This window comes from Elaeis guineensis, chromosome 8 (assembly GCF_000442705.2).
Source record: "Elaeis guineensis isolate ETL-2024a chromosome 8, EG11, whole genome shotgun sequence".
In the NCBI taxonomy this organism is placed as follows: Eukaryota; Viridiplantae; Streptophyta; class Magnoliopsida; order Arecales; family Arecaceae; genus Elaeis; species Elaeis guineensis.
The window spans coordinates 1,144,138-1,204,455 of NC_026000.2; the positions used below are offsets into that span (position 1 = coordinate 1,144,138).

Here is a 60,318-nt window from a genome sequence, read left to right on the forward strand (position 1 = left end):
AAGCTGCATGTAAGGAAGGTGTAGTCAACGGTGTGGGTTACGGGGTCAAAGAGAAGTTTGAAGCTCTTGAGATATCGATAACATACCTGAAGATGCGGGGTAGGAGAAGGGAGAGCCACCATTGGAGGCGGTGCCGGTGGCGGTTGTGATCATCACCGTTGGATCAGAGAGAAGAAGATCCCGACGACAGCAGCTACTGGGATCAGAATCTTCGTCAGGAGATTAGAGAGGACCGCCGTAGATTCATATACACAGAGTTTTTGATGGAGGAGGGGATGGAAGGTGGCAGCGAGGTGGTGGTAGTGGTGAAGGAGGAGGAGGAGGCGGCGGAACGAGCATGCGGCCGATGGCAAGGCTGAACAAGATGGCCCCATCGTCGTTCCTGACGAAGATGTTCGAGATGGTTTTGGTGTTCGCGTGGATGGCCGTTGGGGCCTGAGGGGGATGGGGGTGGTGGTCGTGCAGAGGCAGAGGTTGAGGAGGAGAGGCGAGGGGGGTTGGGGGTGCCAGAGCCGAGGGAGGAGAGGGGAAGAGAGTTGGTGGCATCGTAGCCGGAGGAGGGGAGGGGCAATCGCCGGTGCTCGTGCGGAGCCACGGGACTCGGGTTCGCTGGGGCTGGGGGAGGGAACAAGAGGGCACGACGATGGAGTGGGGCCACGAAGGGGACAGGAGGGGTGTTGGTGGCGTCGGAGCCGAAGGAGGAGAGGGGAAGAGATTTGGTGGTCGCACAGAGTCGGATATGGCACAGACGACGGTGAGGCGAGATCGGATTGATGGCGTTGGATCCGAAGGAGGGGAGGGGCAGTTGTCGGTACTCTCATGGAGCCACGGGGGCTCGAATTCACCAAGGACGAGGGAGGGAACAGGAGGGGACGGTAACAGGACGGGGCCACAGAGGGGAGGGGAGGGGGTTGGTGGCGCCAGAGCTGGGGGATGCGGCGAGGCGGGGGGTGGGAGGAAAGACAGCGGGAGGAAGGGAAGGCAAGGGAGAAAAAAAGAAAAAAGAAAAGAAAAAAATATTTGGAGGGAGAGAGAAAAAAAGAAAAAAATTATTATTTTATTACTAATAATAATTTAAAATATTATTTTTTTAGGATATTAATTTTTTAAAAAAATATTTGGAGAGGGAGAGGAAGAAAGAAAAAATAAAAAAAATATTATTATTTTATTATTAATAATAATTTGAAGCAGAAGAAAAATATTAATTTTAAAATAATAATAAAAATATTTTTTTAAAATATTATTTTAAAAATACTATTAATAATAATAACCTATTATTTTAAAAAAATATTTCAAAAAATTAATAATAAAAATTATTTTAAAATAATATTAAATATATTATTTTTAAAATATTAATTTATTATTAATAATAATTCGAATAATAACAAAAATACAGCAATATCAGAAAAATTATTTTCATGCATCCAGCATAAATATGGTGGGGTGGGGCCGTGGTGGGGGCAGTGCGGATAGTCGTGACTTGGGTCTCATGCTGTGGGGGCAGGGGCGGTAGAAGGAAGGAAAAAGAAGAAAAAAATAAAAAAAAATATTTAAAGAGAAGGAGAAAAAATATATTATTATTTTTATTATTAAATAATAATTTGAAACAAAAATATTAATTTAAAAATAATAATAATAGTATTATTTTTTTAAAATATTATTTAAAAATAATATTTTTATTATTAATTTAAAAATAATATTTATATAATAACATATTATTTTAAAAAAAATTAATTTTAAAATTAATAATAAAACTATTCAGTAAGAGAAGACTTGATCCAGACTAGTCGACGTATCTCTGGCTAGAAGCTGAACTTTGACAGACTCAAACTCTGAATTTAGGCCGTACAGGAAGTACTAAATCTGTTTTTCCTATAAATGCTTCTGGAACCCATCAACATCAACAGAGAATTGTGGAACAAAAGTTCTATAATGATCTGTTTCAGACCAGAGATACTTCAATGCGGTGGCATACTCCGTAATAGATAAATCTTTCCGACGAAGCTGATGCAATTGAGAACGTATCTCAAATGCTTGGACAGAATTCTACTTCTGTGAGAACATCTAGGCCACTGCCTCCCAAACCTCATGTGCAGTCTCCAGTAGCTGCACACTTCTGGTCACACTCTGTATCATGATATTGAGAAGAAACATCAGAACAATAAAGTTTTTCATTCTCCATTGAGCCACATCCTCCTCGTCAGTAGTAGGCTTCCTCTTTGCACCGATGAGATATCCTTCCAGGTCTCATCCTTGAGCAAGCCGATAAGTGTTCCTTTCCCATTGTAAATATGTCACTGGGCCATCAAGTTTTACAGTCATCTGAAGAACATTCAGCGACTTACCATCTCTTGATAAACCACCAGATTGAGTGGTTACCGTAATAAGCCGACCTAAAGACCTTCAAGGTTTTGCACAATAATTAGGTTGGACATCTCCAAAAAAAAAAATCATGCACTATCTCATCGACACACTATCAATCAATCACCATATATTCCTCAACTACAGACTTTCAAGCATCCAGCCACAAAATTGGACTCTTTTTTTTTTTTAAAGGAAATCAACTATAAAAGAAGAAAGGTGCTGACCTTTTTTTCTGTTCGGATCCCGTGGTTCACGGGTGAATTTCGTTGGCAAGAAAGGAAGAGAAGGCGGGGCGGGGGGGCGTTGCCGGTGATTAGAGCGGATGAGGGAAGGGGGGGCGGTCAAGGCAGAAGGCGTCATTGCTGGTGAGCGGGGCGGATGAGGGAGAGGGATGAGGGAGGCGAGGGATGAGAAAGGAGGGCGATAGGGGCGACGGTGGGTGGTGGGGGCCACTATGGGCGACAGTGGATGGTGGGACGACGGTGGATGGTGGGCGGAGGTGGGGAGGGTGGTAGTAGAGACGAGAGAGGAAGAAGGGAAGGGCAGGGAGATTAGGAAGATTAGGGATTGGGTTTAGGGATTGAGGGATTTAGTGTCTTGATGTTGATGGATTGGAGAGGAGGGATTGAGTATGGGAAAGGAGGGCGATAGGGGCGAGGTGGGTGGTGGGGGCCACTATGGGCGACAGTGGATGGTGGGACGACGGTGGATGGTGGGCGGAGGTGGGGAGGGTGGTAGTAGAGACGAGAGAGGAAGAAGGGAAGGGCAGGGAGATTAGGAAGATTAGGGATTGGGTTTAGGGATTGAGGGATTTAGTGTCTTGATGTTGATGGATTGGAGAGGAGGGATTGAGTATGAGATCGGGTAATGGGGAGGCAGTGAAAAAAAAAATTCATGCATCAGAATCTGAGAGCTCTGATACCATGATGAATGTGAAGAGAAGAATTTATTTTTTCAATACTCAAGAGGATATACAAGGGGTCTATAAATACAGATATATAGACCCAAATATAGAAAAAGAATAGCAAGAATATACCAAGAAATAATATCCTAAGATTCTTATTTAGGTACATTTCTAATTAGGTCCAATCTTCTAATATTTTATTAGGAATCAACTATGGTTAGCTTAGATCGATATAGAGTTGAGCTGAGGATTGAAGCAGATCGGTATTTAGTTGGTCTGATCTGAAAATATACTTATAATTAAGATGGCTCTGATATTACCATATGATTTGATGATGAGATCGATTTATATATATCAATACAATGAGTCTTATTTATTAATGAAATTCTGACGTAGTTGAGTTCAAATTAACATTGATAAATTCCTAGCACATCCATGCATTGCTCGGTTCAAAAAGTATATGTTTTCTTTTGATCTTTCAGATCTTTGGCCGAGGGAATTACAAAGCCTACGTTGCCATCTCATGGTAGTAAGATCATGGGGCAGAACATATCATCAAAAAACCAACCCAATGACATGACTTGTAGTCAGCAGATTGCTTCGAGGTCAGCGTCGTCATCTCCTTCCATGCTACGGTGCTTGAGGTACCGGCATGGACACGTCGCTGCATGCATGGACACGTCGCTCTTTGTAATCCACCATTTACTTGGTCTCTTTGATGAACGGTCCCAAACAAATGCTCCTCGTTCCAATTGTATCCAGGTATCTTCGGCTGCAAACAAAATTCGCTAGAAATCGAGTCTTATCTGATCACCGAATTTTGTGGCCATGGCCTCTCTTTGCTCTACTAAGAAATAAAATCTCAGTTGTGTCAACTAGCAATTTTAGAAACTGTACGTCACTTCTAGATAAACCATGAGGGATGGAGAGGGGTGAGAGAGAGAGACATTGCATTAGTATGTGAGCTTCAATAAATCAGACATTACTTACATTGACAAATGTTATAGTTCACTGAATTAAAACTAGATCTTCTGGGTTGATCTTTCTTATCTGGCGCCTTGCCAAGGGCCGAGCATTCTGGATCAAACCCACAGTTGCCCGCTAGAAAAAGTAGATCTTTCTCGGCTGCACCTACTCAATGGGAAGTTGACAAAAAATGTGCCATGGTCTTTGGATTTTTCAACACCATACAGTAGATTGGAATACAAAAAATCATAAAATAAATATAAATATATCAAAATGTATCTTAGAGCTTGGAACAGCTATTGATGATTGCTGTAGTAGTATCACATGGAAGAAGAAAATATAAAAGCAAGGTAGATCTTTTTCTTTTTCTCCTCTTTGATGCATGTCTTCTCAATAAAATAGATGCTTTCTAATAATATAGAGATCTTGATGTCCTAAAATTTTTCGACAGGCAGATATATAGAAGTATATTAGGGATCTAGCCTAATTAATAATACTAATACCCACTATGAACCAAATATGACAATATAGATTGGAATACAAATAGATGCCTTCCATCATAGAGCCTATGAACCAAATCAGACAAATACTAATACCCACTATGTTACATAACTAAGACAATAAAGCCGAAAAGAATCATTATGATCATAAGTTAATTATATGCTTCTTAAATATTCATTCAGTATTGCTAACTGGGTAGTGTTTGACTACCATTTAACATCTAAATTATATTGTCGTGGTTCCTCTTGGCTCTTTATCTTGCCAAAATTAGTCTAACATGTGTATATTTCCATGTTGCAAGAATTGTTCTCAATGAGTTTCAAGTTGTATTGCACTCAACAGATTATATTGCTCCAGATGACATGCATGATTTTCCAACTTCATCACAAAAGAGAGCTTATATCAATTAGAAGTTGTTTAACAATAATGCTTATTTAGGAAAACAAGTGAGCTACAATGCAAAGCACAGGGAGATTCTATACCAAATTACGTGGCCCAATATTGGACGTGGATTTAGCATTTGACATTTACTATAGAGAAGCTAAACCTTTGTATCTCATCAATCAGTGAGTTCAAAATGTCATTGTTGAGGTGTATGTTTTCATTTTATTTTTCAAGTTTTCTAGACAACCGGTCAAAGCTAGCTTCACTAGAAGGTGATCCAAGGATGTCTTGTTGTACCATGTGAAGCCCAATAGTAGCATCCTTCAAAAACATTAAAGTGCACAGAGCTCGGTCCGTGGACAGTTTCTCCAATATCCGCCTACCAGCGGCTTTTTCTCCCCCCCTTTTTTTTGATGGAGAAATAATAATGGTAGCACCAAGTAATTAATCAAATTTGCTGCTAAAAGACAGTAATTTCTAGCTAGTACTGAGCAATTAGTCACATTCTCGTGACAAAAATAATGGATTCACGATGTTTAGTAGTGAGTGTTTTTAAAAAATTTGAGAAATGTGTTATGGCAATTAGTCATTCTTATGTCCACCTCACACAATCCTTGTTAAAAAAAAATATATATGAAATGCATCTCAAAATATTGGTATTTCATGCTCATGCATATAAACAACCATACCAGTTTCCCTTTAATATGGTGAAAGAGTGTACCTGATATGTTTCCTATATTATAATAACCTTTGCAAGGCTGCGCACTTAACTTAACTGGGTGGCTCTGATCATAGATGACTGTTTATATGATGCTCAGTAACTACAAGCATGTTTGATACATCAGTAGCCAATTTTATATGGAGCACGAAGAAGCTGGCACACCAAAGTCGCCGACTTTAGTGAGAATCGGTGATAGATTATGGACATCTATTACACTACTTGGAGATTACAATAGAGTAACAGATAATTTTGCTTCTCCCTTGTTTCTCCGCCTCTCCCTGGCCTTCTTCCGCTTCTCCTCCAAGAGTTCACGGCTGTGGGCGCTCTGTCGAGATCCTGAGCCATCTCCGGTGGCCGCCGTCGAGCTCCGACCATCGCGTTCCTTTGGCGGCTCAATTGATGGTGGATTTGGAAACATCTGGCATACGTTTGCCATCTCCCTCCGGAGGTCAAGAAGCCCATGCTGTTTCTTTCCTTTCTCTCTCTTCTCCATGACTTCAAATTATTTATGATGAAAGAAAAGGAGCTCCATGATCTGACATTCGTGAACTTGGACGTCGCCGAATGGAATTTGTGAAGTATATATATTCTGGTAAACTACTCACAGAACTTGCTGTCACCATTCGTGGTGTTCACATGTAAATCCAATTGTTTTTTTTTTTTTTTGGTAAACATGTAAATCCAATTGTTTAAGATGGAAGCACAGATTTTTTCTTTTGCGAAGTATATTTTGATAAATTTATTCAGAAAGCCTTGATATAGATAAAATGTGATGATGGTCATGAATGTTACTTATACATGACGCATTGGGCCCATGATCATTGTCATTGAGAGAATATATTAATTTTTTATATTAGAGTGTGCCTTATAATTTTTGAGAAACTATGCTTTTTCCTCGGAAAAAAAAAAAAAAAAAAAAAAAAAAAAGACTACGCCCTACAATTGAGTTGCTTACCAATAACCGCCCATTTGCCCTATAAGCATGCGGATTGCATCACATTCACCACACAAACAACCCTTGACACAAATTAGTGTCCAGGGTTTATAGGAAGCTAGCCTACCTTCTCGGATGTTGAGTGAATTATAATGCAAGGCCAAGTATTTATGCGGCTTCATGCACTAGATCAGATAATGAAGAGGAACAGAAGACCTCTTCGATCAAATGAAACTCAAATCCAACCCAACTTTGTCACTTATGCTGACCTGCAAGAAACATAAGATCTCGTCTATACGAAAGCTGTCTTTGTTAAGAATAAGTTATTTCAACAAACAACTCTTGACAAAAGCTTGGTGTGGGTCAATTCAACCAATGCAGAATATTAGTCACTTCACTAAACCTCTTCACAAAATAAATTGAGTCCAATAATATTTCATTTGCAGCAAAATTTTAAAATATAGTAAATCACAAACATAAATATGTTACTCTTTAGTCACAACATAAATATAAAATAATCATAAATTATATAAATTTAAAAAAATATAAAGATTATTCTATAATATGAATATATATAGAATTTATTGATTATGAATAGAAAAAAAATGAAAATATCTAGAAGAATAAAATAAAATTTTATTATTTCTCATGCTATATATAAGGGGAAAAATTTTGTTATTGAAGTACCATAAGTTATTATACATAACGAGTGGTTGCATGGAGTGAAGTCAGATCGATAGCAATTATAAGATCTATATTATTTTATTTTAGATTAAATGATTTAGTTTGTTTACCCTTGAATGAAGAGAAGAGGTAAGAGGTATATAATGCTAAATTATATTTTCAACTCTAATGAAAATATATGGCCATCATGGAGAGAGAGAGAGAGTGTTGAGTAGAGTATGGCATGTGTAGGAAGAAAAATCGTAAATGTAATTTTTAATCAACTAGCCTGTAATATTGGATTTGGATGATCAAATATCAAGAATATGATGTAGGGGCTTATAAAAATGTTCTTGTAAGTTTACATAACTAAAATGGCTTTACTATGTTTCAAGTCATCTACCGCTTAACATGTTCATTTGGAAGATGAAAAATATAAGATTTTGTATATCCTAGCATTTCTTCGTGTACTTCATTTTTATTGTCGAATAATTGAGAAAAAGTCAAAATAGGCAAATTCATATAATAAAATGACAACACCTAAGTTCTTATTATTAAATAATCTTTTAAAATATAAAGATGTTAATTACGTAGAGTTGCTCCATCAAAAAGTGTTCGGAGTCCGGATGCACTATTATACTTCAGAGAATTTTTTTCATACAGCTTTAAAATCTATATCTCAAGTTAACATCATCATTAGTTCATAGTTTCAATTTCAACAATAAGTATTTTCTTCTCGGACTTAGACCATATCAAATAGATCGTGATAATTAAAAAATAATAATTGATCATAAATTAATTTATATAGTTCCAATTAAACTAGTGGGCCACAGTTGATCATTGTTTTCCCACAATATCTAGTCATAAAGATAATACCATCTCTAATTTTATCTTTAAATATTTTTAATAATTTAAAATTTTAACATGAGATCTATTGCCAAGAAATGTTTGCTAAGATTTGGAAGTCAGGTAAAGAATAATAATTAGAAGAAATTTGGAGACTCAAATTTTCATAAAATTTATATTTATTTTTATATCTGATTGGTGTTTTTAAAATATTACGAAGAAAATTTATATGCTTACCAAGTGTGCATAGGATAATGTATTTGTGTTGTGTTTGATGAAAAATAATTATTTTTTATTTTAATATGTTCTATTTTTTTTATCGAGCGAGTTGCTTGTACACCACTTCCTTACATATCATGTCATTTAATATTTCTTACTTTCTAAAATTATGATAATAGACTCTCTAAGTTAATAAAAATTTATTGATTTATCATCCTTTCCGGTGAACAAATAATTCTATGCTTCTGCAATGCAATTTAATTAAACAAAAAGTGCTTCAACCTTCCACATGCAGCCTCCAAACCATAAAAATATAAAATAATAATAATAATAATGTGACAAATTGCATCTTTATAATCAAAGCAATAGAGTCACATCATTTTAAGTGAAATAAAATGATAAAACATGAAAATAAAAAGAAAAATCTGGAAATTAAAATTGTTCAGTTAAAACAAATCTTGTTATGCATGGAGCTACTTGTTGTAGAAAAATGAAATCACGTATCTCGACCTAATCCATATGATTGGAACATAATATCTAATGAAATAATTAAAAAAAAAAAAGCATCGCATCCAAAGTCCAAAATATCCCACGCAATGCCAGTGCCTTTCCGCTGATCTTATTAAGATGCGATATTAACAAAAATCGTAGAGCGCACAATCCCACCGGTCTCATCTTGCCATGCCAATTAGTGCGGATTACAATGCCATGTAGACTGGAATTACTCCTCTTAGCCTTCCAACCACAACAAGTACGGAGATGGATGTTGGAGTCACTACATTAAAATCCAAGTGGTTAGTTCCGCCTTTTTCTTCTTTATTTTTTCCAGAATGTTCCGCGTCAGTAAAAAGGGGAAAATGCAAAAGAGAATCCCTGTAGTTTCATCAAACCCAGGGCCCTGGTTCGGTCATTCTACAGTCCGAAACGGTGGAAAATAGGCTGGCTAACTCGGGCCTCCTTTCTTTCTATAATATTTTTTTTTTGTTTTCGTGCTTCTGCCCCACCACCCCTCCCACTCCTCTCTCTCTCTCTGCGCGCTTTTTGAAGCTGTTGTGGGAGACAGGGCAGTGGAAGAAAGGAAGTGCTCTCCTTTCTATCCTCTCCGGGTGCGGCGATGGCGACTATGGCGGCTTGACGCCTTTTCCTCCCCACTCTCGCTCTGCCGGTTTCGCCCCCTCATCCGGCGCTCCTTCCGTTGGATTCTTGAGGTATGGAAATCTCTGTTTTCCCTCGATTTTCTCGTCTTCGAGCTTCACTTGATGCTTTTTTTTTTGGGGGGGGGGGGATTTGGATCTCCACGCGGGGCTCGGATCTGCTTCTACTGAGCTCGTTTCTGATGCAAATGGGAATGCGATTCTTTCTTTCGTCGCCGGTTTGGGATCTTGGGGTGGAGAAAGTAAGATATTTTGGGGACCTGGAGTCTTTTTCTAGGGTTTTATTCTCTATCGTTCAGCAATGTTTTGAACCTGAAATTTGAAATGGGAATGTGGGTTTGTTTGGTGATGCCATCGCGAATCTGGGTTGTTTGTCTGCGAAGATCTTCTATGGAATTTTTCTTGGATTTGTGTGACTTAGTATAGATTTCTAGTGTTCCATTCTGTTTTCAAAGTGAATTTGCTTCCTTTCACTCGTGGGTCCTGAATATTACCTGGATTCATGCCGTTTCCAGTGTTTCAGATGCTTGTCGGTTGGAAAGCTGTGATGGGGAATGGAAGGGATGTCTCTGGTCTTCTTTGCCGTTATAGATCTGTGTTCGGTTTCCTCAACTTGATGTCATGCTAGTGTTTTGCGCTTCTAAATTGTTACTTGGCTTGATTTATATATTGAACACAGAGTTTGATTTCGTGTATTGCCTCACCTTTGGGACCCGGATTTTCTTTGGAGCTGTTGATATGGAGAAAAGCTGATTTTTCCTCATTCAGCATATCATTTAGGGTGTCTGAATGCCTCATTTTAGAATTTAGATCTCTTTAGAAAGAATTGAAAGTGTGGATCGGCACTGTCCTGCAAATGGTACTTTCAGGATCCTGTGATGCCTCCCTTTGGATTATATTTGAGGATATGATTCTGGGTACTCTACTATTGATCTAGGATATATTGTGTTAAATTTGGAGAAAGATAGAGATAGAGGAAAAAGAAATTGGGCATTTTCAGCCTTGCAGTGTTGGACCTGCTGATCCATCCTTTTGACTTCTTGATGTAGACAGCGCTGAGCTGTTTCACATGATTGATGAATGTGGGGTTTCGGTTTTGACATTTTTTTTTCTCTCATGTCCATTTCTTAGAGTTAAAGCTCGATATTAGTCTGACCGACCAATCTACATTATGTTATGCACGACCCCCTTTTTTCTTTTGATTAGACGTTAATTATAAGAAAAATTGAATTTATATCAATCAGCATGGCTTTTAGCATTTCTAAGCTTGCCTGCTTTTCTCATGTTCACAGAATGCAGTATGTTGATTTGATGTGACCTTGACGTTTTTTTTTTTTTTTTTGGGTCACGGAAATTAGGGCTTACTGTTCTGGTTTTAGTTTTTTTTGAATTCCTTGGAAGTAAGTCCCCATTAGGAAGGCAACCCTTCTACCATTGCATTGAATTAAATTACCTAAGCCACCCTTCAGTCCACCACGCGCAGATGCCGGTTGAAGAAGGGGGCATAGGCCAGGTTCCTCTGCACTCCAGGAATTTTACGAAAATTTCCAGTCAGTCCTTAAAGAAGATCTTTTTTCGGCATATCCAATTGATTGAGCATCTATAGCAAGAAATGTTTTCGATGCGTGCAAGCTAATAGTTTCACCTTTTCTTTTTCCCACCATCTATTATAACTGCTTAGAACTTAGCATATTGTACTCATATTCTCAGAAAATAAAAAATAAACATATGAAAAAGTTAAAAGGTAAAATATTGATTTTTTTAAACTCATTTTTATTGATTTGAATTGATACATAATGTTACCATAAGAATGTTTGGTCACAGAAGTCAGGGTTTATATAGTGATTTTGGTTTCCCACATCTTAAGAAACAATTTCCCTATTGTTTAGGCAACCTTAAGGTCTTGATATATATAAAAAAGTCTTTCTCAAAGTTTATTCTTCTGTGTCTTCTCTAAGATGAATCATCACTTCTATAAGGATTGGTGAAATTTTATGAAATTTGCACTGTTTCTAAAAAAAAGCCCAATCCACACAAGCTATCCTTGAAGATGTAATCTGTTAAATCTGGGTTAAAAGTTTTTATTTGTGGCATCTTTTTGCCATGATCAGTTTATGAGCGGCCTTTCATCATATGGCTATCTGGGATTGAGGGAATAAGGGCAGGACAGGCAAAAGAGTAGCCTAGTTTTGGTCGGCAATTCCGGATTTTCTAGATCTGCAGCCTTTCTTTTGGAACAGTTGAAAAGATCAACTTGATGGCAAAAGTGTCAAACTGGGAATTGGAAGTTTACTTACTGCAAATATTCTTGAATGTTTTTTGATTTGATCTGTTTTAATTGGATGGATGGATGGGCACTAAAGGACTATGCTGCTGGATGGGTGGGGGGTTGGATTTACCAGCACATACACAAAGCATCTGATTCTGCAATATGGAAACATGAGCTGCTAATTATTCGGAAAAGCGACCAGTTTCCCTTTTTTTTCCCAATAGAACTCGGGTGATGAGTATCAGCGTGACACGCATGAACCTACATGGTAAGTTGTTTCTTTTTACCTTTTTGGTTGATTTGATGATGTTGGATTTTGAAATTCATTGATACTATTATGTAGAGCAAGGTCCATTTTGTGAATTTTGGGCAGGCAGTAAGCATGTTTTGTTGGTATTCCAGATCTTTCTAGTTCCGAGTTTCTATTGCATGGAGATTTTCTTTTTCTTGATAAACATCTGTGTTCTTGATATCTGGATTTATATGTTAAACTTGAGTCATTGCTTTGAACCTTTTCCTTCTTTGACTTCTATTTGTGGTTCATTTTTTCAATTAGGGGCAAATCTGCATCTTAACAATTTAGCTGGATATCACCTGGCTTAGCTTTTTAAAAGGTTCATACATTAGAGATTGGAACTTGTGGGAGATTATGCTTTCTTACTATGGTTTTTGTTGAAAGCTTATCTTGTTCAGCTGCTAGTCTCCTGGACTTCATCTTCGGCTTTGAGTCAATACCTGGATAATTGTATGTTTTTTTGAAGTCGTAAACTTGTTTATTCTGACTGTATCTTGTCTTTGGATTTCCTATGGCAAATTCTCATATAAATTTGATTCATTTGACGTTAAACTGCCTGAGATATTTCAGGACTGAGGACTGCAGTTTTGATTTCCGTACGATTATTCATATGTTCTTCCTTTTTTTGAATGACCAAGATTTTATTTACGGTAGAGCAATTCTATCCATTATGGATTGATTAGATACCATCGCATCTACCAAGTCGGGTTGTTTAGGTAATTTTTAAATTTACTTTTGCATCAAAAGTAAAATGCTATCTGGTTTCTCTACCACATTATTTCTATGCAGACTAATTTTAAATTGTCTGCAAATCTACTTGATATCTTCTTTTTGCATGTGCATTCTTGTTACTGTTCTTCTTTGATCCTTGAGATCTATACAATATAAGCTTTAGTTTAACCAGAATTTTATGCTTCATCTTATCAACTATAAGAAAATTTTCTTTCCATTTGCTTTTTCGCTTTTCCTATTGTGTGTTGGTTTATCTTTCATTATCTTTAAAGTATTTTTGTTCATAGATTTGTTTATTTTATGATTATGAACTTCCAGTATTTCCTCCCCCCCCCAGACTACCCTTGAGAGCTTCATCAAGGAGTTGTCATACTAGAGTATCTTGCAGTCACCGCTACAGAGTTTTGTGTTCTTCCAGTCAGCATCAAGTGAATCATATCAGCTAAGCTTGATGGGTTCCAGATTCCCATCACATCAGCTCAGCAATGGCCTGTATGTTTCAGGCCGGCCCGAGCAGCCAAAGGAGAAGCCCCCAACAATGAGTTCTGTAGCAATGCCATACACTGGTGGAGATATTAAAAGATCTGGAGAACTTGGAAAAATGTTTGACATTCCTGTTGATAACTCAAAGTCAAGGAAATCTGGTCCTATTACAAATGCTCCTTCAAGGGTTGGATCATTTGGAGGTGGTGCTCATTCAGGGTCTGTCATGTCTAGCTCTGGTGGTCGGTCTAACTATTCGTCTGGTCCAGTTTCATCTGCAGGAATTCCAGTTACTGGGAGCTCAAGTAGACAGAAATCCAGTTCTGGACCTCTTAACAGACACGGTGATTCAGTCAAGAAGTCATCTGGTCCTCAATCTGGAGGAATCACCCCAATGGCTCGCCAAAATTCTGGTCCCGTTCTTGCAGTGCTTCCAGCCACAGGACTCATCACTTCTGGACCAATTTCCTCAGGGCCACTAAATTCATCTGGTGCCCCCCGAAAAGTATCTGGCCCTTTGGATTCCACTGGGCCAGCCAAGCTACATAGCACTTCCATTGCACACAACCAAGCTATCACTAATCTCAGCCAGGAGGTTGAAAATTCTTTCAAGAGCAATTTCCCCAAACCAATATTGTGGGCCGTGGTTCTTCTGTTTGTGATGGGGTTCATTGCTGGTGGATTTATCCTTGGAGCTGTTCACAATGCTATTCTTCTCATTGTTGTTGTCATTTTCTTTGGTGCTGTTGCTGCACTTTTCATTTGGAATACTTGTTTGGGAAGAAGAGCCATGATAGGGTTCATTGCCCGCTATCCTGATGCTGAGCTAAGAACTGCAAAAGATGGTCAATATGTCAAGGTCTCTGGGGTATGTAGCTTCCTTAGCCGCACTGAAGCATATCTTTCTTTTGAAATTGATGTTTTACTTATTGAATGGAATCCCACTGCAAGTGTTTTCTTTTTTGTGTGACCTGGCTTCTTCAAATTTTCCATGTCTTTGAGTCAGTAAATTTCAAGGTTCACTCTTGTGAAGTTTTTATTTTTTACCTGCTTTTTTTGTTTTATTTTATACCTAAAACTATGTGAATTACCAGTACTTAATTTGCTGCCCACCTTTTTGCTTATGCTCCTTTTATACATGTACAGCAAATATGATCAAAAGGTAATGAACACCTGTTTAGCATGCATGGATAGATATTTACTGCGAACTTATGTGGTTCTCTGATATATGCATGTATATACATGCTCTTAGGACATCCTTATTATCACCCATCAAACTTGCCTGCTGAACTACCTGAAGTGGCTTAAGTTCTTTATCATATCGGTGATTGACACATGTCACCAAATGATCATCTATGCAATATAGAAACAAAGAATGTTTCAAGCTACCAAGTTCTTAGAATCTCATCCAGCTCAATTTTATTCTACTGTGAAACTTTGCAGCTGTTAAGCCTATGAAAAACTACTAACTGGATAGTTGGTCTTCGCCTATAGCTCTACACTGAGACCTGTAACTGATCTTCATGGCAGGTGAGTCCATATCCTGACTGAGTTTTGGTTGAACCTGTGGGATGTCGGTCAAAGGGGAATAGTATAATCAGATTAGAGCATCTGATGGTATTATCGCTATGTTACAGAAGATGCAAATAAGATTCAAATTGCATGAAAACTTGGGTTTTTGTGCTCCTTGTAGGATATACAGTATCAGATCCATGACTTCAGGAAAATTGCACGGTGGTATGCCATGCCCTTCATACTCTTTCTGGAGTACCCAGAGTAAAGTTCAGATTTCATGTTTCTGAAACGCAATACTTCAATCTTAACATCAAAATTCCCGCTTAATGCAGAAGGACATGCACTAATTCTGAATTTCCCAACAATCTGTTGATTCTTTTGGTTTCATTTTTGATCTTTTGTTCTTTAAGTATTGAACTTAAGGGCCACCTTTGGCAAAACCTGTTTTGTTTGGGTAACTAGACACCTCATAATATGGAAACAAATACCTTTTGGTGACAAAAAATACATTTTTGCTGATTTATTTAATTATTGTTGCCTCTTGTTCTGGATTTGTTTCAGCAAATGCTGTTTGCTGGGCTGGTGTTTTCTTACCTTAATTTCTCGAATTCTGTTATCTGCCCTTTCTGTTAAAATGATTTGAATGCCTGGCATGTTATTGCAGAACTGCTTTAGGCTGCTCATTAGGCTCTGTGGCATTAGGCTGCTCGTTTTTATGACCAATGCTATTCGTCATATGAAATTACGTTAACGATAATTTGAATTCTTGTAGCTTGTTAAGGTTAGTCCTTTTTATGTCTTCTCCTATTTCTTTCATGATTTAAAATAATATTATGATTAAAAACATTTACAGGTGGTTACCTGTGGAAACATTCCCCTGGAGTCATCCTTCCAAAAGGTGCCCAGATGCGTGTACGCATCTACAAGTTTATACGAGTACAGGGGTTGGGACTCTAAGGCTGCCAATCCTCATCATCGCCATTTTACTTGGGGGCTTAGATCAATGGAGGTGAGCGAGTTAGGATTGTTGTTCTTGACAGCCTATCATGCAGGGTTAAACTTCTTGTGAAGCGCATCAATGCAATTTAGTGGCCATATTTAAACTTGTGGAATTATTAAACTGTAGTGTGATGCACGTCCTGCAGTGCCCTTTCATGACATTAAACAGACTCTTTTTAGTTGAGTGCAGAGATTGCATAAATCTGTTATTGTTAAGAACTTCCCGGTGCCTCGGGCTACTCTGAGTTGGACCTTTCAAAATTTTCTTTCATTTTTTTGCAGAGACACGTTGTCGACTTTTACATCTCTGATTTTCAGTCCGGATTACGAGCACTGGTCAAGACAGGCTATGGTGCGAAAGTGACTCCATATGTTGATGAGTCTGTTGTTGTTGACATTAATCCAAGCAACAAAGATTTGTCTCCTCAATTCCTTAAGTGGTTGGGGGAGAGGAACCTTTCAAGTGATGATCGCGTGATGCGCTTGAAAGAAGGGTAATCGGAGGCTTCTAAGATATTATAAATTTAGTAGCTCTATCTGTTTCTTTTCTTTTTTCAATGAAGACTCAAGCTTCCTGAGTCCCTGTGCTATAAGATTTCTAAACAAGATCTCTGATATCTGGGAATCTTATTCTGGATATGTTAATATATTTCCTAGAAAACCTACAATCATTAGTGGAGTTGGGGAGGGACACATGAACATGGTGAGTTATGGTAAAAGAGAACAATGCCAATCATCATATTGATGGCTGTTTAATGTACGTGGGTGAGAAATAATTATCTAGCCAGACATCTTGAAACTAACAAATGCTTCATGACTTTCCTCTAGGTATATCAAGGAGGGAAGCACTGTAAGCGTAATGGGGGTTGTCCAGAGAAATGACAATGTCTTAATGATTGTTCCTCCATCAGAGCCAATATCTACAGGATGCCAGTGGGCCAAGTGTATACTTCCTGCAAGCCTTGAAGGAGTAGTTTTGAGATGTGAAGACACTTCAAAGGTCGATGTCATACCAGTATAGCAAGTGCAATGTTGGTTGGGTGGTGGTCAGGCGTATGCCACACTTCCAGGGTTTGTTGGCATGGCAGTGACGAGTGCCTGAAAGACGACAGATTTATGATATTAAGTTGGAGATGTTTTTCTTGGCCTCTATTGTATAGCTTTCTCTGGTTTCTCCTTGTTTTATTCAGTAGGCTTAAAAGATTTTGTAGCAAGGATCTCTTGATGTGTTTTGGAAAGTAGTAGACAATGTGACGTGGGCATATGCTAGAAAATATTTGAGCTATTGTCTGAAATCAGATTTGGCCCCTCTCTCTCTCTCTCTCTGAGATGATGGGCATGGCTGATTATAAGATGCTTTGACAGATAATGGATGTAAGCTCAGGGTCTGTAAGCGTTTTGTAGCGGGACAGGCAATTAATTATGCTTTCATACAACTGGTACGCTTGCATGCTGTCTGTGCTGAAACAATTGATGCGTTATTGAACTACTATAAAAACCCCCCCTCTTAGAGCTTGGTAATAGTGAGAGCTATTATCTTGCCAGATAGGTTGGAGAAGTGCAAGTCGTGGCATTTATTTGGAGAAGAGGAGCCAGGTTATTGTTGGTACAATATTCTGGTCTCTCTAATTTTCTTCTGATATTAGCCAAATACCGTGTTTCACTGCATAAGTTTTTTTGGTTGTCCCAATGTTCTATTATTGTGTTAGGGAGATTCAACGGTGACACTGCTGTAATTAGTATCATTCTATATGATTTAAAAAAAAAAAAAAATAATACTCTTTGACATTTCCACAGTCTATATTCTGCAGGCTGCTTAAACCCAAATTCTGTTGCTTCCAAAGTTTTGGCTGATGTAGTGCTATCCTCCTCATCTTCAAGGATGTACTGACATTATCAGAATTGAGAAGCATTGCTTTGTTGACAGAAAGAACATTATACTATAACACCGTCTAGATTTGCTGTCGCATATGTTGTCCCACGCAGACGGCAGACAGCCAATTTTTTGGGGCATTACACCCCATAAGGTATAGTTCGTCCTTGGACTCGACGGTTTGCCAACGATAACTCGATTGTCTATGTTGCGCACGGTGGCTAGCATATCTCCTCAACTAGAGGCGTTCCAGATTTCAATTTGGAGCCTGAACTCGCACCCGGTCCTCGGATCCGGTCTAGGTTTGCTCCAGCCCGCGTCTACCGGACTCGTTATTGTAGTGGCCTCCGCCGACACCTATCGGCTGACGTATCTTATCCATCAACCGATTCCTTCGACTCGCGGTGCAGTGGACTTGGGCTCGGCGGTCTCCGCGTTCCACTTCGGAAAAGAACCAGGCAAACAACCGGAAAGAAGAGATGCCGACGTTGAACCTGAGCACCAACGTGCCAGTGGACGCCGTGGTGGCATCCGACATCCTCAAGGACTGCACCAAAGCCGTCGCTAAGATCATCGGCAAGCCCGAATCCGTGAGAAAGCCGGACAATCTCTCTCCTCCTCCTCCTTTCCTTCTTTGCTTGTTTGCTTTTTCATCGTTAATTAGTTATACTATCACATGTTTGATGAAATTACTCAGTGAGAGTGAGATTGCTTCTTTGATGGTTTTCCTCTCTTTGTTTTGAGTAATGCTGCCTGCCTAATTTCTCAAATTTTTGGGTTCTTCTTTATTGATTTCTTTTAGCTCGCTAAATTGGTGAATCTGCGACAGTGGGACATTAAAAGTGAGTTTTCTTGAAAAGATTTTTATTTTTTTTAATTGGATTTACAGTGTGTGATGATTTAATCACGATGGTAGATTGTGGTTTTATAGTCTTAGTTGGAATTTTTTTTTCCTTGCAAAGTTACGATTCTGTTCATTTTTCCCTGAATGGGAGTAGGTTTTGTCATATTCATTTTATCTCTCATTTTGATCTCATTTCGAATATTAGACACCCTCAGTTACAAATCTCCCAGGTGGCATGTTCCTAATATGAAGCATGTCACACTTTTCATTTCTGATGTGCCTATGTTCTCCACTTCATCATTATGAGCACAATTTCTTATACCTGAGGTCGGGTTGATGATCGATGCAGCCCTGGTTACTGGAATGTTTGGAAATTATGCGAGCACTGACCTTTTTTTGAAAAGAAATGAAGAAATTAGGCAGATGTGTTTAACTTAGCTTACTTTTCAAATTCTTATTTTTGTCGGTGGTTCAGTATGTGATGATTTCAATAAATGGAGGAGTGCCTATGGCTTTTGCTGGAAGTGAAGAACCAACGGCATATGGAGAAGTCATATCCATTGGGGGTCTTGGTCCAAGTGTGAATGGGAAGCTAAGTGCAGCTCTTGCTGAAATTCTTGAAACCAAGCTGTCAGTGGATAGTTCCAGGTTTTATATCAAGTTCTATGACGTACAGGTGAGCGAGTGATCCGAGTTCCATTTTGACTTTGATCTCTTGTTGCTTCTTTAGTATAAGGCTTGTAAGTTTCTAGAATGCTAGTTCTACTTTATAAGTTTATCTAATTTGATATTGGATTGCGGGGGCTTAGTTATGTATGGTGTTTCTAGAAACCAGTTGTGTGACCTTAATCCTTTTTTCCTTTTTTCTTAAGGAACTAGTTGCACTTAATCATATTCTTTGGTCAATATCTTGTGTCTTCTTAAGGTGGGGCTCATAGCTTCTTGCTGGTATCTGGACTAAGCATGCATGTAGAATGCATCATACGCATGTAAGGAACTAATCTAAATTGCATAATTGTTTGTGGTGTGTCTAAATGGGGTTAGTGATAAATGATTTAAAGAGAGCCATAAAGGAAATATGAAAATGTTGACAGAAAGATAGGAGAATGACATGAAATTTGAGAGTGATAATAGTGGAAGTGCAGGAGAAAATAAAAATCAGATTAGGTTCTTCATGTGGCAGAGTAAGTAGCCAACTTGAGCTTGTGGAACTGTGACAACTCTCCACATCTGGCAAGGTATAAGTAAGCAGAAGACCCGTCTATTGGACTCAGCTTCTTCAGAGTGGCCACGAGACATTGATTACATGGTTTCAAGGACTGGAAGCAATGAGTTAGGTTAATGTTGTATTGTTTACAGCTCACTTGCAGATAAGGGATGGGAAAAATTTTGAGCTATAGAATTCAAATGATGTAAAAAGGGTGAGAATAGAGTCTCTTTTTTCTCAATTATGTTAAGTAAAGAATCATGTCTGGAATGAGCTGCATAAAAAATATTGGAGCACAAAGGAGCTCTGATGATTGGAACATTCTCAAAATTTAAATACTTACATTATAAAGGAGTGCACAATATAACCATCTAAAATTACTCCAGAACCATCTGCGACATTCATGTTCTAAGGCATCCTGAAGCTTCAATCTAATGCATAAATTTATGATTTTAATATGGGAAACGACATTTTGGAGCTTCATAGTTATAGGCTTGTGGAAAGTTAAGCTGTAATTGGCTCTGACTGCCTTTCTCCATCTTTGCTAATTGTTGGAAAATATTGTAGTGTCGTATTATTATATACTAATTATCACTGTATTATTTCAACAATGAGTCACCCAAATCTTGTTTATGGTTTATTACAAATGGTTGATTTGATGCTTAGATTGTTTTATGTTTTGTGCTATATACTCTTGTGCTATTCTGCATTTTAACAGGTCTTGGGAGTTTTCCACTTTTCACCTCTAGTTCTCCAACTTTTCATGCTTTTTGACTTTTCTGAACAAAAAGTCCATGTGATCTGCATATCCACCATCCTAGTATTGACAAGCATGAACACAAATCCTCCAAGCAACTGTTGTCATGTTGGTTTGTTTTCTACCTATTGGGACAAGCACTTTACTCACAAAGTTTCATGACAAATTTGACCTCAAATAACTAATCTTGCACTATCAATCAACTGGGTCACATTTACCATTCAACAGCAACTAAAAGAACCTTTCATCATTTAAGACCTACATGCTTAATGTTGCCATCAAAAAGCAATCCTGTTGGTTAGAATTCCTAATCCATCTTTTAAACTGAAATATTATGTTCTTCATGCAATTTTAGGTAATTCTTTCTTTCCTCCTGCCTGGATAAAGGCAAGTGTATCATGCACAAGTCAATATTTACACTGTATGGTTTTTACTTGCAAAATCATTTTCATATAAGTAGGTATACTCATGACTTTTCATCCCAGCGTGCAGAAATTACTAGATTTCTTCCTATTCCCATTTGTTGAGTTTTGATTACTTGCATTATTTCCCCCCCTCACAGCGTTCCTATTTTGGCTTCAATGGCTCTACATTTTGAACAAGCAGGCCATCTGCCGCAGCTCCCATTTCCCTTCTGGGCAAGATCAGTGTTCTTGCTGTCATTTAGTGTTGGTTCTTATGTAAACTTTTTGTACTTCTATACTTCGGGAAAATTTAAAAAAGAACCGTTATTATCTGGACTGTTAGCAACATATTCGGCTGCAACTGAACTTTATTGATGTTTGTATGGAACTTTTGCCTTTTCAATTCTCACTCAATGTAATAGTTTAGCCCTTGCAATTGTCACTTAAATAAATTGATTCATGCTGTCCATTTATGTAGCTCTGCAACCAGCATATGAGAAGGGTGAGTGTCTTTTTCCAAGTTGGTTGATCGAACTTCAGACTCAGATCCTGCAGATGGAGGAGTCTATGAAGGCCTTCCACCTCCAGTAGCCAACAAAATTTATTTCGGCTAAATATCTTGGTTGGGAGATGGTAAAAGTGGATCTAATTTCCTGATTAGAGGCCACTACAGTAAGGTGCCAGCTAAATTGCTGGCTAAATCTTTTGGTTTGTGTGCCAAAAATCTCCCATTATATAGCCCATAGTTGCATCATTTCATTATAAGGATGTGAAGAATGTGGCCTGGCATCCCCTGTACATTATTATCATTCTTTTTGTTTTTCTACATAAATGAAGGCTTTCATCATCATCATCATATGTTACATAGGAAACAATAAGACGATAGTATGACATTTGGCCAGTTTGGTGACCACTAGTTCGTGTCTTCGAATGCTGTGATGTGGTCAAAAGAAAATCTTGTGGTCAGTTTTAAAAGGAGGTTAAACTGATAGTGATCTAATGAAATGATGGCTTCCCTGTGAATGTCGGAAGTTTTCTTCTTTCTTTTCTTGTTTTGTTTAAAAATTGCAGTTAATAATTAAAGTGGCTATGGTTCCCTCCCCACTTCCCATAATACATAATTTTTTGTTAAACATCCCATAATACATAATTAACATCGATTTAGGAAGCAGAATCCTGTGAACACTTGGCGGTGGTCTGTGTCTGTTTCCTCGACTCGCTTGTGGCCGAGCTTTTGCCCTGTACACCTGGCCCCAGGTTTGGTCTGGCTCTTCTGCGAACCTCAGATGGTAGTCCAAAGCAGGAAAAGAAGAACGGAAAGGTGGGCGGCATCTGAAGTTACAAAGGGCTTAGTGCTTCACTGCTTTGCTTGCTCCAGATGGCTGGTGGAGGACAAAGAAGCTGACTACTGTATCTGCCTTCTATCACCCAATTGTCTCTGCTTTAACTGCTAAAACTGGGCAGTGCTTTCGAGAATGCACCAGGAGGGTGCAAGGAGCTTTCTTCGTTCTTATTCTGATTGTGTGCCGATTAAAGTTGTCTGTACCAGGATTTCTTTGAAAGCGAAATTTGAACAACCTGCTATTGCTTGGTTGCAAAGGTCAGGTAATTGCAATGACTGCAGGCTGTCGAATCACCAAGCCGCTTTCTATCTAGTTCCTTCTTGATATTATAATCCACCAAGTACATTTTTAATCTCGTAATCTGGCTACATTGGCCTACACAATCAGACAATGGTGGCTTTCAGAGTTCAAGGTGCGTAAGTAAATGCTTTCTGAACCAAGATCGTTGTACAATTGATCAAAAATGCAAATAAAAAGGTAACTCAGCTGGGGTGCCGTATTCTCATTACTGCACCCTTGAAGCTGCAACGGCTAATTAGCACTTCCATAATCTCCACAACCATATACTACGTGGTCTCAAGAGATAGGAGATATCTCATGCACTGCTCAGCGTGAGTTGGTGTCTCGCCTCAAAAGTCATTTTGCTCACCGGTGCCACGTTTTTATAAATCCGGTCAAGGAATGATGTCATCATTTGGACCGTTCGGTGGGTGTCTGGCATCCAACCCCAGGGTATCCAGTACCCTGAGTACAGATGGGCATCACACGTGGTGGATCCATGTGGATCTAATCGTTGAGCCTCAGACTTCATCGAGGAGACCGACGTAGACGTTAATTAAGGATTTTTAAAGGCGACAGACCACCACACGTCGTAGCTTCAAGCGGAGCAAGTGGCTACCATTCATGCCTTCAAAAATTCCTTTTTTTAAAAAAAATTCCTGAGTTGACAAGTTAGCCTACGTCTCCGACCAAAACGCCTGAAAGGAACGGAGCGTATGTACGAGAGGACGAGGAGATGACACGTGCGAAGCTGAGCGGTCGAACGTGTCGGTTCGTGGAGCAGAATTGCCTGACTAAAAGTCGCGTGGCTCCACGATTGTTGAGTCACGCACCAGATATTTTCTCCGGAGCGTATCCTCTGGCCGTCACCTCCCACGAACGAATGATTCATCTTCTTTCGCAACGTAGGCCGTTGGATTCCGCCCTGGACAGCTCAAAACAAGCCCACTCTTTCATTCGTCCGCGTGCGCACAGGTCTCCAAGCGGCTATTGCCAACAGTGGCTACGCGCGAAGGAAGGTGAATCCTTCTTTCGCGAGAAAGATACAACCCCTGTCCGCTCAAAAAAGAGGGAACAGGATAGGTTAAAGCAAGACCAGTGAGCAGCAGTTCGAGGCGGTTTTGTGTGCGGTCGGGGTGCATCCGGGAGCCGCCAACCTCTGATTAAAATAGAATTTCTAAACTACCTTTGTTAAAAGAAATTTTGTTTGAAATAAGTATGCATGCAGTTCAAGTTATATGATTTACTTGTAAATAGAACGAGGATTTGCGGCAGATTATCCAATAATTTAATTCAAATCTAGCTTAGATAATTCTCTGTTTTTTCACATAAAAAGCACAGAAGATTATCCAACATGGGATTTATAATAACGGGGACACTATCTTGAAAGTATAACAATAAGCTTAGGCCATAAGCTAAAATTAATCTAATAAATATATTTTTTTAATATGATAATGTTCAGACACATTTTTATGCTGCATCATACCATATTTTTATGCTGCATCATATATATATATATATATATATATATATATATATATATATATATATATATATATATATAGTCGCTATTTTTTTGAACCACATATCATGAATGAGTGGATTGGATATTTTTTAAAAAATATATAAAAAATTATATAAACAGTAAAAAAATTCATCCCATAGATTTAATAATTTCTTAAAATGTTTAATCTTAATAACCTAATTCATCATAATTATAATCTAAATATAAAAAGTTAAATAAAATTGATGGCTAGCGTCCGTCCTGACTAGAAAAATCTTCCTGCACCACCAGTTGGATTCTTGAAAATGAATGCAGAGCGTTGCACCACCATATTGTAATAAGAAATAATCGATTTAATATATATTTTTGGACAAAATATAAATGGGTGCACAAATAGTCGGCACTATCCGGTGGAAAAAAGCAAGGTATTTTTTTTTTTTATTTTTTTGGTAGTAGTGAAAGCAAGGTATAGTTGCCATTCCCACCTCATCCATCCATCTAATAGATTAATATTATAATATAAAAATAACAAATATTTAAATCTAAAATAAACATCCGAGCTAACAACATATATTTAAGTCCACGGAAGTGGTCCTCTTCCTTCCAAACCCTCCTCCCTCCTCTTCGGGATCTCTTCCCAAAACTAGCTCTATTCGTTTCCCTGCGATCCCGTTTCCCCCGCCCCGTATATCTCTCTCTCTCTCACACTGGTTAAATTTAGATTTAGAATTAGGGCTTAAGGTTAGGGCTTGTTCGGGCGGTGGGGATGAAGGGGCGACGGGCCTGCGAGCTGTGCAAGGGCGGCGCCGCCGTCTACTGCGAGGCGGACGCGGCGTTCCTCTGCTGGCCCTGCGACGCTGGCGTCCACGGCGCTAACTTCCTCGTCGCCCGCCACCTCCGCCGGATCGCCTGCGCCGAATGCCACGCTCTCGACGACGCCCGCGTCCTCTTCGGTGCCGGATCCCCCCCGATCCGCTCCCTCTGCCGCTCCTGCAGTCGCGCAACCGGTCCCTCCTTCTCCGACGCCGCCTCATCGTCGGACTCCTCTTGCGTCTCCACCGCCGACTCGGCGGTCTCGGAATCAGCCCGGAGAGGAGCGGCGGCTGTGGAAGGCGTTCTTATAAATTGGAGCCGAAGGATGGGGCTGGGGGACCAAGGCGCGAGGCGGTGCGCGGCGGTTGCGACGCGCGTGCTGTGCGCGTGCTCGGGTAAAATGGCGGTTACGACCCTCCGGGTTAGCCTGGCGGCCGCTCTCTGGTTCGCCGTGAAGCGGTGCGGCAACGGAGGTCGCACGTGCGAAGGGGCGAGGCTGAGGGCATTGGAAGCGTGTGCTGGTGTGCCCGCGAAGCTTATCGTGGTCGCTGAGTCGAGGCTCGCTCGTGCCGCGAGGCGAGCCCGAGTCGGGGAGGAGCAGGAGGGATGGGCCGAGTGCTGGTGAATAAGAGAAAACTCTTTTGAGTCAGGGATTTTCTTCTGGCATGCGTGAGTTTTTTTTCTTCAAAAAAAAGTATTCTAGGAGATATCTTTGTAGTGTTGTATATATGGCTTTTCCTTTGTCTGTTTTTTCGGTTGTTAAGATGTATTAAAAAAAAAAATCTGAAGACTAACATGTATTAGAGATGATATTTGCTTGTTAATGATAGCTTTTTGTTTTTTGTATTTTGTTTTTTTTTTTTTCATTCTAATAACACTTTAGTCGGGAATTTAATTGGTGGGGATGAATTATGAAAGAATCGGTAAATAAATCCATTGAAGGAATCGTCTCTCTAGACTATCGTGCAAGCTTGAGAATCTTGTTCATATTCCTGGGTCAGTTTTCAGAAGCTTTTATGCCATTTCCCGTCTCACCAAAGCAGCAATCATCCGGGATAATATTCTGTAGGCTGCGTTCATTTTATTTACTTTTAAAATAATGGTACTACTTTTACGCTAAATATTTTATTAAAAATATATGGACTCGATCAATTCAGAAAGTTCTCAACCGTAAATATAACTCACGAAAACTAGATCAAGCGTTTCTCTGACTAACTTCACTGATTAGCTCTATCCTCAATCCTCGTCATATTCTTTATATTCATACAATACGCACTGCTAGAAACACAGTACCTTAGAAGCACGGTTGATACGGAAGACCAACCTCCGGGTGGGGGAGAATACTGGCTGTTGTTGCTTGTCCAAAACTTTGGCATTTTCTTAAAACATCAGGCCTTCGGCATGTGCATGCAAGTGAAACAAAGAAAGGCTAAAAACATGTTTCAAATCGTATCTATATAGTTCTTCATGTACGTTTCGATTTCGCGTGTCGCATTGTTTAAAAAAGAACATAACAATAATTTTGATATATAGAAACAAGAGAAGAATTATCCATGTCGAACTCTGGGAAATGTCGTTTGCTTCCTGACAATCTAGGCTACAATCCCATTTGCCAGATTGCATCTGTGCAGTTGAAAATTAGACAAGGAGAAATAGGTGATATCATGCATTTCCAGCTTGGATGCATTAGATGACGAGGGGGGGACACACAGAGAGCAACCCGTAGCGGGCCTTCGTCACACTTCCGCATTTGCTTCAGGCGGTGGAGGGATTCTTGGTGCTTGTACTTCCCAGGCCCAGCCGTTCAAGTAGAGCGAGCCCCTACTGAGATGCTAGATTGAAAAGCCCAACCCAGTCCAACTCATTTGTTTGTACGACCCGAATCCCACCCACAGACTTGCGCAGGCAAAGCTTCCCTCTTCTTCTTCTTCTACCTCTTCAAAACGTTTTTGTCTGCCACGCATGCTTTCCGAATTACTAATTCGAGAAAAAGAATGTAGCCGTTCTCTAAGAAATACGGGAGCCGCAATTGTATTTGTAGCCGTTAGCTCGGCGGTCCAACTGCCTTCATTTAAGAATGGAGAATTCGTAATCTGACTGACTCAGAGAAGGGTGGATCACCCTGCATGATGAAAGAATTACTGTAATGAGGCTTAGGCTTATCTTATACAGAGAAATGCACCGGAATATCTGGTAAGAAGACGGTGTAAGCAAATAGTTTTGGTCGACAATAACTTTTTCCACCCCTTTAAACGTGGGCTGCATACTTTCCACTAAATAATTCAGTAAGGAAATTCATGATTTGATAACTGTTAATGCACATCGAGATTAGTATCAACAAGGTGGTGTTCTCAAAGGGATTGTAAAAACCAATCGTAATGCACAATTACATCTTTAAAAAGTACACTCCATGACCATAAATCTAACAACAAATGTGCAGTCTCTTTGAAGAACCAAAAAAAAATAATCTCCAAGGATATTTGATCATCTCAAAAATTCATGATGCTTTATACTTCATGTAAATGTATGATATGGTACAACAGAAATGAGAATCTCGATAGATGGCAACAATGTAATATTGATTTTTTTTTTACACACCCTTTTATCAGCTAATGAACCTACTCCTACTTCCTCCCGATTGGAAGGCCTCTATAGTGTTACTTATCCTACCTATGCAAATGATGCTCAGAAATCCACCAAAGTAAAATAAAACCACCCAAAAATCTCACCCTCTGGCTGATTGTCTGGCAACTGCATCATAAGTGCTGATGAGTCGATGGCCTTTGGTTCAACAGCACCTTCTGACCAACTGATTAAATGAATGCTGGCAGAGTCATTTGCCAAATGGCTTAATTTTGAAGGCAATCACAATCCATGGCCAGATTACATCATGTAAACTTGCACCGGTTTGAATGCAACCTCTCATCTGAAATGAGCTCCGACACCAAACTTCTGAGCCGCTTCCCTGATGGTCCAGGCATGACGACATTGATATCACCCCAGGTTAAGGAGGGATCCTCCTCCAAATCCTTCTTTTTCGGACTGCTGAGCTGGCCTGAGCACCACTTTCCGACGCCCACTCCATTTGACGAACGCCTTAGTATCTTTTTATCTATCTGTTTGAGCACTCTGTCATCTTCCATGAACCGCCTCGCAAAGGCTGCTCCACTTTTTATCATCTCCTTGTAATGTGATTGATTGAGAAATAGAGGGTCCAGTCCTGGTGGATCATCCCAAATGAAGTACCTCAGATCACTGTTGACAGTGGTGTTTTGGAACTCAGGGCTGTTGCAGATCACCGTCTGGAAGTAGGATTCCATTGAGTAGGCCACATTGGCAAAATACATAAGAAGTTTCCTAGGGAGGTTATCCCAGCTATGCACACAGTGCTCCACGAAGGATCTGCTAAGAATCAACCATGGTGAACCTGTTCCCATGTAAAAATTGAAAAATTTCAGAAGTCTTGACAACAAGAGGCAAATGCTTTTTTGTTCTAATTTGATTTCCATGGATGTTGCTGATAAACCTCAGGCAAATTTGCAGCACCATGTGTCGGTAACTTTGATTTGCATTTAAAATACATGGAGGATTTCAATATACAGGGAACCTATGGTAGTTTTCAGCTTAATTTGTCAGATATCCTGGTTTTTCAAATGAATGTCTTATTGAACAAAATCAAAGCAAAGGCTTGTGAACAGCCAAATGGAAAACAGAACGCAAAAAGAATTCCTCACTACGGAAGACAGACCTGTGAATAATTTAAAAGCATCAGGTGTTGTTCGTGTCTCTGAAGCAAAGAAGGATTCAGTATTTTTGTCCATATGAAGACTTGGGTCTACAATAATTTTATCAAATCTTGCATACCTGTAGAACAATAACTCAACTCAGCTTGACAAAACATTTTAAAAGATATAAAAAAAGATCATAAATACTAAAATATGATTTCCTAATGAGCTTACTCTTTCCATCCAAGGTCACTTGTGTGATCAATGAAGTTCAGATCTCTTGGTAAAGAAGTGAAAGCATGAAGAAGATCTGTATGCAAGAAATTTTTTTTCAACATTTGTTAGTAGGATAAATGGAGGGGCAGGAAGCATCGATGAGAATAGGCATTTTGAAAAAAAAAAAAAAAACTCTCAAATGCATGAGTTACTAATGCTCCACAGTTGGCAAAAACTTCCAAATCAAAAGAAAGACTACTTGGCATTTCACATGATTAAGGCTGATAAGATCACTGTTATGAATTGAAAAATATGTGGCAACAGATATTGAGCCTTTTATGTTCAGCTCCAACTCAATTCAACTCAACTAAGCCTTAATCCCAAAATAATTGAGGTCCTTTCCCTCCATTCTGCTAGATTAGGGCTGTACTTCCTCTCCTTAAGAAAAACAAATTCTCATTTACTGCCGGTAACCAAAAAGAACTTGATGGAAGTTCTCCATGTATGTCAATGTGGAATGAATCCAATTGACTAAATGGAAACGAAGTGTTGATGGGAGAACACATCAGACTTGCAAGAAAGACTTGAAACAGTATCAAGGTGAATGTTGGCAATGAACACATAAGATCTTTGGATTCTTGCTGAGCAAGAATTCCACCGAGCAGCAAGCAAGGACTTTACTCAAGTAGTAACGAACTTAGAAGTATTATAGATTTTCAATTTTTTTCCCCCATTTTTGACTCCAGACTCAGCCGTCAATTTAATCAAGAGCTAAATCTGTTTTTTGATGATGAGGAGAAGGTCTAGCCCCGTAGTGTTTATCCTCATTAATTTTCAGAAACCAAGAAATAATTAAAAACAAAAGCAAAAACCTTCAGCTTTGCATTATCACAATCATCATGTGTTCAGAATTCAGAAATCAGAAAGCATAAGCAGCATGAAGAAGTAGACAGAATTATTGTTGCTTATAAGGATACCATATCATATGAACATTGGCACAGGAATAAGGGCTAAAGAGGCACAAAGTTATAGACTCAAAATGGTCTAGAATGAGAGTTGGACTGATTTATTGATCGATATGAATAATATCCATTGCTACTAAGAAAACATAGCCAAATAAGCCCAATGTATTCTCATGATTATGCTTTAGTTTCAAAAAGCAACATATCAATACGACTTGGTCATCATGTTCTTTACGCAGATCATGTAGAATCAGATCAGAAGATAGATTGTTGTAATCCTGAATTGCTAATACTTAGGGTTCTTTGGGTTGGGATATGTCAAACTATGAGATAATCCGACGATTCAAGAAAATTATTTATTTGAAAAAATGATTGCAGGAAAAAAAAAATTTACTATGTTTAGTTAGTGGAAAACTTTCTCCCAAAAAAGGCACCGAAAAGAACTACCCTCTTTGGTTGGAGGTTATCTTCTATTAGAATATTGCCCCGAATAAATACTTCAAGTAATACCAGTTTTTTTTTGTTCAATCTATTTGTTGCCATTTCTAGTCCACTTACATGAAGGCTATAAACATGAGCCATTTCAAATATTGTAATGTATTTAGATAAGTTAATAACTATTTTTAAATTAATCAGACACATATTAGAAAATATAATTCTTATTATAAATAAATTTTGATATTTTTTATTTCTTATTAAGTAAATATATTTAAATATAACCACACCATTAATTGATTAATTTGGAGATTTGGCATAATTGTATATTGAGCTACCATTGTATTATAGTTTCTATTATAAACTAGGAGTGCTTGGTCTGTCTAACAAGAGAACGTCACCAAAAATGGTCAACTAATGTGATACTTTGAGTTGAGACTATTGTGGGACAATATTAAAACGGTGCATTTGTGGATTTCAAGGAAAACAGTGGGGGCATTTTCATCAAGCAATGACAATTTTAGATTACCTCCACTCAATAATCTGGCATAGGAAAAAAAAAATACCACACCCTAGTGGTCCTCTCATCCTCTTTTGGTACCAAATATGGTAATTTGACATGGAATTTATTTTCCCATGCCATGTTATCCCCAACCAAAAGAACTCAGGGTACCTGTATTATCGGATTTTCTAAGAAGCACAAATTGATATATGGATCGCTGAAACTGGCAAAAGTGTCTGAAACCAATCTAAGGCAAGACAGGGTGGGTTAACTTGTTGGAAGCAAGAAAAAGAGCTTACCATCTTGAGTTACAACTGGATAATCCGAAGAACTCAAGTTGATGAACCAATCCCAGTCTGAGTTGATCTTAAGCAGAACTGCAGCTCCATTGAGTGTAGCAGCAAGTACCGATGAACCCGTCCGATCAACCGCATAAGATTTTCCCACGACATAAACATTTGCAAAAGCTTTGAAAATTTTATCAGACTGAACGGAGAGCGCCAGTCTTCTCCTCTCAGAAGCTGTGGAATCGGCATCGAGGTGCAAAAGGTAGCGGTTCCTCGGGTGATAAACTGCCTTCAAGAGCCTCAAAATCTTCTCACCTTCACCGCCGGTTCCTGATATCCAATAAGCAAAAACTGGAGGATCACCAGGACCCCTCGACAGGGCCACAGCTCTGAACCCTGGATCTGCGGCCGGAATTCCTCCATGGAGAAAAGAATGAGAAAGAACTCCCAGAATCAGTGCACCGATGATAAATGCTGCGATCCCGATCCATGTAGAAAATCTAAGTTGCCTCATTACTTCACCTTGATCGAAGGTTCGCTTCGAATTGTGCAATAGTAGATACTTGCTCAAACATTCAATACTCACAAGACTAGTCACCAAACTTGCTGTTGGATGGAGTATGATTAATTGGAAGCTTTTGATCCAAATCAAACACCACTTCAACACTCTAAATTCCAATTGAAGATCGCCAAAACTATTCCCCGAAAACCACAATTACAGCAAACACAAAAATCAGATCTTAAGAAACCTCACCTCAATTCAATCCCAAAATTAATCAGCCTTTTTATAATGAGATTGCGAGAAGCTGCCGTTCTACCTCAAACCATTCCATACTAACACCACAAATTCAATAAACGGGCATAGAAAGGCTTGAAAAATTCATAAAGCTCTCACCTTTAGCACCCAACAGCTCGCGAACTAAACGCAACCAAGAAGAAAGCAACTGCAGACATCCCTTTAATTAACAAAGCACACAAGCGAGCCGAGAAGATAGGATGAGCAACTTTCGACACCCCTCTCGAAACGCACTGAGTAGGCGGCGCCAAAGATCGGATTTTTCAGACACCACGTCAGCGGAGGAGAAATCGGAGGAAAGAAAGAATCTTGTTCAAAGACGCAAGTGGGCAATACTGGAACCGGAGTCGGTAAGCATGGTTTTCAAACCGCCCACCAACGAATCCAACGAAAAGGGGCGAACGGTCGCGGGAAAACTTCCCTTCCACCGCTTATAAAATAAAGCGAGAACGAAGGAAAGAAGGAAGGGATCTCACATCAAAGAAAGAAAGGAAGGGATCAAAGGTGAGACAGGTACAAGGGAATCTAAGGAGGGGTCGTGGTGGGGGGAGAATAAGCAGAATTGGAGGAGAGAAAATTATAAAAAATTAGTAAAATAACAAGAGAAAGAATTCCGAGCAGACGAAAAGGGTGGAGAAATTTGGGATCATCGGGGAAAGGGGGAATAGGAGGAACTGTACGGACGGACGGCGGAGAAAAAGGAGGATGTTTTTTGTCGCCGTCCTTGACCGTGCCATTGCTCGCAGGCCGCGCTCATCGCGGAGTTGTGGGTCCCAACTATACAGCGCGAAGGGAGGCCGTGAGGGGGACCGCTAGTTGGCATGGAGAGGCGGTGTGATGTATTATTGCGTGTTATGTAGTTGAGAGGAGGTTGCTTGGCAATCAGATAAGAGGGAGAAGGGGCGGGGAGGAGAGAGAGAGAGGGTTGTTGGCGTTTGCCTGGAGGTGGTTCGCTGGTCGAGGACACTCGCCCATCAATCAACGCATGCAACGTCCCTTTCTTTGATGGGATTGCCCAGGATAAACGCGGCTCTAAGCGATGGAGAGATCTCTCCCCTTCTGGTAGATTTGGCTAGGATGAGCACTGCTAATAAACGTTCCATATTAAGCATTTGGGACACGACACGAAAGGATTAAGTGTAGCAGCAAATTCATTCCCAATCCAGTTTTAGTGTTATTCGACCCTAGTTTGATCCGCCCCAGTTTGAAATTTTGGTCAGACCCAGGTTAAACTGGATTTGACATCATAGAGAATTTGATATGAACATGATCGAGGTCGAGACTCGGGTAAATTTGGATCTCATTTGAATTGGTTCAAGCTGGATTTAAATTAAAAGATAGGTCAAAATACGGCTTATTTGGATTGTTCAAACAGTCAAACGTCCAATTTGGATCCAGTTTGACTTTTAAACTGATGCTTCCAAGGCCAAGACCTTGCTCAGCCAAGAATATTTAGTTTCAAACAAAACCAAGCTATACGTTGGATCAAGTTTTTGTTGAATATGATGGAGATGGGGCCATCATGGTGTGGCGCTGGACGCCAAGTTTGGTGAACTGAGAAAGAGTTATACAAGGAGAGCTTATTTGGAAGACCTGCTAACTTTTTAAATTTTTAATATTTTTTTTTTGAGAGAGAAAAGAAGGGAGACCAATCTATGTTATAATTAACCAGATTCCAAGTCCATATATCTAACTTTCATTTATCATGTGAAAGGGCTGGCCGTTCTACTTTTGCAATGCTTTCCTTGCAAGTAAAAAAGTTTAAAGAGATAAAGACAGAATGCTGAAGCAGATGGATTGATCATGTCTATTGATGTCGCTATCATTAGATTTTTAAAGCACTTAAAATAATCTTTACAATGGATTTAATACAGATGGATTTCAATATGGGCCGTGGGTTGGATATATTACAGGTTCTTGATCGTGCTAGTCTAATACAAATTATTGATTAGATTAGGTCACCGCTAAACTAATGAATCAATCCAACCATGTAGCAGAATGCACAAGCGTATGTACACAACACGCTTATCTATTTTGTTTGGTTTTGCGCGTGCTGTTTGGCGATTGGATTGGTTCACCAGTTGAGCAGTGGATTTAGTCCAACTAATGATCACTTCTGTTGCGGCCAATCGCCTCGTCGCCCGATCGCCGGGAAGCATGCACCTGCAAAAAGAAGTCCGCACTGACCGGAGGCGGCTCCGGCGGGGACCCTCCGACGGTCAAGTCAGAGAGGTGACTGGGCAACAGTGAAGTGCAGACAGAGAGCTCTGAGAAGGAGAGGGAGAGAGAGAGGAGCGAGCCTGCGTATGTGGAAGAGACGGGCGGATCGACCCCTTGCATTGTTGCCTTCCCCGGTATATATAGTAGAGCACGGTATGGCGCCATCATTAATGGCGCGGACAAGTGAGGAACTGTCAACTCACTGTAGGCTGTCAGAGCCGCCGTGAAAATGTCATGTCGCCGTGTAGCCGTCTAATCACCAGGGTTGACCCGGCTCTCGGCGGGACAATGCCCCTAGGTAACTGTGCCGCATGTCCGTGTCAGAGCTGACAACGTCTGGCGGCCGTACGGCGGTTGGTGGAGTCGGCCGACCCAGGGTCGGTGGCCAGCAGAGTGGCGTCGGACTTCTCCGTCGGTCGGCGAGCTTCATGTGGGTCGGCTACCGGACCTCTGGGTTTAGTCGGTCGGGAACGGACCGTGGAATGGCCGCAGTTAGCCGCTGATGGCGTCCGTCGGGCCGTCGCCCGACTTACGATCGGCCAGTCAGAGTCGTCCGTCGGGCCGTTGGTTAGTCGGTCGGGCTGCCAGTCGGTCGGGCCCTCCGATAGTCGGTCGGTCGGGCCGCCAGCCGGTCGGGCCCTTCGATAGTCGGTCGGTCGGTCGGGCCGCCAGCCGGTCGGGCCCTCCGATAGTCGGTCGGTCGGTCGGGCCGCCAGCCGGTCGGGCCCTCCGGTGGGTATCCCCCAACAACTTCTAATCTAGAAGGCATCTAGCCTAGCATTGAAAAATGATTGGAGTCTGGTTGCGGTGTGCTGCAAGAGAGAATTTTGAAGCGCCTTCTTGGTAGAGCCGATATAAGAAGAAAAATTTTAGCTTTCTAATTGAGTAACAAACATTGCATGATGCTTCTGCCATCAGGACTTTGACCTTCATGGGAGTTACCATGGGGTCTCTCTCACGATACTATTTAAAGCAGAAGAGTAGAACGGCCATTTTGCAAGATCAGCATAGGAAACAACTTCCATTTTCAAATCTTGCCTACTTCCTTTACTGCTTTATTGCAGTTGGTTGCCTCAAATTTTTCGGCACTCAAGAAATGAAACTCTTTCTGGGAAACAATACACATTCCACTTGTTGCGGCCAATCCCCTCGTCGCCTGATCGCCGGAAAACGAGCGCCTGCAAAAAAGGAAGTCCACACTGATCGGAGGTGGCTCCGGCGGGGACCCTCCGACGGTCAAGTCAGAGAGGAGACTGGACAACAGTGAAATGAAGACAGAGAGCTCGATCGAGGAAGAGAGGGAGAGAGGAGCGAGCCTGTGGTTTTGGAGTCGAGAAGTGGGGGAGCGGATCCCTTGCACTGTTGCCTTCCCCGATTTATATAGTGGAGCATGGTATGGCACCGTCATTAATGGCGCAGACAAGTGAGGAATTGTCAACTCACTGTAGACTGTCAGAGTCGCCGTGAAAGTGTCATGTCGCCGTGGGGCTGTCAAATCGCTAGGGTTGACAATGTCCTCGACGAGAAATGTCCCTAGATGGCCGTACCGCATGCGGCTGTCAGGACTGACAAGCTCTGGCGGCTGTACGGCGATCGGAGGAGTCGACCGACCCTAGATCGGTGGCCAGCTGAGTGGCGTCGGGGCCCTCCATTGGTCGGCGAGTGAGTCGGCCATCAGACTTCCTGGTCGGTCGGCCAGTCGGTCGGTCGGTCGGTCGGTCGGCCAGTCGGAGTCATCCGTTGGAGTCGGTCGGTCGGCCAGTCGATCGGTCGGTCGGCCAGTCGGTCGGTCGGCCAGTCGGAGTCGGTCGGTCGGTCAGTCGGTCGGTCGGTCGGCCAGTCGGTCGGTCGGTCGGTCGGTCGGCCAGTCGGTCGGTCGGCCAGTCGGTCGGTCGGTCGGCCAGTCGGAGTCGGTCGGTCGGCCAGTCGGTCGGTCGGTCGGTCGGCCAGTCGGAGTCGTCCGTCGGAGTCGGTCGGTCGGCCAGTCGGAGTCGTCCGTCGGAGTCGGTCGTCGGAGTCGGTCGGTCGGCCAGTCGGTCGGTCGGCCAGTCGGTCGGCCGTCGGGGTCGTCCGTCGGAGTCGTCTGTCGGAGTCGGTCGGTCGGTCAGTCGGTCGGCCAGTCGGAGTCGTCCGTCGGAGTCGGTCGGTCGGCCAGTCGGTCGGTCGGTCGGCCAGTCGGAGTCGTCCGTCGGAGTCGATCGGTCGGCCAGTCGGTCGGTCGGTCGGTCGGTCGGTCGGCCAGTCGGCCAGTCGGAGTCGTCCGTCGGAGTCGGTCGGGGTCGGTATATCCCAACAGTTGCCCCCCTCCTCCTGAGCCCGATGTCGTGTTGGCTCGCGTGAACACGTGGGCGACGGCTTCGGACGAAAGGAGTGATTTTCCGTCTTTTCTTGCTTCGACTCTGGCGATCACATCAACGAACGACCCAATATCGATCGTCCCGACTGTGGGTCGAGCATGCACGTCGGGTCGGAGGTCGGCCAACCTCCGAACGTCGCTCGTCGACACGATCATTCCGCAGAATCTGATAGTCGAGTAGCATCCGACGTATTCGGATAGGATAACGATGGCAAGTCGAATATCCATTGTCCAGCCCTTGGTCGGACGTATGCGTCGGAATGTATGATAAACGGTGGCAAGCCGAATATCCTTCGATCGATCGTGACCAGATCGGTATGTCGCGAATACGACTGCGGTCGTCTTGGCATTTTGCCTTTCTTAGTCGAAGCTAAGTCGGCAAGTTAGCCAGCCGCATTAGTCGAAGCCCTTTGCCTTCAGAGGTGGGGGCCGTCGTAGATATTCCGCTCCTTCAATCTCCGTTGTAGAATCCGATATGTCCTCGATGATCGAGACGTAGATTGAGCCATTGGTTCGGCGATTCGTCGATCAGACCGACGACGGAGTCGTAGATTCGACGATCGGCAATCGAGCCATGTTGGTCGGGGCCTTTCGCCTTCAAAGGCTGAGGCCGTCGGTTCAGCGATCGATGATCGAGCCATTGATTCGGCGATCGACGATCGACCGTGTTGGTCGGGGCCTTTTGCCTTCAGAGGCCGAGGCCGTCGGTTTGACGATCGGTGATCGAGCCGTGTTGGTCGAGGCCTTTTGCCTTCAGAGGCCGAGGCCGTCGGTTCGGCGATTGATGATCGAGTCATGTTGGTCGGGGCCTTTTGCCTTCAAAGGCTGAGGCCGTCGATTCGGCGATCGGTGATCGAGCCGTTGATTCGGCGATCGACGATCGGCCGTGTTGGTCGGGGCCTTTTGCCTTCAGAGGTCGAGGCCGTCGGTTTGACGATCGGTGATCGAGCCGTGTTGGTCGAGGCCTTTTGCCTTCAGAGGCCGAGGCCGTCGGTTCGGCGATTGATGATCGAGTCATGTTGGTCGGGGCCTTTTGCCTTCAAAGGCTGAGGCCGTCGATTCGGTGATCGGTGATCGAGCCGTTGATTCGACGATCGACGATCGACCGTGTTGGTCGGGGCCTTTTGCCTTCAAAGGTTGAGGCCGTCGGTTCGACGATCGATGATCGAGTCATGTTGGTCGGGGCCTTTTGCCTTCAGAGGCTGAGGCCGTCGTAGATTCTCCGCTCCTTCGATCTCTATCAGGATCTGCGCACGAGGAGCGGGGAGAGGGGTGTAGGAGTCATACCTGCGATGCGTCGGTCTCGGACTCCATTGTCAGAGCAAGACCCATCTATCGGTGGAGGGCCTGCTGGGTTCAGCATGGGCCCGACCTTTCTTCCATTTTTCTTTTCGGCCCGTGCCTTAAGTCAGGCGCCGGTCAGAAGCTCCTTCGTCCGCGCGCATGTACTTGTACGCGCGCCCCAGCAGTTTGACGTATGTTCGGGGGAGGGTTTTGTCCAGGGAGTAGGTGAATCGGGACACCCTTAGCCCCCGCTTCATGGCTGAGATTGCCATGTCTTCGTTGAGGTCCCGGACCTCAAGCGTGGCCGCGTTGAATCGCGTCACGAAGTGTCGTAGAGTCTCATTTTCTCTCTGCTTGAGGGAGAAAAGACTGTCCGAGATTCGTGGCGGCTTCCGACTGGTGCTGAAATGAACCACGAAGGAATGCTCGAGCTGCCCGAAGGAGTGGATACTTTCCGATCGAAGATCGGAGTACCAGGCCCTGGTAGCTTTGCGGAGTGTGGCGGGGAAGCCGATGCAAAAAAGAGCGTCGGTTGCCCCCTGGATCGTCATGAGAGCTTTATAGCTCTCGAGGTGATCGACTGGATCGGTGGAGCCGTCGTATGGCTCCACGTGTGGCATCTTGAACCGACTGGGAATCGGCTCGTCGAGGATCAGTCGGGAGAGAGGTTGGGCGGTCTGGAAGTCGACGTCATTCGAAGACTTCTGGCCGTCCATCTACAACTGCGCGAGCCGGCGGTCGATTTCCTCGAACCGGCGCTCGTAGTCGTACACTCGTCGATGCTGGGAGACCCTAGGAGTGGAGTCTCCAGAAGAGTCTGAGATAGAGGCGGACGGCATTCGCGGTCGCTTCTCCTTCCTCGCCCGCTCCAGCAGGGAAGGAGAGAGCTGTTGGGACTGTCGAGCATCGCGCCGTGGCCGCCCCTCCTCTCCGCGGGAGCGCTGTTGCGGGCGCTCGCGCGGAGACGACGGAGATCGGCGCGGGCGTCGGCGGTTGCTCCTTGAGGGCATCGGACGGGCCGCCGGTTGTTGCTGGACGCTCTTGACCGCATCCGTCAGCACGATCATCTGCCGTACGATGGCCGCGATCTGCGCCTCCGTGGTCACCACGGGGTGTGGAGAGCTGGACTCCACCGCTGAGGGTGGCGGGGAGGCCTCTTCCCGGCGGGAAGAGCGCCTCGCCGACCCGGTGACCTTCGATCGTTGGGCTCTTGTCTTTGTCATCAGTATCTTCCGCTTGGGAAGGCTTGGTTCCGTGTCTCCCCTACCTGGCGCGCCAATCTGTTGCGGCCAATCCCCTCGTCGCCTGATCGCCGGGAAACGAGTGCCTGCAAAAAAGGAAGTCCACACTGATCGGAGGCGGCTCCGGCGGGGACCCTCCGACGGTCAAGTCAGAGAGGAGACTGGGCAACAGTGAAATGAAGACAGAGAGCTCGATCGAGGAAGAGAGGGAGAGAGGAGCGAGCCTGTGGTTTTGGAGTCGAGAAGTGGGGGAGCGGATCCCTTGCACTGTTGCCTTCCCCGATTTATATAGTGGAGCACGGTATGGCGCCGTCATTAATGGCGCAGACAAGTGAGGAATTGTCAACTCACTGTAGACTGTCAGAGTCGCCGTGAAAATGTCATGTCGCCGTGGGGCTGTCAAATCGCTAGGGTTGACAATGCCCTCGGCGGGAAATGTCCCTAGATGGCCGTGCCGCATGCGACTGTCAGGACTGACAAGCTCTGACGGCTGTACGGCGATCGGAGGAGTCGACCGACCCTAGGTCGGTGGCCAGCTGAGTGGCGTCGGGGCCCTCCGTTGGTCGGCGAGTGAGTCGGCCATCAGACTTCCTGGTCGGTCGGCCAGTCGGTCGGTCGGTCGGCCAGTCGGTCGGTCGGCCAGTCGGAGTCGTCCGTCGGAGTCGGTCGGTCGGCCAGTCGGTCGGTCGGTCGGCCAGTCGGAGTCGTCCGTCGGAGTCGGTCGGTCGGCCAGTCGGTCGGTCGGTCGGTCGGTCGGCCAGTCGGTCGGTCGGCCAGTCGGTCGGTCGGTCGGCCAGTCGGAGTCGTCCGTCGGAGTCGGTCGGTCGGCCAGTCGGTCGGTCGGTCGGTCGGTCGGTCGGCCAGTCGGAGTCATCCGTCGGAGTCAGTCGGTCGGCCAGTCGGTCGGTCGGTCGTCCAGTCGTAGTCGTCCGTCGGAGTCGGTCGTCGGAGTCGGTCGGTCGGCCAGTCGGTCGGTCGGCCAGTCGTTCGGCCGTCGGGGTCGTCCGTCGGAGTCGTCCGTCGGAGTCGTCCGTCGGCCAGTCGGTCGGTCGGTCGGTCGGTCGGTCGGCCCGTCGGAGTCGGTCGGTCGGCCAGTCAGTCGGTCGGCCAGTCGGTCGGTCGGTCGGCCAGTCGGAGTCGTCCGTCGGAGTCGGTCGGTCGGCCAGTCGATCGATCAGTCGGAGTCGTTCGTCGGAGTCGATCGGGATCGATATATCCCAACACCACTCAAGTCTCTTGCAAGGCCCTTCGTCTGGCTTTAGAGTTACTGCTCTACCTATGCATCTATATTTGTATTGAGCATTAATAAATCTGGTAGATGCCTTCATATTAATAATTGGAGCTCTTGGCTGTAATCTTCTAAAACATGAATGCAAACTCTCGTCTACCAAAAAAAGTACAAACGCTTGGTGGTAGTGAAGTCATGGATGAAATAATTGTCTCACAGCCGAACAAATTAAAATATTCTCGTGTCCTTCAAATAAGATCGCAGGTAGGGCCGTAGGGGTAAATGAAACCAACAGTTCGTTCCTCCTTCCCCACCTTTTTTCCCCTCTTTTAATTTCTAATTGTTTTATCATTTTCAGCAAGCGAGTGAGCATGTACGGGCAAAACTGCGGTCCTTGCACTTAAAATAGGTTCTCTAGAAGGTGGTAGTTCACCATTCACAATAGACCGCCTGGTGCATTAAGTTGGATGGCCCAACCGTAACCACTAACCAACCGTAATCAAAGTCACGAGGTCGACACTCGGTAGTTTGATAGCCTAGCTCAACTCCCCTCTTTATATCAATTTTCAAATAGCCGGAAAATCAAATGCATATTTGCAATTTCCACGAACCATTTAACATTAAATATTTTGATTTTGCTTGGGAAAAAAAATTGAATACCAGAGACTCCATTTTTTTTTTTGGTAGAATAGCAGAGACTCATTTGCAAGCGAGCTTAGAAAAAGAACTTGGAACGATGCGTCCTTCGTAACCAAAAGTCTGAAAGAGTGGGCCATCTCCTTTCACAATGCAGTTTCTTTTCGAGTAATTTAAACGGATAAGATCATCAAAATTTTTACTTTAGGCCCCTACTTGTTTTAAGCCTCACTGTCCATTTGATTTCAATATTTTAGTATCTTAATCACAAATAATCTCTAACCATAGATTGCCTTCCTTTCGTCTTTTTCCACTAATAACTATTCGGATTAGCTCTCCTCATAGCATAGGCATGCCACTATTATAGCATAGCTTAGGATTCCGTGCTTTATGATGTACAGTACCCCAAGAAACTATTTCTTCACTTTCCAATATAAAGCATTTATGATGTTGCATTTACTTTCTTTTCAAGCAGACCAAACCTCCCACATAGAAACTTTTCTGGGTACAAATGATTTGCCATCTACATCGAGGTTTTTGTGCTTGTGGATTTGAAATACAACACAGAAAATTAGGAATTTCTATGCGTGCCTTTGTAGCGATAAAAAATCAGAGAGGGAGTAAATGGCTGAGGAGTCGTGTGTTGCTATACTGTCCGCATGGATAAAACGGATAGTTAGATAGAGAAAGAGGGGAGAGAGGAATCATTCCAATATCGCTCTCAACTCGCCATCTCGTCATCTCTCTCTGTCTACACGTGGGATCACCGACTTCCACATTGATCAACCCTTTTTTTTAAATCATTTAGAATAATTATTTATTATATATAATAGATCAAATAATTTTTTTCTTCTAAAATAATTTAAAATATATAAAAATATTTTTAAATTTTTATTTAATGATAAAAAATTAAAATCATTAGATAATGATAGTTTGAAAGAATATTGTGTTAATTTTGGATGTTTCTTAAAATATAATAACTATTTTGATATTGATGGTTTAAATTTATTTTCAGAGCTAAAAGTTTTAAAAAAATTATACAAGTGGAAGATAACAGTCCAATGGATATACTCAATCATATAAGAAGACTCGATTCTTTTCTAAATATATATATTATTTTTAGAATAATATTAATAATTTTAGTAAGTGTTGCTTCGACAGAATGAAATTTTTCAAAACTAAAATTAATAAAATCTTACTTAGGATCAACAATGTCTCAAAAAAAATTAAATAAATTGACTATATTATCAATTGAAAAAAAATATTAAAAAAATTTGATTAAAAATTTTGCATCTCAAAATACTAAAAAAATAAGATTTTAGTTAAAAATTTATATAAATTTTAATAAAAAAAAATCTCTCTCTAATATTTACCTTTAAGTCTCCATATGTATTGAGCAAGCCCTGAATTGGAAAGTTGGCTTTTCTTCCCTTCATATTCTCCATTAGATTAGAGATGCAAAAGGTTCCATAAAGCTGCTTAATAAGTGATTCTTAAGCTACTGGCAACCATGGCATGGGTGTGTTGTAAAGAAAGGAACAATAGAATTTCCCTTACTCTGTTGCAACAATTGCAGCTGAGGGTCCTCAGCTCTTCATTGACTGGTCTGTGCTTTGTGATCATATATAAAACCTTTTTCTCGCTTTGGTGGTATTTGGATCCAAGTGAAAACATTGTTGGGCTGTTGTCGAACGGGCTAATTTTCAGCTGCCATTCTCTGATTGCGAACTGTCCGCAGAAGTTTCAGAGAGGTCTCAAAAGCTTTTTGGTCCGATGTCAACAGTCAATTCTGAGATGCTTCATGTTTGGCCCCAATCGAACTATTGGGCTGCTTTCTTTACCTTGGTTATAAACATGATCATCTATTTTTTATGAAAAAAATTATAATATTTTATACAAAAAATTATAATTTTAACATAGAATATCATAATATCAGCATAGGATGTCATAATTTCTTTTGAAAGAGAAGGAATATTTTCGTCATTCAAAATTTTAAATAAAAAAATAAAATTATGAGTGTTAAATGGATATTAAATATATATTAAAAAATAATGATCACGTGGTTCAATGGCACTCCACGTCAGATTTTCTACTCTACAGGCAGTGCATAAAGAATTTTGCGGTTTTTTTGGTTGCTGCAGACAAGACTCTCCACAGTTAAAGGCTCTGGCATATGGGATTTAAAAAGGCCCATTATCTCTTATGGGCTGTCCCCATATCTGAACTGATTACAGAAGCCCCTTCCTGGTCTCGATGTACTCCCTTCCTCCCCCTCTTTAATATTTTTTTTATTATTGGAAATGATGGCCGGGTGGCTGTTTTTTAACCTCCCTTATCATTAAAAAAAAAAAAATTATGGAAGGGCAGCAACAAATATTAAGCATCAACGTCAACCTCAAACGAACAAATCTAGAATTCTCTTCAAAAGAAAGACAATATTAGTGACTCATTTTTCTATACTAACACATGGAACTTTTGGAACATTGCTTTATCTTCATCTAAAAATGGTTTTTATGATATACTGTGTCTATCTTATTTCAATTTCAGAGCGGCGCACCATCTTTATTAGGGATATTAAATGATAGGTGTGGGCGTGGTCATGTTGTGTTGTCCGATGGGAGCCATACTTCAGTCCTCCCATTTCTTTCAGATTTATTTATTTTCTTTTATGGATGTTGACCAAAATGTCGTAAACATGCATAGCAGCAGATCATGCAGCATGGGAACATCAAAGAATGATGTGCCCAGCGATAGGCAGTACCACATTGACTTGGAGATTGAGACCATGTCATGCAAAATCCGATTTCAATCCATGATAATGCAGAAGATGGCAACAAATGCTCAAGAGGAAACAAATATAGCTGGTATAGATCAAGGAAATCAACAATTATTTTTCTGGATGCCATTTTTGGACTCAACAGGTAAAAGTGATTAAGGAACTCAACCTCATGATCAAAGCCAAGTAGTTCCCATGGGTTAAAAGTCTATAGATCTTTGAGAAGGTTTATCACCATCACAAATTTTTTTGTACATATAATGTCCTACCTTTTAATGTAATATTTTGTGTTTCTTTTCTTATTCAAGTTTTCTAAATTTTGTCAAGAAGGTTAATAGTGCCTATCAAGGCTGCCAAGTTGATGCAAAGGTTTGCCAAGCACCATATAACCATTCAACTAATTGGAAGAGGAGGAGCCTTCTGCCGAATAACACAATCATATTACATAAATGAACTGCAATTCTAGCAAATATTGGTCATCAAGGTTATTAGATAGATTGAACAGGTAAAACTATTAAAGTTAGGCAATTGAGAGAAAATGATTACACAGTATCTCAGAGATTAAAATGAAGGAGAGGATAATGAGTAAGAATTTCTATATATACTTGGCCATGAGGGAAACTTAGTCGATAAATCGAAAATGAGATTTGAAATTTCTATGTTCTTGGGTGTTCTCCATAAAAATTTAGTTAGTTAAACAAACGAAAGACCATCGTTTTCCATTATGTAAACATGCATCGTTCCATTATAATAAACATATTTTATATAATATCAAATTGGACATTTTGTTGTAAATTTACTGTCAAATTGGACATGATTAAATATGATTACTTCCTCTCTCTCTCTCTCTCTCTCTCTCTCTCTGCGTGTGTCCTGTTTCTTTTTTTTTTTTTTCCGAGAAGAGGACTGTTAAGATTTTCGGACATAAAAGCGGGACCGTATGGACGGCTTGCACACGGCATTGACCGTAACGAGGCTATCCATTTCACAGGCTCTAGTCTTCTGCCCGTTTCTTCACGATCGAATTAGCTCCACCACAAGCACCAACCAAGGATATGCAAGGAAACTAGGTAACTAGGATGGGGCGTGGACTGGGGATCACGGGGCGTGGAATCTTTCATCACGGGTAGCTCCTCGGCTGGTGCAATTAAAAAGATGTTTTTGGTTGATTTTATTTACTTCCCCGTTGTTTCCTGTATCTGACTTGAATCATCCCATGCCGTGGTCGTTGCTCCGCTCCAGGAATCAGAAACCAAAGAAAAATTAACTAGCTCCTATATACTTGGTAGCCTACTTAACTTTCAATCTCCCACTAGTTTCACACTATTGGTTTCGAGGCCAATCCACCGTCACACAAGACTACTGGTCAAGAGTGCATGATGCTGAACTAGAAAGATTGCAGTACAGTAACACTGAGCTACTGCATTTTTAACTGAACTGGTATCAGAACACGGAGAGATAGGGTGGGGTGGGTATACAAGAAGCACACCAATAGCTGACGACTGATATGATCTGCACTGCATCGAACTGACTCGCTTCCGAGGAAGCTAATAAAGAGAATGAAATGGGGGCCGGGAAGCCATTCATTGGTTGACATGGGAGGAAACTGGGTCCTCGAACTTCTTGGCATTCCCCTTCGGGTCCTCCTCAAACCTCCCCAACCTGAAGTGCTTCAGCTCAAACCCTGCCACCTCTCCATCGATCGCCATCTCTGCCAGAATCCTCCCTACCACTGGCCCCATCTTGAAACCATGGCCGGAGAAGCCTCCGGCGACCACCACGTCCTTCCCGAACTCCCCGCCGAGGAAGTCGATGATGAAATCCCCGTCGGGTGTCATCGAGTACATGCATGCCTGCGTCATGACCGGCCTCCCGGCCTCGACGCGCCCCCGCAGCACCTGTTCGATCCATGGCACCACCGAGTTCACCAGCACGCCTGAGCTCGACTCCCAGTCCCTCCGCTCGGGGTCGCACGGGTGGCCTCCATGCATGGCAATCTTGATCAGCCCTGGGAACTCCATCGACGGCGTGCCGTAGATGTACGGCTCGCCGTAGCTAGCAAACGTCGGGAACCCGGCCTCCGGCGAGAATTCATCCTCGTACCCCTCCTTGATCTTCCAGTAACAAATAGTTGTGTGGAGAGGCTGGATCGGTAGGACCAGCCCACTAACTGCTTGCACCAGCTTCTTCATCCAGGCTCCGACGGTGAGCACGCACTTCCTCCCCCGGAACCGTTCCCCGCCGGCTGTTGCAACCCAGATGCCGCCTCCGGGTTCGTCTCTCCCGATGTCCTTCACCTCCGTGTGGTCTCTGAGAACGGCTCCTCTTACGATGGCCAACGCTTGGAACATGGCGACCGCCTTGGTCGGCTTGATCACGCCTCCGACATCGGTCACCACCCCGATCCACTGCTCCGGCAATTGGATTGCACCAGAGAACACGTCATGAATCTGGTTTCGATCGAGGATGCGTGCATCGATCGAATTCGGCTCGCAATTGGCGATCACGCACTGGAGGCTCTTGTTGGCCGCAGGGCCCATGTCGAAATGGGAGGTCCTGGTGTGGACACGGTAGCCGATCTCCGACTGTGCTTCTTCCCAGAGACGGTAGGATTCGAGGACCATCGAGGCGTAGTAATCTTCCGGGTAGGTGGCTCGTATGGTCCGGGACTCGCCATGGGACGAGCCAAGGTGGTGCAGGAAGTCGAATCGCTCGAGGAGGAGCACCTTACGGCCGCGCTTCGCCGCTTCGTAGGCCGTACAGCTCCCCATGATCCCGGCACCAACGACGATCACATCGAACCCATCGCCGTCCATCGCTCCGGCTCCTCCTCTCTCTTCAAACCAAAGGGAACGGACGGCTGCTGAGAAAAAGAAAAATAAAAAATGAAACGGTGATGCTGAGAGCTTCGGCCGAGACGGAGGGAAGTAGTGTGGCATCTGTACTTACCTTGCGAGAAAACATTCCCACGGCCCGCATCCGCATGCGGCCGTCCATCGCATGATGGACGGTGCGCGCGATGTACCGCACCGTGCGGTGCACCGCAGAGGATCTGCGCTCTATTGTTATACCGTACTCATCCAAACAGACTCTGAACCAGCTTTAAACACCTACCACGCTTCCTGAGGGACAAAAAGCATGCCCAGAGGCAGTTTGAACATTTTTTCCTCGTCAAAGTCTTTCACTCGTGTCCCTTTGTATACGATGTGGTAAAGATAGCAACCCAATATCATTCTTTCAAATATCTTACAATCTTTGCACAGCATAATTGACCAGATTTTGTGTGTTGTCTGTGTGAGAATCGTGTAAAACCGACTCTCTTCACAATGGCCTCCAGCCAAATAATATAATAATAATAATAACAAAGATCAAGATCTTTTCCGCAATTAGGAAAGCCCCTTTGCTAGAAATTGTCATTAAAAAAGAGCATAAAGAGAACAGGAATGCAGCCCTTGTACGGCATGATGACAAGCAACTTAGAGAACAAACACTGTTATAGGAATTATAAGTTACCACATTGTTACTGACTTTGACTGGTACAATCAAAATTAAATGTCATAAATCACCGCAATATCTCATCATCATTTAATTATTTTCTTACAAACTTTTGCTTACCAACATATCTATTGCAATTCCAAATGCCCAATTAAGTTATGCCACAAGAAGTTAATATTGGATTTTCTATATGTACTAGTACACGTGGAGTTCAAAAATTTTTTTAATCTAAAATATAGTAAAAAAATTAAATTAAAATATTTTTAATTTAAGCATGCATTCATCATATGAAAACACACATGGATCTAGTTCATATGCTGAAATTAATATAAATTGATTTTAAGATGAATAAAATAAAACCTGTGATCAATTCACATATCTGAATCACTTTCTCTTTGCTTCAAACCTATAACTGAAGTTGAATCCAATTCGATCCTGGATCTGAGATTGAGCAGGTTCTGAATAAGCAGCACAAGCATCCTGTCTCTACAAGTATCCATAGACCGACCTTGATAAACTCCTCTTGATACAACTCACTTGAACTCAAAGCCTGAATAGGCTTGAACCAAGCCTGGATAGGGATCAACCATTGAATCCTTATGATCTTTCTTTCTTGATTCTTGAAGAAATCAAAAAATTTTCTTGATCCCTCAACTAATCAAGAAGAATAACAAACAAGAAGTGATTGTAATTAATTTCCAACAACTTGAGATGAAAAAGATGAAACCAACTAATCTTGGCGCCAACTTTTGACACCAAGAAAAGAGTTCCCACCCACCTCTTTTCTACATCCAATAGGAGATGCCTAGAGAGAGAGGGCGTGGGCTAAAGAGAGAAAGAGGAGAAGAGGCATTGGGCACATTAAGGATGGCGGCAAGGATGAGGGGAGGTGTCATATGAAGAGAGGTAGGATTAGGATCCTTTAAATAGACAACATAAGGATATCCTAATCAAATTAGGATCCCTCCTAATCATATTAGAAGTCCTGACCATAACATATTCGGACCAATTAAATGAGGTGCCATTCATAATTCACCCACGCCCACACTTAGTGCTAGGCATCCTACCATATGGGACCCAATTAAAAACTCTCAAATCAATTCATATGATTTTATAAATTCACTTCAAAAGTTTTTGATCAAATCAAGATAAATAAAATCAAAAAATTCTTTTTTAATTTAATTTAAGTCATAAATTAAGAATCCAACTATTGAAGGTCATTGAATCAAATTCAATTAGATTCAAATAAAGTATAAAAATTGACTAATGCTTACTATAAGAAGAATTGGATTCATCCAGGTGCTAGCAAACGTCGGAAACCCGGCCTCCGGCGAGAATTCATCCTCGTACCCCTCCTTGATCTTCCAGTAACAAATAGTTGTGAGGAGAGGCTGGATCGGTAGGACCAGCCCACTAACTGCTTGCACCAGTTTCTTCATCCAGGCTCCGACGGTGAGCACGCACTTCCTCCCCCGGAACCGTTCCCCGCCGGCCGTTGCAACCCAGATGCCGCCTCCGGGTTCGTCTCTCCCGATGTCCTTCACCTCCGTGTGGTCTCTGAGAACGGCTCCTCTTACGATGGCCAACGCTTGGAACATGGCGACCGCCTTGGTCGTCTTGATCACGCCTCCGACATCGGTCACCACCCCGATCCACTGCTCCGGCAATTGGATTGCACCAGAGAACACGTCATGAATCTGGTTTCGATCGAGGATGCGAGCATCGATCGAATTCGGCTCGCAATTGGCGATCACGCACTGGAGGCTCTTGTTGGCCGCAGGGCCCATGTCGAAATGGGAGGTCCTGGTGTGGACACGGTAGCCGATCTCCGACTGTGCTTCTTCCCAGAGACGGTAGGATTCGAGGACCATCGAGGCGTAGTAATCTTCCGGGTAGGTGGCTCGTATGGTCCGGGACTCGCCATGGGACGAGCCAAGGTGGTGCAGGAAGTCGAATCGCTCGAGGAGGAGCACCTTACGGCCGCGCTTCGCCGCTTCGTAGGCCGTACAGCTCCCCGTGATCCCGGCACCAACGACGATCACATCGAACCCATCGCCGTCCATCGCTCCGGCTCCTCCTCTCTCTTCAAACCAAAGGGAACGGACGGCTGCTGAGAAAAAGAAAAATAAAAAATGAAACGGTGATGCTGAGAGCTTCGGCCGAGACGGAGGGAAGTAGTGTGGCATCTGTACTTGCGAGAAAACATTCGCACGGCCCGCATCCGCATGCGGCCGTCCATCGCATGATGGACGGTGCGCTCGATGTACCGCACCGTGCGGTGCACCGCAGAGGATCTGCGCTCTATTGTTATACCGTACTCATCCAAACAAACTCTGAACCAGCTTTAAATACCTATCACGCTTCCCGAGGGACAAAAAGCATGCCCAGAGGCAGTTTGAACATTTTTTCCTCGTCAAAGTCTTTCACTTGTGTCTCTTTGTATACGATGTGGTGAAGATAGCAACCCAATATCATTCTTTCAAATATCTTACAATCTTTGCACAGCATAATTGACCAGATTTTGTGTGTTGTCTGTGTGAGAATCGTGTAAAACCGACTCTCTTCACAATGGCCTCCAGCCAAATAATATAATAATAATAATAACAAAGATCAAGATCTTTTCCGCAATTAGGAAAACCCCTTTGCTAGAAATTGTCATTAAAAAAGAGCATAAAGAGAACAGGAATGCAGCCCTTGTACGGCATGATGGCAAGCAACGTAGAGAACAAACACTGTTATAGGAATTATAAGTTACCACATTGTTACTGACTTTGACTGGTACAATCAAAATTAAATGTCATAAATCACCGCAATATCTCATCATCATTTAATTATTTTCTTGCAAACTTTTGCTTACCAACATATCTATTGCAATTTCCAAGGCCCAATTAAGTTATGCCGCAAGAAGTTAATATTGAATTTTCTATATGTACTGGTATGCGTGGAGTTTAAAAATTTTTTAAATTTAAAATACAATAAAAAAAATTAAATTAAAATATTTTTAATTTAAGCATGCATTCATCATATGAAAACACACATGGATCTAGTTCATATGCTGAAATTAACATAAATTGATTTTAAGATGAATAAAGTAAAGCCTGTGATCAATTTACATATCTGAATCGCTTTCTTTTTGCTTCAAACCTATAACTGAAGTTGAATCCAATTCGATCCTGGATCTGGGATTAAGCAGGTTCTGAATCAGCAGCACAAGCATCCTGCCTCTACAAGTATCCATAGACCGACCTGCATAAACTCCTCTTGATACAACTCACTTGAACTCAAAGCCTGAATAGACTTGAACCAAGTCTGGATAGGGATCAACCCTTGAATCCTTATGATCTTTTTTCTTGATTCTTGAAGAAACCATGAAACTTTCTTGATCCCTCAACTAATCAGAAGAATAACAAACAAGAAGTGGTTGTAACTAACTTCCAACAACTTGAGATGAAAAAGATGAAACCAACTAATCTTGGCGCCAACTTTTGACACCAAGAAAAGAGTTCCCACCCACCTCTCTTCTACATCCAGTAGGGGATGCCTAGAGAGAGAGGGCATGGGCTAGAGAGAGGAAGAGGAGAAGAGGCATTGGGCACATTAAGGATGGTGGCAAGGATGAGGGGAGGTGTCATATGAAGAGAGGTAGGGTTAGGATCCTTTAAATAGACAACATAAGGGTATCCTAATCAAATTAGAATTCCTCCTAATCATATTAGAAGTCCTGACCATAACATACTCGGACCAATTAAATGAGGTGCCACTCATAATTCACCCACGCCCACACTCAGTGCTAGGCATCCTACCATATGGGACCCAATTAAAAACTCTCAAATCAACTCATATGATTTTATAAATTCACTTCAAGAGTTTTTGATAAAATCAAGATAAATAAAATCAAAAAATTCTTTCTTAATTTAATCTAAGCCATAAATTAAGAATCCAACCATTGAAGGCCATTGAATCAAATTCAATTAGATTCAAATAAAGTATAAGAATTGACTAATGCTTACTATAAGAGGAATTAGGTTCATCCAAGTGCTAGTAATATTAACATGAACTCAATAGAATTTTTTTAAATTCATATTAATTGGTACTTCATAATCCCAATCATAAGTAATCCAGATCTTCTTCCTTGATATGTGTGATCCCATAGATTCAATTCTGTCCGATAGTAAGATATATCATAATCTCTATCATAGGTATTACTGAAATTCCTTTCAGTGGATCAGAACAGTTCTACTCTAACTCGACAAGGATCATTGATCCAGAACGATTTTATTGAGCTCTCATAATCCATCAGTGACATCTCGCAATATCTAGTGATAATCCAGCAGAATCGAAAAAAGACCTCTAAGTATAATTAATATATGATATAGTCCCTCTATCATTAGTTCCAACTAGATGGCAAGTCATGGATAAATCGTCAAACTTCATCATCAGTTATATGATAGATCCGATCAGCTCAAGTCCAATACTGATTTCAAATGAAAACTCTTTTTCACCAATCACACTACCATGACCATAGATTTGTGGACTCAGCTTTTCAAATCTTATAGGACTACTCCTCTCTATCAAGATTGATAGATCACATCTAGATGCACACCTTGCCCCACAGCTTAACCAACTAAAGCCAACATCTATTACAAAAACTCATCATTGAGTCAATATTTATGTGTAGTCAAACTACGCAGTCTTACTGTGAGCACTGTGATATTGCAGGTCAAAGAACTAATCACACAACTAAAGTATCGAGATAATCACTGACGATTGGATAGAAATCTATGTGATCTTTTGTATGATCATACTTAGTACTACTTATTCTTTAATAACTACCTGCATTTACCACTCAGTGTTTCTATACTATAGACTAGAGACTCATCTATTCCGAAAAAAATGAACTGTACATCGATCTATCTGGATCGATCACCATCTCCATGACTATCCTATGACAAGGAACAATTTAGGAATTGATTATACATACATCCAATTCTCAATATTTGAGAATATGTATTGTAACATCAATTTCAAAGACGATTCAAAGACATATAACATTTGAATCGAAAAAGAAAAGTTATCCTTTATTGATATAAATCAATAGTTTAAAGTATAAATTTGTGTCATAGAATGAAAAATATGTCAGTCAATAATTAATTTTTATGACATACATCTAATAGTTAAATCCAAAGAGGGTTCTCCAATTTAATTCTAATGAGTCATGCATGAGATCAAATTTTATCTTCCTACAAAATTATAAAGAAGTGTCGCTATATCTCTACTTCCCATCATGGCTCATCGTTACTGGCTTGTGCAACTACTCAACAGGATTTGGGAAGGTAGTAATATTATGTATTTATCTCTCAGCAGGAGCCGCCATTAGGTGCTGCCTTCATCAACGGTGCGAAGATTTTTTTTTACTGCAGCAGCTAGCGAAGAGCAAAAGAGGTAAGAAATTTTTTTTTTATTGATATAAAGTATAATTAGCGGACATCAACATTAAGCCATGACAACAAGATCCTCAGGACATGACATTCAGATGACCCACATCAGAAAAAAGATCAAGAGGGGGAAATATTTCTGCGAGAACCACCATGCATGTTGATCAGCATATGATAATTAATTGTCTGAGAATTACATCCTTTTCACCTTGGGCATTATCAGAGATGTACAAATATCTCACGTGGTGGACAAGTATCATTCGTGGCGATTCAGTTCACACTAGGATAGATAAAGAGTAGGACATGGTGGAAGCATCAGCATTTGACTGAAGAGTTCGATGGCGATCGATGGAAGACCGTTGATCTCAAGCCTGATAAGAAGTGGCAAAACCTGACCTGCGCATTGACTGGTGTATGTCTGATGATGCCATGCGAAGGATGGAGGTGTCTTAGAACTAAATCATGAATCACCTCCATTCAACTAATCCTTGTTGCAGTAAAAGAGAAAAAATGAAAAGCTTGAAAAGAAGGACGGCCTCAAGATATATAATGCTGTCGCTTTTTCTTGAGACTTTATTCGCCCTCTCCACCAGTCAGATCAGATAATACAAAATGAAGCCCAACCAACCACTACAATAGTTAGCTAGTTGAGGTTTAAACTAAAACATTTTATCTTTGTTATTTTGAAAATAGTTAACAATCCTTGGTCCCAAACCTATAGGGACAGGTAACATGAATTTTTTTCATTCATTCCACGCTGTTTTGAGCTATGCTTTTTGAAGGATGCAGCGGTATCAGGTTCTTTTTTAATATTTCATCCCATCTTATTTTTGGTCTATCTCTACGATGTAATTAGTCACTTATTGATATAAGTTTCAGAAAAATAAGACAAACTCTTTTGTTTTCTTGAAGCTTCTCTGTCTGTAAAACAAACATATTGTCAAGTATTGCCATTTTATGAAATCATGACATATGAAAAAACCATTGGGAAATGATGAGTATGAAAAGGGTAGGAAAATGTATTATAAGGAAATATCATGCAATTGCGCTATAAGAGAAAGCTATATGATGAGGTAACTAACATGCATCTGCGGTAATTTTGCACTTTCCACACATCATGCTCGTGCCAATTCTAGTCCTTAATCGGTCTCATTCTCACTGTCACAAACAGATGTCTTATTTCTACTAAATTATTCGATTATTCTGGCCCAGGATCACATCTAGCAAGATCTAGCATAGCAAATTTGTTTCATTCCTCGGTCTCCTGACCTAAACATGCACAACGTCAAATCGGTACTCTCTGCTTTCAGTCTCTGGAATGCCTTTCCTTTCGTCAGATATTACTGTTGATCTTTTTTTTTTTTTTCGAGGGAGTTTCAAAAGTTCTTCTCGCATGCGGAATGAGCTCCGCGCGCGGACGTCTGTTCTGAAGGCGGTTCTCACACACGCACAGCTGTCGCGGCTGTTTGGGCTTATTTAAGACTCCTTCTTTTCTCAATTGTCGATAGAAAAAAAAATATATCAAAAATCTTTTTTTTTCAAAAAAAAATAATTCTCTCTCTGCTCTCACAACTCTCTCTTCACTTTCTCTCTCTTATTTAATTTTATTATTATTTGAGCTGAGAACGAGTCTGATCGATGTCCGTTCAAGATTGTGCCACTGATGAACATTGGAGTACTTGACTTCCGAATTATATCTTGAAGGAGGATATGCGGCTCAAGTCTTCGCACGAGAATGGGCCGAAATTTTCTTTAAGACAGTGGTTTAACCGCCTCCCAAACCAGATCCTGTATTTTATTTTATTGTTTGTCACATCACATATACTGTATCACACACATCACAATATATATATATATATATATATATATATATATATATATATATATTTTGATTGGCATCTAAATTACAAACAAATTTTTTTATTATGAGCCTATTTCACCATTTTTTTCATTTTAGGCTTACTCTTCAATACAATTTTTTTTTAATTAATTTATTTTCCTGTAATTTCATTTTTCTTGTGGTTACATTATATATATATATATATATATATATATATATATATATATATATATATATATATAATTTTATATATTTTTCAATAACAGTCTAAAGGAGATTTCATAGTTATTTTTGTAGTGCATGCATATTTAATTATTTATATGTATTTAGGACTTATGCTTCTTGTATATTTATATATTATTTTTAATTGACCAGCATTATTTTCTATAGTTTTGTGTTGTACAAATTAATTAAAGATCCCCTCAAAATATGTATTACTGTATACTCAACCTTAATAAAACTTATTAAGTCCACTTGTTAAAAAAAAAAAAACTAACTAATATATTTTCTTTAAATATCAGTTTTCCTCTTTGAACCATACTTGGACCAAATGGCTACTCTTAGAGATCAAACATTTAGTCTTAAACCTGACAAATTTGATGGAACCAACTTTAAGAGGTGGCAAAATCAAATGAAATTTTGACTAACCACTTTGAGGCTCTGATCGATTATTGATCAATCTTCTATCTCTTCTAATTCAACCTCTCCTGCCACCCCTGAAGAAGACTATCTTTATAAGGGTCGAATTCTAAGTACCCTTTTCTGATTCATTCTATGATGTTTATCTATCCGCAAAGAGTGCAAAAAAATTATGAGATAACCTAGAGTCTGAGTATGGCCTGGACGATGCTGGTGTTGAACGGTTCAACATCGCATCATTTCTTAGATATGTTATGGTAGATGATAAACCTATAAATGACCAACTCCATCAATTTCAAAAATATCTTAAGAAGCTTCAAACCAATGGAACTACTCTCTCTGAAGAATTTAAGGTCTCAAGCCTTCTTGATAAATTGCCTTCTTCTTGGGATGGCTTTGCTAAAGGTCAGCTCCATAAGCAAAGATAACTAACCCTAACTCAACTTCTCAATTCAATTACGATAGAAAACCAACATAGGTCCAAAATTCAGCAAACCAGAGTCTCAGATATTCAAGCTAACCTGATCCTTATCAAATCCAAATCAAAACCTAATTTTCAACCAAACCAACGATACCAGACAAACCATCCTAACCGATCCTACTCAAATAAGTTCAAGCCTAAGGGTAAACACTTCAAGGCCAATAACATTAGATCCATCAAGTCTGCCCAATGTTCAAGTAATAAGTTCTGCTTTATGTGCGGAAGGACCAATCATCTTGCGAGAGACTGTTATCACCGGAAGAGGGAGCCCTTTCGCAAGCCTTCTGGTTCTTTGGAACCTCAAGCTCATGTAGTTGAAGGTCCAGAAGATATCATTTTTAGGTTAGTAAGCTTTAACCCTGAAGTTAATTTTACTTCTTCTGACCTTGATTGGTGGTTGGATTCAGGAGCTAATGTTCACATTTATTTTGACCGCTTCTGGTTCACTACTATTCATGACTCAAGCGGAGGAGGTGTAATCCTTAGAAACAATATAGCAGCCAGGATCAAGAGACAAGGATGAATTAATTTGAAGATGATTTCTGAAAAAATTCTTATTCTGACGGATGTATTGTATGTTCCAGATCTTAAGAAGAACCTAGTCAGTGAGTCTCAGTTGGTCCAAAAAGGATATAAAATTATCCTTGATTGTAATAAAATTATGATAACTAAGAATAATGCTTTTATAGGAAGAGGATATGTAAGTAAAGGCTTATTCAAATTAAATATAATAAATTATTTTATTAATAAAGCTGAGAATCAAATTTATTTTGTGAATAAATCTAATCAAAATTTATGGCATGATAGATTAGGTCATGTATACTTAAGAAAAATCAAACATATGATAGATTTAAAGCTAATTCCCAAATTAATCTTAGATACATCTAAGTGTGAAATATGTGCTGAATCTAAATAACCAAAAAAATTATTTAAATAAGTTAAAAAAAAATTCAATCTTGAAATTGATACATAATGATATATGTAACTCTTTCAAAACTGCAACCCATGGTGGCAATAGGTACATAGTAACCTTTATAGATGATTTTTTGAGATACTGCTACTGTTACCTAATGAAATCTAAGGATGAAACTTTTAATAAATTCAAATTTTATAAGAGTGAGGTAGAAAATCAACAAGAAAAAAAATTAAGATTCTTTGGATTGATAGAGGAGGGGAGTATAATTCAAATGATTTTTCTCTGTTCTGTCGAGAACATGAAATAATTCATGAAGTAACTGCTCCTCACTCTCCACAGTCCAATAGTGTGGCTGAGCATAAAAATAATATCTTTTTGGATATGATGAATGCTATGTTGATTAGCTCAGGCCTATCTGAGAATTTATGGAAGGGGAAGCTTTTCTGTCTTCTTGTTTCATTCTGAATCAAATCCCTATTAATGATAGTGGTCAGACCCCTTATGAATTTTAAAAAAATAGAGCTCCTAATTTGAATTTTCTCGAAGTATGAGGGTGTCTAGCTAAGATGAATATTCTTGAACTCAAAAAGAAAAAGCTAGGATTTAAAACTGTAGATGCTGTCTTTATTGGCTATGCCCAAAATAGTAATGTCTATAGGTTCTTAGTGATTAAATCAGATATTAGTGATGTAAATTTTAATTCAATCCTAGAAGCTAGAGATGCTTCTTTCTTTGATGACATATTTTCTTTTAAGACTAAAATTTTTAGATTCCTAGAATGTAAACTATCTTCTTCTAGATCTATGGAACTATAACTTGAAACTGAAACTGAATTAAAAAGAAGTAAGAGGATCAGAATTGAAAAAAATTTTGGAGAAGACTTCTTTACATACCTTGTAGAGGATGATCTTTGCACGTATGATGAAGCTATGTCATCATCAGATTCATCATATTGGAAGGAAGCTATAAATAGTGAAATTCAATCAATTCTAAAAAATAAAACTTGGATTTTATCAGATTTATCTCTTGAAAATAAAGTAATAGAAACTAAATAGATTTTCAAAAGAAAATTAAGATCAGATGGAACAATAAAAAGATATAAAGCTAGGTTAGTAGCTAAGGGATACAGCCAAAAGAAAGACAGATTATTTTGATACCTATGCTCCTGTGGCTAAGATAACCATCTTAAGAACCTTGGTAGCATTAGCATCAATTCATAAATTAATGATTCATCAAATGGATATAAAAACTGCATTCTTAAATAGAGAATTAGAAGAAAAAATCTATATAAACCAATCTCAAGGTTTTATAGTCAAAAGATAAGAACATAAGGTATGTAAATTAATTAAATCACTTTATGGATTAAAACAAGCTCCTAGACAATGACATATTAAATTTAATAAAATTATCCTAAGTAATAACTTTAGGATTAACGAATATGATAAATATGCGTATTATAAAAGGAATAACTCAGATTTTATCATTTTATACCTGCATATAGATGATATTTTATTATTTAGAACATTACTAAAAATAATTCAAGAAACTAAAGATTATTTGTCAAATAATTTTGATATGAAATACTTAGGAGAAGCTAATATAATTTTAGGAATGAAACTTAAAAGAACAAATAATGAAATAGTCATAAACCTAACACATTCCATAGAAAAAATACTTAAAAAGTTTAAATATTTTGATTTAAATATTGTCTCTACTCCATATGATCATAGTTCACATTTAACTAAAAATTTAAAAGAACGTATAAGACAGTTAGAGTGTTTCCAAAAGATAGGATCATTGTTATATGTAGCAAATAGAACCTATCCTGATATAGCTTATGCAGTAAGCAGGTTAAGTCGGTATTCTAGCAATCCTAGTGAAGAACATTGAAAAGCCCTTGAAAGAGTCTTTAGATATCTGAAGGAAACTCTAGATTATTCTTTCTTGTTCTCCGATTATTTAGAAGTACTAGAAGGATATAGTGATGCTAACTGGGTGACAGATAATTTAGATGTTAAATTCACCACAAGTTATCTCTTCATATTTGAAAAAGGTGCAGTATCTTGGAGTTCATGTAAACAAACAATAATAACAAGAAGCATGTTAGAGTTTGAATTAACTGCTCTTGACACCACTTGTACTGAAGCACAGTGGCTAAAAGATTTAATTAATGATATTGAAATTCTTTCATTCAAAATATCTGTAGTATCAATAAATTATGATTGTAGAGCTCTAATAGATCTGTTAAATTAGCAGACATCAAATAAAAAGATGAACAGTCATATTATGATCAGATACAAAATTGTGAGAAATAAAATAAAAGATGTGATATCACTTCAATTTATTAGATCAAAAAATAATCTGTTTGATCTTTTAACTAAAGGTCTTTCAAAGACTTTGGTATTTGAGACATCGAGGGGGATGGAGCTTAAGCCTGTATATTAGTCATTAGGGTGGACCCCTACCTTTGCGATTGGAGATTCCAGGGTCAAGGTTCAAAAGAAAACGACCTCTGAGGTGACGTCTGAGAGCACCATTTCTTGGAGTTTGTCTTCAACCCATCCCTATGGTGTAGTACTCTATATGTAATGGTTAGGCTAAGCATAGCTCTTAATATATCTAAGACTGAAAAATTCAGTGAGGTACGATCCTATTATACATACCTTTGGAGGATCTACCTTAGTGAGAGTAGTCGTGAGGTTGCGACTATGGGATTAGAGCGAATTTCTAGTCACTCTCATGAAAAACAAGGCAAGTGCATGGCCTAAATAGCGCTACCCCACATTATGATCAGCTTATCTTTATACTGTGTATTTTTTATACTTAATGCAAGTTCAAACCTAGAAGGTACTTGTATTATGTATAGTAAAAGCCCAATAAAAGTTTTAGCATGTTTGTTGGATTTAAATATTTTCATGAGTTTTGAAACTTGTGGGGGATTGTTGATTTTTTTAAAGAGAGTTTCAAAACTCCTTCTCATGCATGGAATGTTGAACGCACGTGAACATTCTACATTGAGTACGCATGAATGTTCCGTTGTTTGACCGTTCTGTGAGTAGTTCGCGCCGCACGGTTGTTTTGCGGCCGTTTTGCATGAGCTTCGCATGCGAGCATCTATTCCGAAGGCGGTTCTCGCACGTGCAGCTGCCGCGGCTGTTTGGGCCTATTTAAGACCCCCCTTTCCTCAGTTCTTAGTAGAGAGAAAAAAAATACCGAGAGTCTTTTTTCTTTTCAAAAGAAATAATTCTCTCTCCGCTCTTACAACTCTCTCTTCACTCTCTTTCTTATTTATTTTTATTATTATTTGGACTGAGAACGAGTCTGATCGACATCCGTTCGAGATCGTGCCATTGATGGACGTTGCAGTACTTGACTTCCGGATTATACCTTGGAGAAAGATGTGCGGCTCAAGTCTTCGCACGAGAAAAGGCTGAAATCTCCTTTAGGACAGTAGTTTAACCACCTCCCAAGCCAGGTCCTGTATTTTATTTTATTGTTTGTCACATCATATATACTGTATCACACACGTCACAAAAAAATATATATTTTAATATATATATATATATATTTTGATTGACATCTAAATTACAAATAAATTTTTTTATTATGAGCCTATTTCGCCATTTTTTCCATCTTAGGCTTACTCTTCAAAACAAGTTTTTTTTAATTAGTTCATTTCACTGTAATTTTATTTTTCCTATGATTACATTATATATATATTATTTTATATATTTTCAGTAACAATTGCATATGCATAACATGACCCTCCTTGATTCTTGACACTACTATCTTTCAGTGTTTCTTTGGTCGTGCTTCGAGATTGTTAATATCAACCTCATGATTCCATTATGCTTCTTGATTTAAAATTTTAAATT

The 60,318-nt window shown here is 40.8% G+C and overlaps 6 protein-coding genes across 14 annotated transcripts; 3 read left to right on the top strand and 3 right to left on the bottom strand.

The window, feature by feature from the left end:
• The first annotated feature begins 9,509 nt into the window (after nt 1-9,509).
• LOC105050860 (uncharacterized membrane protein At1g16860) lies at nt 9,510-21,511 on the top strand. Of its 4 annotated transcripts, none has more exons than XM_010931054.4 (7): nt 9,510-9,710; nt 12,020-12,193; nt 13,271-14,303; nt 15,804-15,959; nt 16,232-16,443; nt 16,778-18,412; nt 21,193-21,511. In XM_010931054.4, the coding sequence occupies exons 3-6, from the start codon at nt 13,404-13,406 to the stop codon at nt 16,968-16,970; spliced, it is 1,461 nt and encodes a 486-aa protein (XP_010929356.1). In that variant the 5' UTR covers nt 9,510-9,710; nt 12,020-12,193; nt 13,271-13,403; the 3' UTR covers nt 16,971-18,412; nt 21,193-21,511. The 4 variants fall into 4 exon arrangements, with proteins under 4 accessions (XP_010929356.1, XP_010929355.1, XP_010929358.1 ...); XM_010931053.4 differs by having other exon boundaries at nt 13,290-14,303; XM_010931056.4 differs by lacking the exon at nt 12,020-12,193.
• Nucleotides 18,207-21,890, top strand: LOC105050858 (uncharacterized). 2 transcript variants are annotated; one of them, XM_073242542.1, is made up of 3 exons: nt 18,207-18,412; nt 19,142-19,342; nt 21,513-21,890. In XM_073242542.1, the coding sequence occupies exons 1-3, from the start codon at nt 18,302-18,304 to the stop codon at nt 21,561-21,563; spliced, it is 363 nt and encodes a 120-aa protein (XP_073098643.1). In that variant the 5' UTR covers nt 18,207-18,301; the 3' UTR covers nt 21,564-21,890. The 2 variants fall into 2 exon arrangements, with proteins under 2 accessions (XP_073098643.1, XP_010929354.1); XM_010931052.4 differs by lacking the exon at nt 21,513-21,890 and adding an exon at nt 21,193-21,511.
• Nucleotides 21,891-24,751: 2,861 nt separating this feature from the next.
• On the top strand, nt 24,752-25,819 carry LOC105050857 (B-box zinc finger protein 32). The gene has a single exon (XM_010931051.4). The coding sequence runs from the start codon at nt 24,927-24,929 to the stop codon at nt 25,596-25,598; it is 672 nt and encodes a 223-aa protein (XP_010929353.1). The 5' UTR covers nt 24,752-24,926; the 3' UTR covers nt 25,599-25,819.
• Nucleotides 25,820-26,520: 701 nt separating this feature from the next.
• LOC105050856 (beta-glucuronosyltransferase GlcAT14A) lies at nt 26,521-32,731 on the bottom strand. Of its 4 annotated transcripts, none has more exons than XR_003801693.2 (5): nt 31,113-32,725; nt 28,933-29,008; nt 28,722-28,837; nt 27,703-28,400; nt 26,521-27,095 (listed from the first exon to the last, which is right to left on the bottom strand). XR_003801693.2 is itself a non-coding variant. In XM_073261591.1 (5 exons), exons 2-5 carry the CDS (start codon nt 31,612-31,614, stop codon nt 27,862-27,864), a joined length of 1,233 nt encoding a protein of 410 aa, XP_073117692.1. In that variant the 5' UTR covers nt 31,615-31,795; nt 31,996-32,725; the 3' UTR covers nt 27,461-27,861. The 4 variants fall into 4 exon arrangements, 3 of the variants coding, with proteins under 3 accessions (XP_073117692.1, XP_010929350.1, XP_010929352.1); XM_073261591.1 differs by lacking the exon at nt 26,521-27,095 and having other exon boundaries at nt 27,461-28,400; nt 31,113-31,795; nt 31,996-32,725; XM_010931048.4 differs by lacking the exon at nt 26,521-27,095 and having other exon boundaries at nt 27,461-28,400.
• A 12,291-nt stretch (nt 32,732-45,022) lies between these two features.
• Nucleotides 45,023-46,727, bottom strand: LOC105037860 (probable sarcosine oxidase). Of its 2 annotated transcripts, none has more exons than XM_073242821.1 (2): nt 46,587-46,727; nt 45,023-46,497 (listed from the first exon to the last, which is right to left on the bottom strand). In XM_073242821.1, exon 2 carries the CDS (start codon nt 46,451-46,453, stop codon nt 45,221-45,223), a length of 1,233 nt encoding a protein of 410 aa, XP_073098922.1. In that variant the 5' UTR covers nt 46,454-46,497; nt 46,587-46,727; the 3' UTR covers nt 45,023-45,220. The 2 variants fall into 2 exon arrangements, with proteins under 2 accessions (XP_073098922.1, XP_073098921.1); XM_073242820.1 differs by having other exon boundaries at nt 45,023-46,500; nt 46,587-46,723.
• Nucleotides 46,728-47,479: 752 nt separating this feature from the next.
• LOC140851253 (probable sarcosine oxidase) lies at nt 47,480-49,283 on the bottom strand. Its single transcript, XM_073242822.1, has one exon. It carries the CDS (start codon nt 49,193-49,195, stop codon nt 48,374-48,376), a length of 822 nt encoding a protein of 273 aa, XP_073098923.1. The 5' UTR covers nt 49,196-49,283; the 3' UTR covers nt 47,480-48,373.
• Between the last annotated feature and the right edge of the window lie 11,035 nt (nt 49,284-60,318).

Coding starts and splice junctions, on each gene's coding strand:
- LOC105037860 (XM_073242821.1), bottom strand. CDS start 46,453: ATGGACGGCGATGGGTTCGATGTGATCGTCGTTGGTGCCGGGATCATG.
- LOC105050856 (XM_073261591.1), bottom strand. CDS start 31,614: ATGAGGCAACTTAGATTTTCTACATGGATCGGGATCGCAGCATTTATC. Junction 29,009..31,112: donor TCCAGTTGTAACTCAAGATG/GTAAGCTCTTTT, acceptor TCTTGCATACAG/ATCTTCTTCATGCTTTCACT. Junction 28,401..28,721: donor TGCTTTTAAATTATTCACAG/GTCTGTCTTCCG, acceptor ACATGGGAACAG/GTTCACCATGGTTGATTCTT.
- LOC105050858 (XM_073242542.1), top strand. CDS start 18,302: ATGCCGACGTTGAACCTGAGCACCAACGTGCCAGTGGACGCCGTGGTG. Junction 18,413..19,141: donor TCATCGGCAAGCCCGAATCC/GTGAGAAAGCCG, acceptor TCGGTGGTTCAG/TATGTGATGATTTCAATAAA. Junction 19,343..21,512: donor TCAAGTTCTATGACGTACAG/GTGAGCGAGTGA, acceptor CCATTTATGTAG/CTCTGCAACCAGCATATGAG.
- LOC140851253 (XM_073242822.1), bottom strand. CDS start 49,195: ATGGACGGCGATGGGTTCGATGTGATCGTCGTTGGTGCCGGGATCACG.
- LOC105050857 (XM_010931051.4), top strand. CDS start 24,927: ATGAAGGGGCGACGGGCCTGCGAGCTGTGCAAGGGCGGCGCCGCCGTC.
- LOC105050860 (XM_010931054.4), top strand. CDS start 13,404: ATGGGTTCCAGATTCCCATCACATCAGCTCAGCAATGGCCTGTATGTT. Junction 14,304..15,803: donor AATATGTCAAGGTCTCTGGG/GTATGTAGCTTC, acceptor AAACATTTACAG/GTGGTTACCTGTGGAAACAT. Junction 16,444..16,777: donor GTGATGCGCTTGAAAGAAGG/GTAATCGGAGGC, acceptor ACTTTCCTCTAG/GTATATCAAGGAGGGAAGCA.